The sequence below is a fragment of the Anomaloglossus baeobatrachus genome, chromosome 4 (assembly GCF_048569485.1).
Source record: "Anomaloglossus baeobatrachus isolate aAnoBae1 chromosome 4, aAnoBae1.hap1, whole genome shotgun sequence".
NCBI lineage: Eukaryota > Metazoa > Chordata > Amphibia > Anura > Aromobatidae > Anomaloglossus > Anomaloglossus baeobatrachus.
Window position 1 is genome coordinate 196783931 of NC_134356.1, and position 60948 is coordinate 196844878.

At 44.7% G+C, this 60948-nt stretch overlaps 1 protein-coding gene across 1 annotated transcript; it reads right to left on the minus strand.

The window, feature by feature from the left end:
* Window positions 1-17757: 17757 nt before the first annotated feature.
* On the minus strand, window positions 17758-56047 carry CREBRF (CREB3 regulatory factor). Its single transcript, XM_075344616.1, has 10 exons — window positions 55938-56047; window positions 29678-29864; window positions 29321-29446; window positions 26659-27754; window positions 25368-25562; window positions 23296-23485; window positions 22579-22652; window positions 22349-22471; window positions 21481-21590; window positions 17758-21106 (listed from the first exon to the last, which is right to left on the minus strand). Exons 2-10 carry the CDS (start codon window positions 29783-29785, stop codon window positions 21086-21088), a joined length of 2043 nt encoding a protein of 680 aa, XP_075200731.1. The 5' UTR covers window positions 29786-29864; window positions 55938-56047; the 3' UTR covers window positions 17758-21085.
* Window positions 56048-60948: the final 4901 nt, after the last annotated feature.

Sequence of the window (60948 nt, forward strand, 5' to 3'; positions counted from 1 at the left end):
TTGTCCTAGTGAGCGGGAAGTCCCACGCTTCGTGATGGCCAACCCCCCTGCTTACCCTAATCCAGCTCCCCAGTGAGAAGGCTACTAAGCTGTATGTAAAGTGTGAATGTGAAACACCGGTGATTAACTCCCTACTTACCCGAGGTGAATACCGCACCTTAATTGAGGTGCAATACTCTGTCGCGACTGGATCCGCAGGGGTACCACATTCCCCCACAGCAAATGGCAGCACTCCCAGGCTGAAACCAAGCAAAATTAGTATGCCGCAATTTTTCAATATGCAATTAAACAAAATAACATTCTTCCCTTTATGGGAGGCACCATCAATAAACAGTTTCAAATATTTTCAACAGTTACTGGTCAGCAGTATCATCATGCAATAAAATATCAAAATTTGCACATGAAAAACAATTATTCTTGCTTGACTGCTGGTGGTGCCAGAGGGATGGTCCCAGCCCCCTGACTCTGGGCACTCAAGGGCCATCCATGAGCAAAGTGTCCTGCTGTATCGCAGCGCCAGCAGATTGGCTACCCTTCAACATCATAACGATCAGAAACTTGTGGCAGCGGGGCACTCCTGGCGTTGTCGCCAGGGGAGGTCATCAGCACTGGAAGCCAGTTCAATGGATACAGGTTGCTGAGTCCCTTGCTTGGATTGCACTGCTTTGGTCAGAATAGCCATAACTTTGATCAATTCCAGGATCTGGAGCCGCAGTTGATATAAGCTGTACAGTCTATCTCTGAAGTCACTCAGGTATGCAATTCTCCTCAGTGAACATGTCCTTGCAGGCACAGGGTGTCCTGCTAGTTGCTGGCTGTGAGGCTCTCTTTTGCATTCTTTGCGGGTACCGCCCACGAAGACACGCCCCTTCTTTTCCCGCTCGGAATGACTAATGGCGTCTGTCCTTTCAATATATCCAGTTTTAACACAGTCTAATAAGGCGCACCGTACTCGGGTTTTGCCCGGGCACGTTATCCTGTTTGTGACGCCAAGTTATGGTACCCAGGGGGCAGGGGGTTAACCTTACTCATCACCGGGCCGGGTGATGTCAAGTACAAGGATATCACGGGTGGTCTGCCCGGTTCCGTGCCCCAAGGTGTCCACAAAAAAAGGGGGGTGATAGGAGGTTGGGATGGATGATGTTTGTCGTGATGCCAGCTGTGGTACGCGGCCAGGGATTAGCCGCCGCTGTTGTCACTGTCCTCCGGGGCAGATGGTAATAGCAGTGAGGATGGTATCGCTTCCCACAGGTGGAGCAGGCCCCGGGGAGGATGATGAGGGGAGTAGTGGTAGTGGTGGTGGCCGCAGGCACCGAGGCACAGGGCGTCAGTGCCGGTAATAAGAGTCCGAGTCGGCTGCTGCGGTTCCAGGAGTCTTTACTCACAGTTCTTTAAAGTAACCCGGTCGCTGCCGCAGTAGCACTGGTCACCGCTGTGATGGGCCTCGTCGACCTCGAACAAGTTGGAAGAAGTCAGCGGTGTTTGGAAAATGTTCTTTGTAAGAGTTGCCCCTCCAGCAGTGAGGAAACCGGGCTGAGCGTTCCGCTCCAAGCCTAGGCCCCGTGAAAGAAAAAGATGAAGAGAAGATGGTGGTGTCGTGTCTCCAGAACTGATGTCCCAGGAAGAGTGACTGGTGATTGTGTATGGTTGCTCCTACTTCTACCCCAAGTGGATCTCGCTCCCCAGGTGGTTGTCCTAGTGACCGGGAAGTCCCACGCTTTGTGATGGCCAACCCCCCTGCTTATCCTAATACAGCTTCCCAGTGAGAAGGCTCCTAAGCTGTATGTAAAGTGTGAATGTGGAACACCGGTGATTACCCCCCCCCCCCCGAGGCGAATAGCGCACCTTAATTGAGGTGCAATACTCTGTGGCGACTGGAGCCACAGGGGCACCACACCTATGCCAATGGGTTGGCCAGACTTTCATGCCCTTCCACTTCTACAATTTCCACAATAGGCATAGTTCGCTTTTGGAGCTGTGCCACTGTCCACCATGTTAGAGCCAATGTTCAGTGCCATCTTCGACCTCACAGCAGTTGCCATCTTGAACATAGCCTGTGCCTGTTCCCACAACACTCGGAACTTTTGATGGCAAGGCTTCATCTTGCCGACTACGCAAAGTGTGGGGTGTTGCGAGGCAGTACTCGCGGGCAAGGGATTGACTCCGGACGCTACATGAAATACCTGGTTCTGGCTGGGTGTGTGGCCTTCGGCTGTGCAAGCTGTGAACCCATGTAGGCTCATACTCCACTGGTGATGGCTGGCCAGGACGGGATGACAACTTACACTCACAAGGATACCAACCATTCACTTTAAACCACAACTCTTAACTGTACAGTACATTCTCTGTCACAACTTTACCTTCCAGATATCTTCCAGCACGTTACAGTTTTGCACAACATTAACAGACACAGTTCAACTTCCACCTGGGTTCCTGCAGATCTAAATGGTCCTGTGAATCCCAGCACAACCCAGCCCAGCGTTACAACACACACCGTCATGGTCACTCTCCTTTTCTGAAGTCCCATGTCCAGTGTTCTTAGGGGACCCATAATGACCAGAGTAAAGCTTTGCACTCTTGGATGTTTAGCAGGGAAACCATTTGGTCAGTTGACTACGTTCACCACTAATTAGGATCTACCCGATACCTTGACAGTTAAGGTGCCTGGCTGCTAGGGTTCCATCCTCCGGGTCCTGTTGTCTGGTGTCACTCCAATCGAGGAATGGTCTTTAGTCTCAATGCTGGTCACATCCTGTGTCTCTGTTCTTACTTGAGTTTCATGCTATCTTGCCTTCCATATTCTTTCCTTCTTTGCCACAAATCACTCACTCTATGCAACCTTCACAACTGACGAACTACCTGTCCCTCACTTTCGCTCACTAGGTCGTCACTACACTCTTCCGGAATGAACCATCACTTTTCCTTCCCCTTGACGGCTCCCAGAGTGGGCTAGTCCCAACACTAAACTACTTCTGCCCCTGCCGTCTGTTGCTGAGCAGAACTCGCTTATTAAAACACTATATACCACTACATCATTCTATATACTGTCACACTGAATTTTACACAAAACATTCTAACTGCATTAGCGTCATCAAACGTTGTTCACATTGCAGAATCTGACACTCCACCTGATGGTTTCTCTCGTGTGTGAGCTACACAGGCACACTTGAGTGTCAACCATCTGTGTGCTCATTTATAGACAGCCTAGCAAGAGTTAACCTCTGCTAGCCTGCTTGTTAGGCTTCTCGGATTACATATTGCAAGGAAGCCTCCAGTAGTGACCCAGAGTAGACATTACTAGAATGTCCCTTGATGGGCCATGTGCTTTTCTATAATGTTCCACATTATCTGTGCCTTCTGAAGCTTTGCTCTGAGAGTTGTAGCATCTACACTGACCCCTGCTGGCCTTTCTCAAAACTACCTTTGCCAGTGAGTGATTACAGCTGCGCTCACTGTATAGTGCCTTTATATCCTCTTTTGCAGAACCGAAGACTAGAATCAAGCAGCTGCAGGCAAAAATTATCTTTATTTCCTCCCTATAGTGCACTTTCAGTAAGCCAGCTGAGTATTTAAAGCCCCATTTCATCTTTTTTTTTTTATTTACTGCACCACTGGAGTGGTGCTTTAAATGTAAGTTCTATACACTTGTATTATACTCGCCTTCCAGCGGCTTCATCTTTTTCCACCACCACTACGATCAGTCTCAGGCAGTTGATGACCTGCTGGCAGCTCCAGTGTTTCATATGCTGGAGAAGAAAACTTAATACATCTTTAGGAGAGTCTCATTCTTGCTCCAAGGCCAGTTTCAGACATCCGTGTTTAATCAGGTACAAGCCACACGCATGGGTATGGTCATACGTGTGACATCAGTGTGACACGGCCCGGAGAAAACACATATCTTTGAAATAAAAAGGTTTTCTATATTCACCTGTTTCCAGCGCTGCTGTCTTTGGCTCTGCTGTCTCCTGCTTCTGACCCCCACTAATTATGGTCATTGAATATTCACTGCACCTTGGACCTGGAAGCAGGTGCATCGCCGGTGACAGGCGAGTATCCAGCAAGCAGTGTGTGTGTGTGCAGTGAATCCAGGAGGTCATTGGAGGTCCCAATGAACTCTGATGACCTCCTGATGACACCTGCGCTACAGCGGGTGTCAGGACGGGGCTTTCACGGGTTCACCAGAGTTTATTGGGAACTCCGATGACCTCCTGGAGTCACTGCGCACACACTGCTTGCTGGATACTCACCTGTCACCAGCGATGCTCCTGCTTCCAGGTCTGAGGTGCAGTGAATATTCAATGACCATAATTAGCAAGGGTCGGAAGCAGGAGACAGCAGAGCCGACGAAGCAGCGCTGGATACAGGTAAATATAGAAAATCTTTTACACTAAATTTACAGCCGAATTTTTACCTTTGTGAATCCATCCAATAGGTCTGTATTTTTCAGAAGGACTCCATTTTTAGAAATATGATGAAAGTCTTCGTTTTATACTAAATACCAATTAGCAATGATCACATACAGGGCATTTATGAAATGTGAATAAATTGGCACTATATTGCTCTCTACTTGGTTGCCCTTTCCATGTTCATGTGACAATCATATTTAATGGCAAAAGACAGTTCAGTCTATGATGCTAGAATGCATTGGATGTGTGAGCAAGAAGCTACGAGCGGACAGGTATATGATTGAAGGATGGGACTACATGGGGTTTATAGTCTAACCATTGAGACATTTCTCTATAGGAGCTGTATTTAGTAAGAAATGACTATTTGCAAAGTTGCCTCAATATAGAAAGCAAATATGGACAGTCAATCTGTAGTAGGATACTAGGCGCTCCAATTAGTGTAATTGTTAATGATGTCAATGACCTGTATAACAGTTACAAATTAACCCCATACTCTGAAAATCCAATAGTTTATATACATAAGGCTCAGTAAGGACCAGTTCACGTGCTACATAGCGCAGTTGTCCGTTCCATGCCCGTTCCTCCTTGCACAGCCACAACGAAAATTATGATCTGAAACAAAGAAGTTTCTCAACGCATTGGTGAGTTACCGCTCATTTCTTATGTTTATGGACATTGAATGAAAGTTTGGATCTCTTTGAGGGCAGCACCACCGCCATGTGGGATCCGCACTTGTCTGCTAAGGCTCCACTGCACTGAATGGGCAAATTGCAGTGTTTGGTGTGGTTCCTTTATTTCTGCTTTGCATATAAAATCCAATAGTTGATTGATAATCTATGCTGAAGGTGTTATGGAGTTGTCCAAAACTCTGGTGACCAATCATTACAATAGGTCATCATCAATATTAAATCTGTGGGAGCCAGACTCCTGGTAAGCCCACTAATTAGCAGACTAAATGGGTTTTAGCATACTGGAAATGGCACAGCTCTTCTAGATTGAGTGGTGGTGATAAATGGTAGTGTCTCTCTCCTCCAATCGCGTGAGTGTTAGAAGAGAGAGTACCATTCAAGGCTTCAAAACATTTAAAGCTATGCCAGTTCTGGTGTGCGACAGCTTCTTCGATCAGTTGATCAGTATAAGTACTGCAAGTTGGACACCCATCTGAATTATCCCATGCGCTATGAGGATTCTTCAGTGTCAGAGCCGGGAACAGCAGTCACATGGCCGAGAATGTGATATGCGTACTCCAGGCAAGAATCCGACCATATGTGCATGGCCTTGCTCAAAGAAAGTATGTTGAGCAAGGCCGTGCCTATCTAGTTGAAATGTGGCAGGATTCTGCATATCGCATACTTGTGGCCTCATGTCCACTGTTCCCGACTGTGCGCTGTGAACATTCACCGGTGTCAGTGTGCACAATGTGAGGATTCATAGAGCGACACTGACTGCAAACTTGGGGATTTAGACCAGACAACCCCTTTAAAGATAGGTCACCAAATCTTATATATTATAAATCCAGAATTTTAATTCAATCCCCATTTTTGATTCATTTACATAAATATACTAAAAGTTCCCATTTTATTTCCCGTATAGACATTCGGACTCTGTAATTCTCTAGTTTAGAGAGTGGTGTAGGCGGCTCATATTTCGGGCTCATTCTGATAAGCCTTTATTCGTCAACTACTATAGACAGTTTGCCAATTTTCATCAGATCACAAAACCTCAGCCTGCACGAGTTTGGTATATTTTACCGACCAGGCTAATTCATGTATAAGGTAGCTCCAGCAGCCGTCTGTAACGCAAACAACTGGAGCCTATCACGTCCACAATGTTCAGATGCGACTGGTCCGTTTTTTAACCCGACCTCTTTTGAACCCTGGCCTTACTCTGAACACTGTGTTGTGGTTTATGTACTTCTCCCCTAGTAGATCTTTTTTGGTTGAGCAAGGTCACAAGGGTTTGTTTTGCAAGCAAATCTTTAATCAAAAGCAGATTTGTCTAGACAATAGGAGTGGCTAGAAATAATAAAGCACATACACATCTTGTCTGTGAAGAGACAAACAGCTTTATTAAATAAAAGGCAAACAGAAGATAACAGACTGAAAAAATAAACTTAAATACCAATATATAATTTTTATTTTTTTACAGTATCTTAACTTTTGTATTACAAACTCCAGATTCGGTTCCAGCTACACATCCTCCTCCTGTGTGTTTAGAGTCCATGGGGTAAAGTCCTACAGTGAGTGGTACAATAAGGACGTCTGTACATTAAAACAACACAGAGCAAGTCAATCATATATTATCTAATATGGAATGGAAGGCTGCTATATATCAAGCAAAGAAAAATGTGCAAAGGCCAAGTGCAACAACTAACGGATGCCTTTTTCCATAGGATCAAGTAATGACCCTCTCTGGAAGGCGATTTTTCTTTCTGTAGACGAAGCGGAACACGGCTTACAATTATAGACACCATTTAGCAGCCTGTTAATTGCCAGTACAGCAAGTACAAAGAGTCTGCAGTTAATTTATGGGTCATGCCCACTAGAATGAATCAGCAATATAACATACTAAAGTGCCATCTGCTAAATCTCGTGCAAAAATAATATGAAGACCTACGAATGTGGAGTAAAGACTTGTAGCAGCATCAAGCAGAGCTTCCAGAGTATATCCAGGCCAGGAAAATGATACTTTCGAGTGACTTTTGAATGTAAAATTATAGTTGGGGAAATAACAAAAGCAGTAAATAAAAGTACACCTTAAACTGAGAGGCACTGAGACAAGCGATGTAGGAACTACACGCAAGTACTATCACATGTATGACTACTGATAACGTTAGATCTTTTTGGATGAGGTTATCCTTTTTTAAAACAAACAAACAAACAAACAAACAAACAAACAAACAAACAAACAAACAAACAAACAATCTCAAACACAGGCATTTAATCTTAATGAAAAGAAATGGTATTATGGGAAATTGCCCATAATGATGATACTAGCAGAATCGCCCAATTAGAGAATGTAGCAGGCATACATGGAGCTCCTCCCAAGGAAACCTCTAGGACAAGCAGCATGGAATAAGATTTCTCCACAATCCTGCAGGTTTAGTAGTTTGGAAGAATGGATTCACAGGATCTAGGCCTATCAGCCATGTCAGTACTCTGAGGTCACTGGATGGGAGCCCTTAGAACAGCCTCCTACCTCCCGTGACTTGCGGTTCTTCTTTTGATCAGCTAGCCTGGAGTGGCGTTTTTTTGCAGAGTGACGCACCTGTGATTTCATGCCATGCTGGCTAGACGAAAGAAGAGCTCCCATCAAGTGATCACAGATTACTCACATGGGTGATGAAACAAGTCCTGCAAATCAATTAAATACCAACTCCAAGGCTTAGCACTAGATTTTCTTTCAAATAGTGAAAGTTAGGGATGAGCAAGCACTACCATGCTTGGTACTTTTAACGAGCAGTTAGATGCCCGGATGGGCATAACTCAAGTATAATGGAAGTCAATAGGGAACTTAAGCATTTTTTCTGGAAGTCTTCTGGAAAAATGCTATATTTCCCTATTGACTTCCATTATACTCTGTACTCGAGTTGCGCTCATCCAAGCATCCAACTACTCGTTTTGCATACTAAGTATATGGTAGTCCTCGCTCACCACTAGTGAGATTATTAAACTAATCATAATACAATATTTCACAATTGTTTTATTATTGTAAAATTAATGATTATTGATGGATAACTAAAAAAACAAAAAACTGCAAGAAGTGGGCTCTGCTGTAAAATACATGAGTGATACTGCAGTCTCCAGCATTTTGTAACTTTAGCTAACCACTCAGTATGCAGCCTTACATGAAAAAACTCCGTATTTATTAGCAATGGAAAAGGAAGGAAACTGAATATAAATGCACATGCCCATAGCACTAACTAATGACATTAAATGGAACCTGGCATACAACGTTAATGTATTTATCATGTGATCGCTGAGATTTTTTGCAAGCATTGCCCATGACAGGAAAGAGGCACTCAAATGTAGTTTTTTTTTTTTCTTTTTCTTTTTTTTAGTCCATAACACACACACAGATTGTAAAAGTTTTTTATCTTCAATGGTCCAAGTCAACAAGGGCCTAGGACAAGCCCCACTTCTATTCTGAATGTACAAGTAAGGCACAGTTATAAAAGTCACATCACACGCACGACAGGCAAGGGTTAACAAACAAGACGTAGGTCTCCTCAATAAGTGCTATACGTGACCATCCAAAGAAAAAAATTACTAAGTGCTCTACATGACCATTCAAAGCTTCGAGCCCGGTTGGGTCTACTGCAGCAGACAGTCAATAAATAGGTAAGGAAGAGACAGTAATACTGGAATAGAGTTTGTGCCCAATAACCTCATTTGGTTGTTGGCTTTAGAATTAGGCATTCATAGCACAATTTGGAAAATAGTGAGAGACCACCGTAATAAATGACCAAAACATGGGCAAGTACCAGAACATAAAAGACACGGTGGTCGCCTCTAAAGTGACAAGCTTTTACAATTCAGGATCTCTCCCATACAGGGACATTCTAGACCCACAACTAACCTAATCAAGTTTAACCAGATCTAAAACCCCAGAGATAACATCCCCAGGTATAAAATCCAGTAAGGTTTCTTCTGGTGAATATCTCCACCTTGCGTGACGTGTGCATGTTGTGCAAAATGAAACATTGAGTTTTTACATGTTAACAACACACAGAGGTGGGTTATATAGGATTCTCAAATCCAAGCTGAACCCACAGCTAGACCACCACCTGATGTAGCTGGAATCTGGCTGTCCCCAAGGACACAAAATGCAGAAATCAACACACATATATAGATGTTTTACATACATTTTCTTCATGACAGCATTAAGTACACTAGAAGATTGACAATAGAATATATGGATATATGTTTTATGACAATAGAGGAAGCAGAATATTACTGGCATGAAAGTACAACCATATCTAGACTGTTTTAAATACCACAGAGTCTCCTGGTTAATGTGTAAAGCCGCACAGCTTTCCTTTGAAACTGCGTCATTATGTGGAGGGTGCACGGTGGCTCCTGGTGGACTGGGCCAGGCTCAGACAGTCTCCTACTTCTATGGATTTATGGTCATATTGGTCCTGGGTTACAACAATTGTTTTATTATCTTTTAGTAGATCGGCCTGAGATAAGGATGTCGGGGTTGCTTTGTAAGAACTTTCTGTATGATCGGACCATTCCAACATCTTGTATTTAATACCTAGAAGCGCTTTCAAAAGGTTTCATATAGGCGGTTTATGGAAAAGATCATAAAAAGTCCCTTATTGTACCTCCTCTTAAAGCTTATGCTCACCTTTGAACACCACTTGACAGTATAGTATATTCAGAATTCAAGGAATATTCTTAGAGATAAGAAGTTAAATTTGAGCTGCCCTGGTCAGGCGTCCAGTCCGGTCCTTTGTGTATGGCTGATGGTCTTTACTCTTACCCATGGTATTTTCGGTGCCTCTGGCACTTTCTAGGTTTCTGCCATGTCATGACGTTGCGCGAGGCCTATAATCGCCATGTTTCCCACGACAAGACATACATAGGAAATGATGGGTGGCATGGGTTCTAACAAACTGACCAGCATTAGTCCATAAAATGCCTGCTGGGTGGAGGAGCATGTGACCAGACCAGTTTATCAGCTTTCTCCACTTGTAAAACACCTCAATTGGGAAAGCTATTTTACTATTGGAGGAGGCTGGTGATCACAGGATGCCATTTTATGGGCAGAAATGCTGGTCAATTGGTAAGGAAAGCTGCATCAGCAAGAGAAAGTGGCCAAATCCTTTAAAACCAACAAACACCAAAGGATGCTGGGCTAAGGATGCCAGGTGCACAACTGAAGACTGCCTGTCAGAGGATGACAGGCAACCATACCATGGCAGCACAAATCAAACTATTCATCTCTAAACATCCCCAGTAATGGCAATGACTAATATCTGTCTCTTTGAGGCAGAACAGGAGGTCAGGTCTCCATAAACAGCAAAGTAGATTGCGTTATGTCATTTCCGTAACTCCCATAGTACTTATGGAGACCTACAGACATCACATAGCCCAGGATACTCAACCGTTTCCCAATCTGTGACTTCCCAAGGCCCGTTTATGGAGATCGGGGATGAAATAACCCCCTATTCTACGAAAGATTGAGTAACTTGATAAATATACTGCATTTCATATGTTGTACTAAAAAGGTATAGTCTGGATTGTAGTACAGAGCTAGTATCTCTCAGCATTTCTTAAACACTCATCGGTCAGGAAAAGTTGACATGGTCTTCCGGTAGGTGGCTGATTTTACTATATGTTCTCTTCCAGGGTGGGTTATGCTGTGTGAAAAGCAAAACACGCCCATACCCTGCTACCAAAAACTGGTAGACCAGTCTCAGTACATGACCCTCAATCTCTATACGTAGTATGTTACAGTTATTTTCACTATGTGCAGAGTTTGCCTAAAAAGTGCAATAGATTTACTCAAGTTACTCAAAGTTGTTCGTACATTACATGTCAATATAAACTGTAAAATAAAGTTGAAAGGGAAACATATGTTTTAAGAAATCTACCATGCAACCTACTCCTTAACATCAAAGATTGCACATTAATCTTAAAATATTTTTCATGCAAGACACACACTTAAAAAGGTTAATTTCGAAACATTCAGGACCTGTAAAGTAGTAATATCAAAATTCAGGACTGTCTGACCATGTCCCAGATGACAGTCACATAGACAACCGTGTGATTTCAACCTAACCTGAGGCTTAACGTCCCTCTGTATCTCAACTGCCAGCGACATTTTTCTTATGTCAAGTATTGCTGCAGTGTACAGAGCAGTCCAGAGTTAGCAGCAAATGGCAGGAAACTATATCTGAACATATAGATTTATGTAAAAGAAATCTATTTCCTTTGAAACAAAGTGCTTAATTGATATACACAAATACTTATAAAATAAAGTGTCACTTAGACCAACCTAAACAGAAAGTATCATAAAACCCGCGCTCTAAACAAGCTGGCAATAACACTGCATGGCCACCTAGAGGCAGGAGAAGCAACGCAATATGTATCCGGTAACTACCGAAAACGGGAGGATGATGAAGATTAAGGAGGAGATAAGAAGTGATAGGGATGCAAGGGTTTGGCCAAAAAGTAAACCCTTCTGTTATATGGGCAAATTATTGCCCTTCTTTGTCCAGTAGCAGAAAAGCAGGGCCCAGTTTAAACTACTACTACAGAATAAAACCAATGCACTCAACTGCGTAATTAATGCATTTTTAGCTTCACACAAGTGCAATACAGACCAATTTTGCACAAAGATTAAGGCTAGGGCTACTCAGACAATTTGGTTGAGCAACATGAATATCGTAATGTGGCAATACAATATTGCATGTAATGATTGTGGTTGCGGTCACACTGCAGAGGCCATCATTAGTCTGCAGAAAGACCGAAGCAAACAAGCCTACTAGACTTTTTGGTTACAGGTTACAATCGGGAGCTACTGCTACTCAACTGAGACATGCCTGATGGGTGTTGCAAACCCTAAATAGTGGGTGTGTGGCGACAAACTGAACAGTTTATGGCCGCCAAAAAAAGTCAATGTGTAGCCCTAGCTATAAAGTGCTAAATTCTAATAAATTGGACATCTTAGTAGAGGCCTTACAGATGTAAGATTGAGAAGGCATCTGTTTAGTAGCCAGCTTATGCTTCATTCACATCAGTGTTTGAGGATCAATTAGGAGGACAATTAGTGTAGCATACTGCACTGTGTGTTACGGTAAAATGCCGGACAACAATCTGGAAAGCAAACTGACCCTATTATGCAGTCAACAGAGCCCGTTGGGTGCCGATAATGTCTGGCACTACCGTTCTTTTCCTATCTCTGCTCCTATAACAGAACAGAAATGTGGAAATACTACCAAAAGATGTAAATGGTCTAATGGTATAACTGTCTCCTCAACATTGCACTAGGGTTTTAATTTTGTAGAAAGAAGAGCCAACCAGAAATATTTTTCTTTTAATTTCTGCTATATATTTCCCACAGCTTACACTAATCCACAGAGCACGAGTTAGAAAGTAATTTATACCCTGAAGGCCACACATACTAAGCACAGTACATAGTATTACTGAGATCTGAAACCCAATCAAATTCTAATGGGGTCTGTCAGACAGATCTGTGACTCCATAATTTTGGTTTTTTTTCTCTTTTGGGGAATCAGAAAACAAGAAATGACAACATGGATGTAAATTCAGCCCAATCCTTTCTATAGAAAGCATGAATAGTCAAAAAATCTTCAAAAGGCAACCACAAAAAGTAAAGCACAGCAAGTCATATCCACACTACGTCATTAGTAAACTATACCAACCAATATTGATGGCCCGTCAAAAGAGAAAACCAATGGAGTACACATTCCTGTCCAACAGCAATCCAGAATACAAAACATCTTAAGTTTCTCAAGACATGAAATACGTGCCGAATACCATACTTAGTAAGAAGAGCCGCTAAATAGTAAATTATATTAGCATGTTTCCTGAGTCATTTGTGCTTTTAAGGACATCAGAGCAGGTTTATTGGTGTGGACCCAAGCGTAGGTAGCAAGGTGTCAGATGGTTGGAGTGTTTTCTTACATAGCCCTGTGTTTGTCATAAAGCAGTTGGCAGATGCAAAAGCCAAAAAGTACAGGATCTGTGGAAGTGGTGATGTGTTTGCCGAAGTTAGAGTTTACTATTGAAATGGCTTGGGATGTTGTTACAGCAGTAAAGGGCTGAAATATACAGTACATTAAAACACCCTCTCGGTAAAGGGTTTTGGCATTATAATTGTGCGCTGCGCTAACATCAGCTGATGGATGTCATTCTATATGCCCCCTGTGTCCAGAAGGATCTGAAAAAAAGCCTGCAGAACACAACTGTGACAAAAGCGAAGTATATCAGAGAGAACATATAAGCAAAAAAAAAAAAAAAAATCTGTATTTACCCAAGGAAACCTTTTTTTTCTACTCCTCAAAAGAAGGTATTGAGGAAGCAAATCAGGAAGCAACACCAGTTGGTTATAAGGCACTCCAAAATTTCCACCAACTTCCAAAAAGAATTACCAATAAGGTAAAAATAGAAATGTCATGAGGAAGGATCTGGCCTCCTATCGGACAACAAAGTGCAAAAAGAATAGGAGCACCTCCCAAAACATAGTTGGGCATTAATGTAGCAGCTACCAGAAAAGACTTCTTCAGTTTGTGCGCCAAGAGGCACACATCTATTGTAACGTGGAATAGTTCAAGGGGAGAGCTGAAAATTGGATGGGACCGTCAGTATTCGGCAATGCCGAGTCTAGGAGAAGCAAAGAAACTCATTTCCTGAAGTTGAGCCATGTTAAATCGGCCTATTTTAAACAGGATAAAGTCAATATCTCTATTGAACCCAAATGGAGAGAGAGAATTTCACCTCACTTAGAGGGAGAATCTTAACATGTTCCTTTACCTCTCTATTAAAATTGAAAACTAAGGTTTGTTCTGAAGTTACGGGCATGAACAGTGAATTTAAAGGATTCTCCCAAACTACAAAGTGAAGATATTATTATGGCTCCTCCGATTATTAGGCCTGGCATGCTGCCAAGCATATATGAGGTTACACTTAGCCTTCTAATCAGAAGAGGCACTGTGGATGCTCGCAGGTCTATGATTCAGGTAGCCACTGGCTACTGAAGAGGCAGCCGGTGCAGTCATAACATATGATGCTTACATTGGCTTTGTGAGGTTACTCATACCATCCTAGTTAGCAGAACAGGATAGAGGAGAGATCTACAATTATTTAACTTTGATGTAGCATTTTAATGTAAAAAGTGGTTAAATGTTGTATAAGGATGCAAGTCCTGCTTCCACGGCCAGTGTATGAGTAAGGCTACTTTCACACTCGCGTTGAACGGCATCCGTTGCATTGCGTTGCATATAGTGGCACAACGGATCGTACAAAATAACGCAATCCGTTAGTTTTTTTCTTGACTTTACACATCTGGGCATGTGCAGTTGTGTGAAGACGGTTGCGTTAACGGAATCCGCCAAATGACGGATTCTAACGGAATCCGCCACCATAGGCGTCAATTATAAAAACAACGGACGCCGATGGAATCCTGCAGGTTGCTTTTTTTTACACTCCGCCAAGTGCAGAAAAACGCTAAATGCAGCGTTCTATCCGCCAGGCGGATGCAATGCAGTGTCGGCTGACGGATGCAACGCAAGGCCATCCGTAGCTAATAGAAGTTTATGAGGAATCAAACGGTTTCCTGCAACGGTTACCGCAATTCCTCAAGGCGGCGGATAGCAACAGATGCCGTTCAACGCAAGTGTGAAAGTAGCCTAACAGAACATAATATGGTCCCGATTCACTAGCCTTTCATATGCCAGTCTTAACGAAGGGCGTGCAGGAATATCAGCGTGCCTTGCCAGAAACATTATGCTAGCCAGGGACTGGATTAACATTTTTGGCCAAAGAAACGACGCCACTTACAATTCAGGCTCTGCCTAATTTGTTAACGCTTCTTAAAACTGCTGTGACAATCCAAAAGTTGCAAAAATGTAATGACTATGGTCTTAACAATGAATCGGCTCCTATACATTCCTAGCCTCAGCATCTCCCGATCTATCCTGTTCTGACCTTAGGTAAGGTATTTTGCCCTTAATGAACCTATCGCATGCGGTGTTGCTCCTTCACCCTAAATAATGGAATCATTTACTTGTCTTACCACTTTTGCTCATATGTAGAGGAGATAGTTTCAATGCCCACTGCCTGCAATGGAACATGATTGTTTGCATTGATAATGTTCTAGAAAATTGTGTCACAAAGTATCTGGTATTCGGATCTTGTGAAACAATCATTTGTACAATGTGAAAGTGCAATGTCTTTAGTCACCAAATCATGAAAACAACTGTGTCTGACCAGCTCTCGCTATACCATCTTACTACCGACAACCTTTACTCCTGCATCTAGCAAGCATGGTGCATTCAGAAGGGTATGAGTTTGGACATGTGTTGCACAGTAGACCTCCGAAATAACAGGCTTCATAAAGAAATACTTAAAAAGGTGCATTAGGTGTTGGTAGCAATATGTTAGGCGATGTTAATGCCATCACTGTTGTACTAAACATAATATGGCACTTGATTAAGGTCCCAGTCATAATTGTGTAGAACCTCAGTGTATCCTCCCATCGCCACTGGTACACAAAGACAAACATGCAAAATTATCATCTTTGTGAACCCTCTGGTGTCGAACTACCATTAATTTCCATACTGAAATTAATCTATGGCCACCAATGTGAATGTCCATTTTTGTTTTATTAAAGGTGTATTCCCAGCTCCAAGGTCCTACGCCATATGTAGCAGGTGTAACAGTAATATTAGCAATTACCTCCAATTAGAAGTGCAGTATAGCTCTCTTTATTAGCTATGTCGAATACCTCATGTGCAATGCATTACAGTAGCTTAGGTATCCATAGTTACAACCACATGTAGCAAACTAAAAGTGTCACTATATGAACAGGCATAACCATGGATACCTAAGCTGCAAAGCCCCGCACATGAGGTAAGAGGCATAGCTAATCAGAAGAACTATACAACTTTTATAATTGGAGGTATTTGCCAATATTATTATTATACCAGCTTCAGATTAGGAGAGGCTCTTGGAGTTGGCAATATCCCTTTAAGTATAATGGTTCTAGAAGGACCATTGATTCCGTGAAATCACTGGTGTTTCTCACCTGTATCTAAAACATTACAAAAGAAAATCATTCTGAATTGCTCTGCCTTTTAAAAATGAATGTCAATATTGTATGAATTCTGCCCTAAGCATGCAAAGCATGAACTAGTTAAAAGGCTTTTTTTTTTTTTTACATAGTTTTCATTTTGAGACTGTTATATACACGGTTTTAATACCCTTTTCTGGAAAAGGACAGTGCTGGGAGAGCTGATATAAGTGTTTGTAATGTGACACAGCTAAACTCAGCTGTGCTACCCTCCACTGGACCTTGTCTGAAAGGTCTTAGTCATGTATGCTTTCCAATAAGGCAAAACGTTAGACCAGGCAATCAGGACTACTAACATTTTAGCTGCTAAATATGTTTTATTCCACTCTGAAGGACTGAATTTTCAAAGTTCTCAACTCCCGGGTAAAATCTGTATTCAGTGAAGACAAATTTGTACGTTACAGAATAGGAGTATGTAGAAGAGAGGGGATAGGTGGAGGGAAAAGCTCTGCCACAGACTCATCCATTCCCTCTCCATAGAATCTAAATCAATGCAACTGCCATCTCCTAGCTCAGTAATGGCAAAATTTGTCTTTAATGAATACAGACTTTACCTGTGAATTGAGAATTTTTAAAGTGAATGGTCATTCCTGGAGGAGAATGAAGCAATTGCGCCAACAAGATATCTCATAAAGTTGCTTATGTTCTTGAGTACTATTGACCCATGAAATAAAAATTATAACCACAGTTCATCTTTAAAAGGGAACCGGTCACCAGATTTGACCCCTATAAGCTGCGGCCACCACCAGTGAGCCCTTATATACCGCATTCTAGAATACTGTATGCAAGAGCCCAGGCTGCTCTATATAATGTAAAAAAAACCAAAACACACTTTTAGGCTATGTGCGCACGTTGTGTAGTGTCACTGCTGAAAATTCTGCAGCGATTTGGCAGTGCATGTGCGTTTAAAACCGCATGTATTGTGACTGCTGAATTGATGCAGAATTCATGTGCTCTGGATGCTTGCTCTGCCATAGACAGAGTGTGAAACGCATTCAAAGCGCACAAAATAAGTGACATGTTGCCTTTTTGAACGCAGCGATTCGGCAACAAATTGCAGCAATTGTTTTTGCACAAGTCATAGACTTTGCTGGGGACACAGAATGCATGCGTTTACACTGCAGTGCAAAGCGCTGTGGAAACGCATGGAAATACGCAACGTGCGCACATAGCCTTAAAATACTCACCTAGGAGCGGTCCGGTCAAATGGATGTTTGTGTTCTCCGGTCCGGTGCCACCTCTCTGCTGCGATCTCTGTCCTCCTTCTACCCAGCCCACTGTGGATGACATGTCCTACCTCAACCACACAGGCCGGCATTGCAGTCCTGCGCAGGTGCACTTTGATCTGCCCTGCTGAGGCCAGATCAAAGTATTGTAGTGCGCATGTGCGGGCGGTATTTAACCTTTCCTCGTGCCTGCGCATTACAGTACTTTGATCTGCCCTCAGCAGGGCAGATCAAAGAGCATCTGTGCAGGACCACAACGTCGGCCTGTGTGGATGAGATAGGACAGGTCATCCACACCGGTATAGGTAGAAGGAGGACGGAGATTGCCACAGAGAGGAGACGCTGGACCAGAGAGCAGTGACGCCCATCGGACCGGACAGCCCCCTAAGAGAGTATAATAAAGATGTTTTTTACGTTATACAGTGCAGCCTGGGCTCCTACATACAGTATTCTAGAATGCTGTCTAAGAGCTGGTAGTGGCCGCAGGTCATAGGGGAAAAACCTGGTGACCGGTTCCCTTTATGTGGTATGTGTCAGCAGGCCTTGGTCATTTTAAATATTTTTTTTTAGTGATAGGCTTCAACTACAAATATATCATGTTTCCCAGGACGCGGTGTAGGGCTATGTGTGCACGTTGCATACTGCCTTGACAACTATTCTGCAGCGATTTGGCAGGGCATGTGCGCTCCAAATCGTTGCAGAAACACTGCGTAATGGATGCAATGTGTCTGCAGAATAAATATCGATTTCATGCGCTCTGGATGCTGCCTCTCCCATAGAGTGGGAGCTGCATCCATAGCGCTGCGCTCTCAAATGCAACGTGCGGATGGATTATGCACAATCTTCATAGATTGTGCTGGGGACGCAGGATGCATGCGTTTACGCTGCAGTGCAATGCGCAGCGTAAACACATGAAATTTCGCAACGTGCACACATATCCTAAGAAGAACCTAACAGTCCAAAAATATTACTGCATAAAACAAGACCCAAATCATAAGGATTACCTGTATGAAGTTTACCTATATCAGTGACATGCAGCTTCACTTGACCCAACATATAGTTTGCTATAAGGCTAATGTTGAGCTTCACAAATGATGACTAAAGGCCGCTTTACACGCTACGATTTATCTGACAATATGTCGTCGAGGGTCACGGTTTTCGTGACGCACTTCCGTCATAGTTAGCGACGTCGTTGCGTGTGACACCTACGTGCGACTCCGAACGACCGCAAATAGGGTGAAAATCGTTGATCGTTGACACTTCATTCAGTTTCAAAATATTGTTCGTCGTTTGGAACGCAGCAGACATATTGCTACGGGTGACACCCTGCTAACAACGAACAACATCCACACGACTGCCTTGGTCAAACAATATATCGCTGAACGATGTAGCGTCGTTTGTGAGATGTGTAAGTGTGACCGCTACAAAACGACCTATGAGCGATCTCGGCAAATCTAACAATGATCTGGGCGTGTCACATCGCTAACGAGATCGCTAGCGATATCATTGTGTGTAAAGCGGCCTTAACTGTGCACAAACTAAGGATAAAGCTACAACCAACAATGTACCCGAATACTGAATCTTAACATACTGTATTGACGCTAGTGCCGCCACATCATACCCAATGCCTGCATTCTACATACCTGGTATTCTCTAGGTAGCTAAAATTTAAGGAACATGTGATGAATGTTTCCGTATCGCACAGGATTGTTAGTTAAGACTTTATTAAGACCACAGACAAAAATCAACCCCCAAATTTACAAAATATATAAGGCACATCTTAGGAAGCCATCTCATTTTTGGCATTACAACTACCACAGTACCATAGGACATCATATAAATTAAAAAAAGAGCATAATCTACAACATTCATCACTGAATTTTTATGGCATATACTTCAAGAATTTGTATGAATAAATCGGAGCCGAATGTAACAAGGCTATAGATAGACGTCGGAAATGGAAACTGGAGCACGGTTTTATTTTAAAGACCAACGACCAACTGATCGGGGCTGAGCCAGAACAGACATCCACTTAAACTCACCGGCTGTAAAGGTTTTTTTTTTTTTTTTTTATAGAGCCGCACCCCTGCCATACTTTCTTTACCAGGAAAGGAGTATTACTACACTCCATGCATCTGCAGAAATACTACATGCAGGATAAAACAAAAACATACTCAAAAAACATGAAATAAATTCAAGTCCCTAACATCCAAAGAAGCAATTCCTGCAGTACTAATACAAAAATATAAAATCTATTTTTTTTTCTTTAAATATTTTAACATCATAAACCTTTTTATATATCTCTCATATCAGATCATGCTCTGACTGATCAAGAACATTAAGAAAAAAAAATATTGGCAAATATTACAATATTTAAATTTCTGTCTCTCTTCCACCCTTCGGTCTGAAGATTTAGGTGCATGTTAACAATAGCAAAAATAGATATATTTATATAGATATATATATTTATCTTGTTTTACAATGCCGATGGGCCTACCAGTTTCATACCACCTTGCTAGGATGGGAAATATTAGAACTAGATTAATGAAATGTAGCAGCTCCACTTATCCTCCAAAAATCTGAAAAATAAAACAAATAAAAACAAAAAACACAATAACTAGTCTATCTACAATGGGAAAATCTGTCTCTTGAATGTAGACACAAGACTGTGAATGCACCCTCCAAATGTATATACTGATACTCTTAAAATTGGACCACTACAAAAAAAAAAAATAAAAAAAATTCACAGTTTGTTAAATTCCCTAGCTATCCCAGAATTCCGCTGACCTCAGTATTATATATATATTTATATATTTTTTTTTATATTTTTACATTCATTACAGTATTTTATAAGCTGTGCAAATCTTTACTTTGACTGGCAGTCTGCCACCTCAATGTGTTTTTCTTTGGTACAAAACAAAAAAAAAGAAAAAAAAGAAAATCAAAAGTAATGTGCAATTTTTGTTTCTCTCTTTTCCAAGTAAAAGTACCAAAAAGAAGAAAAAGAACAAACAAGGAAAAAAAGTGCGGCTTATAGTTCAAGAGCCACCTTTTTTTTTTTCTATTTTTTTTTTTTTTTCATTTTTTTGTTGTTTTTTTTTTACCTTTTTATATATCTATTATAATTCACAGACTCTGTGGCACATATCTACATTTTTTAACATGTTCCTATGTACATTCGGAAAAAAAAAAATAAAGAGGAAGTCACAAGGATTTCAATTTTTAAACATTGAAGCTTAACCCGATAAATATGCACCAAACTATGCATCTTAGGCCACTACACTACAAGGTTTAAAATATCTTATAATGTTTTAAAGCATACAAAAAATCCTTAACGGCTTTAAGCTGTAGAAGAGTCTTTTTCACTCCGCAAATTACAAGGCACAAAGATAAGTCTTTAAGATCAAAGTCCCGCTTGCGACAGACTGTCAGCTATCGCAAGGTTGTTTTATCCACAAGTACATGTTTTATAGAAAGCCACTTTTTGACATTTGCACTGCTACCGCCTCATTTATTGCAGTGAACCTGTGCAAGTGCTGCATTCGGAGCAGGAATCATGTCTTTACCTCCCATTTCAGGTAGTGGCTTGTTATCACTTACGTCTGAAGCTTATTCCAGCTAATTTTGGCATTAGCTAAAAACTATGTGAATCTAAAAACAAAAAAAAAATAAAAATGGTTTCTGACTCTAAGACAAACACTACAAATACATTATATGTTGCCTATTTTTTGCACATTTAAATTGAACATATAAACTCTATGGCAATGATAGAATTGCTGCCAATAGTACTCTATGAACAAGTAGCCACTAACGACCGGACATTGTGATAACACAGAGTTCCATGCAATGGGTATTCGCACTTGTCAGCATGTCAGTTTGCTTATTCCACCCAACAAACCTGCTAAATAGAACCATAACAGATTATGAAAGGCTATACATGCAAAATTGAAGATTTTAGTGCAGACTTGGGAGAAGACACGAGATAATGACGCCTGAGCACTGGCTGTGAAGGGAAGGCGTCACACCTTAGAAGTGGGTATACGGAGCCCCACTAGGCCACCAGTGGGATCCCCCTCGGAAGTTTTTTCCAAAACTTGATTTACAAACTCCGATGTCTGGCCTGCTACTGATGAACCTGAAAGGAGAAGCAAAAAGCGATTTTTAGACATTCAATTCTAAGATTAGAAGCAGTTATTTGACTGTAAACCTAACAGTTGTTGACAAGGACATTATAACACTGTTCATAAATGTGGACCATCTACCCCATATTAATTAGGCACTGAGGGACACACTTGGTTATGTATTATGTGAAACGAATAGATATTGCATGGATAGACAATATAGGAAGTCGATTAGCCATAGTTTATCAAGTGGAAATCATTGTGAATGTTCAGACTGTCTAGTGATGCGCAATTGTGTATGCCAGTATAAAAACATGCAATCGACAACTAATGAAAACTGATCTCTAAATATGTTTAGGCCCGTTTCACACTTCCGTGAAAAACAGACGTTCTTCACGGACTTGTAAAACCCGCACATGTCCCTCCGTGTTCCGTGATTCACTGCACACGTGGGTTGTCTATGTGTAATCCGGGCTCCGTTCTCTGTGGTCCGTGATTGCACATAGAGATCAACTCACCATGTCATGCCCCCTCCTGTGATTGACACCTCTCTGTCAATGTTCTATTTCTATAGAGAGCCTGGTGTGGGCAGGGACCGCTCCCCTCAGCTACACGACTAAAGCTAAAAGCGGCTACAGCTAGTAATCTAAGTGATACACCATTGGATTCAGAATCTCTTTGCCTACATCATGTGGCTCTCAGATGAGGTAGTAAAAACCTGCTGTCAGATTCCCTTTAACTGTTGTCTGAAATGTAAAAAACAGTCACATACCTAGTGTATCCTTGATAAGATTATCCAGTTTTTGTTCCATACTTGCTGACCATTCCTCCCATGGAATCTGCATACGAGTCATGATCTCTTGCTTGATTGAATTGATCACAAACAGCAAATTATCTGTAAAATTGTATATATTAAACATATATATGATCTATAGTACATAACGTTACAGACAACAGCAGAGCGGTCATTCAGAATGTCATACACTGTCATTAGGAACTTACCATATTCTGTATTCAGGCCCCACAACTTTACTTTATTAGCTTCGTATTGTGCCTTTTTCTTTAGCCGGCAGGCTCTGAAATTGAAGAATAAGCAAAATTTATCAAAGTTTCCATAGCCTTATCAGAAATGAATTCAGGTGACGTAAGGTCAGAAAAGAATGCTCTATACGGTGAGTATATTGGCACACAGGGGAACAGATACATGAGAGTTCATAAGTAAAGGTGCACTTACACTGCAGGTGTATTGGGAATCAGCATTCCTAGAAACAATCGTTTCCCAATAATCATGCAATGTAAATGCTGCAAATCATCACACAAATGAGCAAAACGTTCGCCAGTTTCCCAAATGTGGAGATCATACTCAATACCTAAATTAAGGAGGTTTCTAAACTCCTATTTTAATTTTACATCATTTGCATATCATGCTTATTGATCCAGTGAAATCCATAATTCTATAACTCTTCCATCTTGCAGAGTATATAAATGCAGCTATAAGCGGTAAAATAATGTTTTTTGGTAAACTAGTAGTATGAACATTGAAACTCCCCCTGCGTTAACATAATTGGGTTTCTTACATCTGGTAAGGACCACAGATGTTGTTTTTACGCTAAAAAATTGAGCTTTAGCATTTCTATTGCCTTTACTGCTGATTTCTTATGCCTTTTTACCATTACAGTAACATATTAGTCCGTTGGTACCTAATTACAGGTAAGTTACCTGGAAGCCAGTTTGTTTTTTTCCTTTCGAGAGCGGGGCCTGGCAGTTACGGGAAGCTCAGATACAGGCGTCAGGTCACTGATCACCTTGTTCAGTTTACGCAACTCCCCTCCAATCTGTAGAAGCTTTTTGGGGTTGGGAGTTAAGTCTTCCACGTCAGTTCTGCGAGACTTCTTCACGGTGTATTTGCCTGTTCACACAACATTTAAGGTGTAATTACACTTGTCAGTTAATATTTTACCATATAAAATCGTAAATGCAATCTTACAGAGTTTTAGCAGATGTTCTCATATATATAAGTGCATCTCAAGAAGTTAGAATATGATCAAAAACTTAATTTCAGTAATTCAATACAAGAAGGGAAACACATTATATAAAGTCATTACACACAGAGTGATCTATTTCAAGTGTTTATTTCTGGTAATGTTGCTGATTATGGCTTACAGACAAGGAACACCCAAAATGTCATTATCTCAGAAAATTAGAATATTATATAAGACCAACTGAAAAAATTATTTTAATCTCAGAAATGTTGGGGCTTGGAAGCCCAAGTTGCTTTGATAGTAGCTTTCAGCTCGTCTGCATTGTTGGGTCTGGTGTCTTCCTCTTGACAATACCTCAGATTCTCTATGGGGTTTAGGTCAGGCGCGTTTGCTGGCCAATCAAGCACAGTGATACTGTGGTTATTAACCAGGAATTGGTACTTTTAGCAGAGGGGAAAGGTGCCAAGTCCTGCTGGAAAATGAAATTTCCATCTCCAAAAAGCTTGTCGGCAGAGGTAAGCATGAAGTGCTCTAAATTTCCTGGTAGACGGCTGCGCAGACTTTGGTCTTGATAAAACACAGTAGACCTACACCAGCAGATGACATGACTCCACAAACCATCACTGTTTGTGGAAACTTCACACTAGACCTCCAGCAGCTTGGATTGTGTCCTCTCCACTCTTCCTCCAGACTCCACTGAGCAACAGTCCAGTTTGTTTTCTCCTTGGCCCAGGTAAGACACTTCTGGCGGTTTCTATTTGTCATGAGTAGCTTGACACAAGGAATGCGACAGTTGTAGCCCATGTCCTGGATACGTCTGTGTGGGGTGGCTCTTGAAGCACTGACTCCAGCAGCAGTCCACGCCTTGAGAATCTCCCCAAATTTTTGAATGGCCTTTTCTTAAAAATCCTATCAAGGCTGCAGTTATCAAGGGTTGCTTGTGCATTTTTTCCTACCACACTTTTTCCTTCCACTTTCAACTTTCTATTAATATGCTTGGATACAGCACTCTGAACAGCCAGCTTCTTTAGCAATGACCTTTTGTGGCTTACCCTCCTTGGAGTGTGTCAATGACTGCCTTCTGGACATCTGTCAAGTCAGCAGTCTTCCCCTTGATTGTGTAGCCTACTGAACCAGACTAAGGGATCATTTTAAACACTTAGGAAGCCTGTTTTCTGTTAATTATGCTAATTTTCTGAGATGACGACTTTTGGGTTTTCATTGGCTGTAAGCCATAATCATCAACATTTGCAGAAGTAAACACTTGAAATAAATCGCTTTTTCTAATGACACTATATAGTACAGGTGTTTCACTTTTTGTATTGAATTACTGAAACAATAACTTTTTGATGATATTCTAATTTATTGACAAGCACTTGTATATGCCAGAAAATAAGACCTATGTGTTATCAGTAGAATAAAGTGGAAACAGCAAAGTGACGCTCCAGTTCAGCCACCACTGATCATGAGGAGCTCACCATGAGTCTGCAGATGATAAAGTGGTATGCTGGATTCTTAGCACGGTTGTCAATTTCTTTAACTTATTGGACATTTGTTGCACACCCTGATGATAAACCACCAATGTTCTGCTGGGACACTACATTTAATTGTAATTAATTTTCGTATCTATACTACAGATATTTCAAGTCCACCTTTAACAATAACATTTTTTTTTAAGTTTGTAACGACTTTCTGATAAGATGTCAAGCAATCACTGGTAGCTAATTAAAATAGCAGAAGCCAACACATTACAACTAATCTATAGCAGATGATTGCAGGCACTATTATTTGACCAATCGTACTACCTACCATGATGCAAGCCATTTTTCTGATACATATTACTGGGCAGAGTGTCTCTGTTCCACTCAGATGGTCTCAGCATTGCTTCTTGCTCAGAAGGCATGAGCTGCTCGCTGTATTCCCAAAAGTACCGCCGTTTTCCTCTTTTCCTTGTAGACACTGCCGTAATCCCTTTTAAGTCGTCAACTGAATCATTTTCATAACCTAAAGTAAAAACCATGTTATGAAATCTTAATCTCAAAATTAGGGGTCCTGTAAAAATCCATTAGATTTTGACACAGTCTTCAATGTAAGATTTCCTGAAAAGCAGGTTCCTAACTTCTGGGCTCAATGGAAAATCTAGTCATTAATAATGCTGGTGTCTCCAAATGTAGCAGAGGGGCTTTTAGGCCCCAGTGTTCTGACTGCTACCCATGCTTTTCCTTTAACTAGTTCTTTGGCTTTCCGGATATTTAATAGTGGGCAATATGTATTAAATGGTTAGTAAAACCTATCATTTTCTACACTGCAAGGTAACAGGTATAACATAAAGCCTCTGAAATGAAACAACTTTGATACCATCAAGACTATGGCAAAGATTCTTCAATAGAGGCCATTTTCTCAATGCTCTTGTTGAGGCGCTATATGAAGTCAGAAGCTACAGATTCATGAAGTTGTGGATGCCACAGCTTCTGATGAGTGGTGTGCACCTCTGGGAGCTATGCCAGAAATCTTACTCCAGTCAGGGACTGGAGTGAGATTGCTGACAAAAGCAATACCACAACTCATTAATTAGATTAACTGTGGCATCACACCCTGCTCCTTTGGCATGAAAACACCAAAGCATCAAAAAATTTTTGAAATGTTGTGATCTTTCAAAGCTTTTACACGCTTACTTGGCAAAAAAGCTGTGATGAAGAAGGACCAAACTATTTACCAAAGGTGTCGATAGGATTTAATTGTAGCCCACTTCATGACTCATCATAAAAATTATTAGTAGTGAAAAAACCTGTGTGGAGATTTCTGAACCAAAAAGGAAGAAGCACTGTTCACCCTTCTCTATGACCTTGCGGCTTTGTTCATCTGAACAACGGAAAGTCAGAGTTAGAGGAGTACCCGCTCATAGACTGTATGAGTCCATACACTGCTCTACTCTGGCTTTCAAGAATACCTGAGCTAATACCAGCCACAAGGTTATAGCAATGATCATCAGTATGGGTCTGAGCACCCGGACAATCACCATATAAAACCTGTGGCATGTGAAGCTGGCATATTAATGTTCAGACTGAAATAGAACAGATCGCTTTATGCATTCAATTACCTGGTTCAGAGAAGGTGTCACTAATATCATCTTTATCATCCTCAAAGTCTTCTTCCTCTTCTTCTTCCTCTTCCTCTTCCTCCTCCTCTTCTTCTTCATTTTCAGATAGTTCATGCTCACTACCAAAACCCTCATCATGATCTTCTTCATCCAAATCAACCTCCTCATCTTCATCTTCTTCATCTTGTGGACCCTCAGTCTTTACCATTTCTGTAAGCCCCTCTGAGACAAAAAGTGAGTAGTTGTGCTCCTCCTTCTTTTGTGAGGGGTCAGATACAGATGCCGATACAGTAACATTCCCTTCAACGGCGCCAATGGTCACCACATTCTGAGGAGGGCAAAATAGCTTTTGAGTCTCTCTAAAAGGCAAGATAGCGCAGCTTTTCCGGCCTAATGAAGTTTCCCCAATTGTCCTTTCCTGCTTTTTGGCCATTGCTCCACAAAAACATGTGTTCTCCTTTGCTGCGTCTAGTGCAACAACTGTGCTTGTCGGTCGTGTTGGCAGTACCGTGCTGATCTTTACCTTTGCTTTCTTCACATAGTCCTTGCATTCCACATGGAGGTTGACCTTCTCCTCACAAGAAATATTAGTCTTTGCTGCCATCTGTGGACTTGCAGCTGCCTTGACAGCTTTTAGGGAGCACTCAACCGATGGCATGTCAGGTGGAGAAGTCTTAGATGCGCTAACCGGCACAGTAATCCTTCCAGAGGATACTTTCTTTCCTGGAAGAAATGTAGCTCTAGCTGCTAATAAGCCTTCTGTGTAACAAAAGGAATCGACCACTGACTGTGAATCCTCGCTGTTAAGCTGAGCAAGTGTGGGGGTTTTACTAATGACCTCCTCATCTTGATAGGGACTCGAAAAGTCATCCAAGCCAAGATAGTCCACCTCCTTGGTTCCCCAAATATCGCAACTTGTAAGCTTTGTATACTTTGTTAGATCCTCACAGTAAGTGTCCCACTGCTCCCAGTGAGAAGATAGGGATGGACTGTTCCCCAGGATGTCAGCCAAGGAGTCCAAGGATTCCAAATCTTTGCAGTCTTCCAGCATTAGAAAATTATCCGTTGGGCTCTGTTGATAACCCAACTCTCGATCCTGGGGACACGATTAAAACAAAAAAAAAAAATTGTAAGACTATGGCTTACCAAATAGTGTATTTCCATAATAAAAACACATAACTTGTGAGCCAACCTTGGGTTGACAAAATGTGCAAAAAAAAAAAAAAAAAAAGTGCTGTCCACTTTATGGGTAGTATTGTGTATGTGAAATCATGTTTTCCAGAAATCATATGTTACAAATGTGCATTTGTCACTGTATGCAGCAAGGATTTCAATTATGCGGGCTCGCCCTATCAGCAGCTGGGAGACAGGTTTCTCCCTATGCATAGTAGTACAGCAAAATCTGTCAGTCTAGAGCAGAGGTCCCCAACCCTTCTAGCCTTGAGAGCCACATTCAGCTCTGAGAGATGGTTGTGAGCCAACTCTTAGATCACTCTGTCAAACTCTAACGGCACGATTTAAAGCGCCACAGGGGGATAGCACTGATCCCCGCCGCCCCCGTGGCAATCAAGGGACACCGATGTGTTACCATGACAGCGTGGGGGTCAGATGATTATCTCTGACGCTGTCATGAGTCACTTCTTGTGAGAGCCACCAAAGCGCAGCCACTCACAGGAACACAGCATTTTACCTGATCAGAGCGATGCTGCAGCATCGCTCTAATCAGGAGAAGCAATCACAGTTTACAGTCAGTAAAAGTTCCCTAGAGGGACTGGGGAAATATAAAAAAAAAAAAAAGAAAAAAAAATATATTTTTAAAAAAATATGAAAAATAAAACAAAAAACCCTAAAAAGTTGAAGTCACCCCCTTTTGCCCCACTGAAGATAAAACAATGAAATAAAATGTAAAAAAAATAAAAAAAATATACACATATTTGGTATCTCCGAATTCAGAAATGCCCGATTAAATCAATTAATCTGATCAGTACACAGTGTAGCGAGCAAAAAAAATCCAAACACCAAAATTACGTTTTTTTTGCTCACCGCAACATTGCATTAAAATGCAATAACAGGCGATCAATATGTTGCATCTACGCAAAAATTTAATAATTCCAAATGCCTGCTCAAGACAGAAAAAATAAGCCATCACTGAGCCCCAGATCCCAAAATCATGAGAATGATATGGGTCTCTGAAAATCGTGACAAAAACGGAATTCTTTATTTGGACAATCGTCAGAATTTTTTATTTAACCAATAAAAAGTAAAACAATACATGTTGATATGATATCTATGAATTCGTACCAATCATAATGACAAGTCAGTTTTACCATTACCATGGTGAATTTTAAAAAAAAAAAAAAAACAAAAAAAAAAACCAAAAAAAAAAAAAACCACTGTGGAAATTTCACAATTTATCCACATTTCGATTTTTTTTTCCTTGCTGTCCAGTACACTATATGTTAAAATGAATGGTGTTATTAAAAAGTACAACTTGTCCCGCAAAATGCAAGCTCTCATATGGCTATATTGACGGAAAAATAAAAACGTTATGTCTCTCGGAAGAAGGGGAGGAAAACACAAAAATGAAAACTGGAACATCTAAAATGGCTTTACGAGCCAACAAATTATAGCAGTCCGTGGGCTGTTAGTGACTGTGGCTTACCAATTCATACATGAAGTCTGGGTCAGAGCTGGTGGCCAAAAGTTCTGTGCTCATCAAAGTCTGCTCAGCAAATGCTGGACTGTGGAAAGCGTCCCCAAAAGGAGGATCCATTCCACTTACACTTGGCTATGAGAAAAATAAAAACAATATAAGGAGAGTGACAATGATACAAGCACAAAATAACAATCATGTAATAGATGAGAGCGGGTTAGAAAAAAAACAGATACAAGACTATAGTACAAAGTCACAGATCACAATCGGAAAGAGAATAATCCATTAAGAAAACCCTCCATTATAATGATGCCGGCTTTGCAGAATAGCTTATGGCTCTAAGTTTGTATAGCCAGAAAAACTCACCTGAGGCATCTCAAAGTCAGGCTCTTCCAGACGTTCTGAATGGGCTTTCTTCTTCTCCAAAGACTTTCTAACCCGCCGCTTCTTTTTAGTATCGAGAAAAGTATACATGCATTGAAGAGTAGAGATACACAAGAGAGGACAACGGAATCACAGGCTCTCCATCCAAAGCCTGCGTCACAGGCAGAACCTGGGAAGAAGAACCAAAAAATGAGCAAAGGTGAGGATACTGTGAGTGCATTCAAGAAATGTTTGGTGAGAGGCAACTCCATGCCATATGAGAACACCCTAGAATTTATTAAAGGGAATCTTATAGAGCAGAGGTCCCCAACTCCAGTCCTCAAGGCCCACCAACAGTGCAGGTTTTTGGGATTTCCTTAGTATTGCACAGGCCCAGGTGCTGGTTCCAACAGCAGTGCAATGCTAAGGAAATCCTGAAAACATGCACTGTTGGTGGGCCTTGAGGACTGGAGTTGGGGAACCCTGTTATAGAGTCCATGTCCATGTCCAACCCGCACCCCCCCACCTATTGACTCAAACAAGCTCCTTGTGGTAGCTTGTTGCTCTGTACATTTCCCTAAAAGCATTTTTCAAACTTGGCCAGGGATGAGACTATTAGCGGCTGACTTGTTATGGGGGCGTTGTGTGTCTTTTGACCAATGTGACCTGCTGTAGGCGTAAGTAACATGACTAGCAAGAGCGGCGCCATCCTGACAAAGCACATTAAGCTGTGAATACACGCCCGGGCTTCATCGGCGCACTGTGCACACTTAGGGAAGCAGTTGTGATGCAAGACTCAGCTAGCCGTTACCTCCGCCGCTACAATTTTTGTGGTTGGCTGTGTCCTATATCACCAATGCCTCACTGGGCATACAGTGTGCCGATTAAGAGTATGTACAACTGGCTTACTGCACTTTGTCAAAGGCAGAGATCTGTAAAGAGCTGGAAGTGACGTGGCTCGTGCAAATCATGTTACTCATACACACCGGATTAGTGTGGAGGAACACACGGCCCCATGCAGTGGTATACTGTAATTAGCGGCACACCGCAAGGCCGGTGTGAGGCCTATGAGTAAGCTCAGGTACTGGGCCCCCCCTGCCCACCATCGCACATTCAACTGTATTGGCATCTTACATACTGTGTGTGGAGGGCAATGTGGAGGAATTAACGGTGAAGGCATGAAAGGGTCTACATGGGGCACTTTTGTTAGCATCAAACTTTATAGGTGCAATGAAAGGGGGAATATAGGGGCTTCAATAGAAGGAAAAATATTTTGAAGTACTGCAAAGTTGTGTAATATGATCTTTGGTGAGTCCACTGAATATTTATTTATTTTTTTGTTAAGGGGCTTGAAGGGGTGGGCACAATTAGCATTTCTGCTATGGGTCCCCATGACTAGTCACTCGCTAATTAGCCTATCCCTCCCTGGCAAACTTATAAAAAACATTTTAGGGAAATTTGATAATAAATCTTTATTTCTACAGCTCCTACATATTCGGCAGCGCTTTACAATTCAGAGGCTCATATACAAACAAGTAACAGTTATAGAAAATACAATAATTAGAGCAAAAAAACACAACCCTGCTCGTGAGAGCTTACAATCTACAATGGGGGGGGGGGGGGGGGAGACGGATGGGATGACAAGGTACAAGTACTTATTTACAACGATAATCCAGCCATTTCAAAGAAATGAGGGATAGATGAATGCTATCTGAACCAGTCAGCCAATCTAATCTTGGACTATGTGAATTTTATTTGATTAGGGAGTGTGACAGGCCACCCTAAAAAGATATGTTTTTAGGGAGCGTCTGAAGCTGAGTAAGTTGTGAATCGCCCTAGTTTCTTGGGAGTAGAGCATTCCAGAGGATTGGTGAGGCTCGCGAGAAGTCTTGGAGCCGGGAGTGGGAGGTTCGAATTAGTGTGGATGTTAGTCGAATGTTGTTTGCAGAGCGTAGGGAACAGGTAAGAGACAGAGAGCAGGGTGGAGAAGTATGGGGGTGCCGCACTGTGGAGAGCTTTGTGGGTGAGAACAAGCAATTTAAATTGGATTCTGTGATATATGGGCAGCCAGTGCAATGACTGGCACAGAGCAGACGCATCCGAGTATCGGTAAGGCAGATAGGTGACCCTGGCTGCAGCATTAAGGATGGACTGTAGAGGAGAGAGCCTAAGCAAGAAGACAACGAAAGGGGCTTATATGAATCTATAAAAGAGTGGAATAAAAACATTGGGAGGTTTGGAAGACATGGGGAAGCTGTCAGGTTCCCTTTAAATAGTTTTAAAACCGTGGTTATGGCCCAGGACGGCTAGTCAGAAATCTGCATCCATATTTGCAGATCAGTTTAAGAAATTAAAGAGAAACTATGGGCAAAAAAAAAAAAAAATCAATCTTACCATTAGACAGTTTTGTTACATAAGGCCCATGATTTTTTTGCTGTTGACCGCATTGTCTGCAAGATGGTCAGAGGGTATGGTTCAGTGCCTTGTGACATGCAAGGTGGGAGACACATGACCTCAATCCTTATGGGCCTAGAGATCCCAGCAATCAGTTAGAACCCCACAAGTGTTTTAAATTCCTGTATATTGAAAAGTTGTATGTTTCTCAATACAAAGTGCAGCTCCAGTGACAGCAACAGTGAACAGGACTGTGGGAAAAGCGACAAAGTGCACCTCCAGTGACAGCAACAGTGAACAGGACTGTGGGAAAAGCGACAAAGTGCACCTCCAGTGACAGCAACAGTGAACAGGACTGTGGGAAAAGCGACAAAGTGCACCTCCAGTGACAGCAACAGTGAACAGGACTGTGGGAAAAGCGACAAAGTGCACCTCCAGTGACAGCAACAGTGAACAGAACTGTGGGAAAAGAAACAAAGTGCACCTCCAGTGACAGCAACAGTGAACAGGACTGTGGGAAAAGCGACAAAGTGCTGCTCCAGTGACAGCAACAGTGACCAGGACTGTGGGAAAAGCAACAAAGTGCACCTCCAGTGACAGCAACAGTGACCAGGACTGTGGGAAAAGCGACGAAGTGCACCTCCAGTGACAGCAACAGTGACCAGGACTGTGACAGTAGAATCCTCTCCTACAAAGTTGCCATTAAAATAACAGACAAAGCCATGAAATTTCACATCTGTACCTCACAATAAAAAGAGCTTCTTTATTTTTTAATCCCATCAAGACTAATTGTGTTTATTCCATATTATTCCAATAATTTATGTGTGAAAATTAAGAAAATGTCACAAATTTTCAAACTTTTTTATGCCTTTAAACCAAAGAGATATGTCACAAAAAAAACAGTTAAGAAATAACATTTCCCACATGTCTACTTTACCTCTCAGCACCATTTTTTAAACATTTTTGTTGTTTTTGAAGTTAGAACGGTTAAAACTTTATCAGCAAATTCTCATTTTTCCAACAAAATTTACAAAACCATTTCTATTTTATCGACCACATCACCTCTGAAGCGACTTTGAGAAACCTAGGTGACAGAAAACACCCAAACGTGACACCATTCTAAAAACTGCACTCCTGAAACTGCTCAAAACCACATCCAATAAGAAGTGTATTAACTCTTCAGAATGTTTATAGGAGCAAAAGCAATTTGGAAGGAAAAAAAAAATGAAAATTTTACTTTTCCCTCACAAAAATGTTACTTTAGCCCTAGATTTGGCATTTTTATAAGGGTAACGAGAAAATGCACATATAATTTGTTGTGCAATTTCTCCTGAGTACACTGATACCCCACATGTGGAGGAAATTTACTGTTTGGGCGCACGGCAGGGCTCGGAAGGGAAGCAGCGCCATTTTGACTGAAACAGACTGCAGACATCATGTCACATTTGCAAGACCCCTGGATTGCCAAAAGAGCAAGGGGGGGGGGGGGGGTGTTTAATATTTCAACAATTTTTTTTTTCCTTTGTCGGTATTAGGGGACATTAACTTTCATTTTTCTGATTGCCAGTATAATATACTGCAATGCACAAACATTGCGTTATATTATACCTGTCATGGCAGGACGGACATTCTCCTGGCATGGTCTAACAGGCTTACAAAAGATGGAGGATGACGTGGAGATCAGTTTGATAACTTTGGGTTGACATGGCAAAGATCGGGCACCTGTGATCACGTTGTGGGGGTCCTGATAGCATGGGAGAGGGAGCGTACTCCATCTCACTGCCTCCTAAATGCTGCGATCCCTATTAATTACAATGTTTAGGGGGTTAAACAACCAGGGGTAGTTCCTGTGCCCGCATGATCACAATGACGTACATTTACATCATTCTGTGGGAACCCCCTCCCAATCATGACGCTATTGTATTTCAAATTTCGTGACTGGGTTAAAGGGAATCTTGTCAGGAGGTTTTTGCCATTTGCCCAGAGTTGCACGATATAGAGGCAGATATCCTGATTCCAGTGATCATCACTTACGGGATTGCTTGCTATAGTTTCATAGAATCCCAGCTTTCTCCGTTATAGATGTATTGCATCAGCTGGAATACAGAGCTGTGTATAATCCAGCACCGACCACTGACTGTCAGCTTTCTGTGTACACTTTAATTGCTTAGAAAACTGCCAATCAGTGGTAGCGGCGGGGTTATACTGCTTTTATCCAGACAAGACACCTAGTCTGGCAGTGATGGGACCGTTCCAGCAGTGGTCGGCACTCGCGCTCCTGGTGTTTACGTGATGTTGTTACATCATGCGAGCCCTTCACTCAATCAGTGCCGGATTCATTCTCCCCGCCTTCAGATGAATCCAACATCGAGAGGACGTCAGAGCTGCGGCTGGCTGATCTCTGCCACGTCTGAAGTCAAGAGAGTGAAGCCGGGTCTGATTGGGTGCACGGCTCGCTCACATGATGTTACAATATGAGCCCCGAGAGAGCAAGTGCCGACATGGCTGGCATTGGAGGGGAGTATACGTTTTCATTTTAGCCTGGCCAAACACTATGAGAAGGCTTTGTCGGGGTAGTGGACAACCCTCTTAATGGTAAACACTATTGAATGCTAAAGATCATGTTACAAAATTGGAAGGGATTAAAATCATTTAAGCAAAAAGTAGAAGTTTAGTATAAGCGTCACTACAGGAGTAGTATTTATAAACCGGTCAGGCATCCATTGCACAACCTTTCCTCTTGATTACACAACGGTTTAGGCTCCTGACAAATACAACACGCAGAATCTACGAGAAGGCATAGCACATTTGTCATGGTCAGTGTAACAGATTCCCCTAGTGGAAAATATGTGCTAACATCAGTGACAACACATTTAAGCAAAAACACAGTCTCTCTTTCTAAGTAAATCGCATATTCATAAAAGTACGGAAAACCAAGAGAGACTTTGTACAGATCCTTCTAGCATTTCCAAACAAAGTCTTTCACTACCCAAAAACCCATGTGTGAATGAGGGTCTTAGGCTAGTTTCACACTTGCGTAGAACGGCATCCGTTGCATTGCGTTGTGTGACGGATGCAACGGATGTGTTGCATATAGTGGCACAACGGATGGTACAAAACAACATAATCAGCTTTTTTTTTTTTTTTTTTTTTTTTTTTTTTAACAGTTTTACCAGCGGCAGACTATTGTGAACGATCAGCTGATCACCCAGCTGCCGGGCGCTCAGCTGATCGCTCACAGCAGCCGGTCGCCGGCTGATCAGCTGATCGTTCGGCCGCCGAGAATGTGTGCGGGGGCGAAGTGCGGGGTGGGTGGAGCCGGGCGGGGCCATGGCGCTGAGGACAGGTGAGTGTGTGAGTGTGTATGCGTGTGTACATGCGGAGCGGAGTGCGGGAGGGGGTGTAGCCAAGCGGGGAAGTGTCGGGCTCCCTCCACACATAGCCAGGGTAAATATCGGGTAACTAGGCAAAGCACTTTGTTTGGTTACCCGATGTGTACCCTGGTTACGGGTGCAGGGAGCCAGAGAGAGCATGCGCAGTGAATTCCTAAGGATTCTGCTGCTCAAAAAAAGTTACATGCTGCGTTTCTTCCACCCAGCGGAAGCAACACAGCGTCGCCCAGCGGAAGCAACGCAGGTACTTTTGGCACAATCCGTCATCCATACAAGTCTATGGGAAACAGCGGAATCCGTTAGCGAATTTCACTGTTTTCCAAAAGGGCGGATTGTGACAGAAGGAAAAAAACGCAAATGTGAAAGTACCCTTAGACAAAATGTCCATCAGCAACACAAACTCATTTGGGGTCTGTCTCGTGAAACCCTTCACTAATCAGCTAACTGAAGGGGTCACAAGTAGAGATGAGCAGATCTGAACTTTAAAGTTCGGTGTTTTTATCAAACACAGCCTTTACAAAAAAAGAAAAAAAATTTAAAATCAGTATTTGAGTTTGGGTGCTTTACGTATGCAAACCACTCAAGCGATGATTGATCTGCTCAGGTACGCTCAGTGCTTGGCCCAATCTTACATGGCTCACGTGGGAGGTAAAATTAGTAATATTGGACATAGTGTGCACAAAATAAAAAACAATTAACAACCATACCTCCCACCCCGGAAGTGATCCGTTTACAGCTATATGTGAGCGGAGATTTGAAGTGGCCAATCAGTGACTTCCAATGAGGTCCAGATCAAGTCCAAGTCCGGCTGAGCCTGCAGAACCCGAACTTACACAGGTCCGCTCATCTGTATTCACAATGCCCCTGAAGGACCACTGCCTGACACATTGAGGCTGGTTTCAGATGTCCGTGTTTTAGGTATGTGTGACATCAGTTTTTAACACGGATGACACATGTGTCCATGTTAGCCTATTGTGTACTCACACGACAGCGTTTTCACACAGATTGTGTGGCCCCGCTATTTCACACGGACATGTGTCCGTTTTTTCTCCGGCAGCATGGGTGTCACATAGACCGCACACTAATGTGATCAGTGTGACATCAGTGTCACACGGACCGGAGAAAACATGGGTTTTTAAATAAAAAGATTTTCTATATTTACCTCCTCCTAGCAATGTCTCCGTCTCTGCTGCCTCCCGCTCCTGACCCCCGCTCATTATTTTCATTGACTATTGCAGTGACCAGCTGGGAGCAGGGGCATCGCGGTAACAGCGCTGGAGACAGCATCGCTGGGGACATTGCTAGTGACAGGTGAGTATCCTGCCAGCAGTGTGTGTGTGCAGGGACGTCCAGGAGGTCATCGGATTTCCCAATGAACTCAGATTACCTCCTGATGACACCCCTGCGACAACTGCGCTACAGCGAGTGTCATGATGGTGACTTCCAGGGGTTCATGAGAGTTCATTGGGAACTCTGATGACTCCCTGGATGTCCCTGCACAAACTGCTGTCTACTCACCTGTCACCGGCGATGTCCTGGCGGTGCTGTCCTCGGCTGTGCTGTCCGGCGCTGTCCCCGCGATGCTCCGGCTTCCAGATCCTCGGGCAGTGAATAATCAATGAAAATAATGAGCAGGGGTTAGGAGCGGGAGGCAGCAGAGCCGAAGACCGCATCGCTGGATACAGGTAAATATAGAACATCTTTTCATTGCAGAGATACGCGTTTTACCCAGTACGTGTCACACGTATGCAAACATGGATATCACACGTGTGACACACGCGTGACCATAACCATGTGTGCGACTGGTACCTGATTAAACACGGACGTCTGAAACCGGCCTTATAGTGGCTGTGAATGGTACTGCACGCTCTCCCACACAAGTAAATTGGAGAGAGCAAGCTGTACCATTCAGGGCCACAACACAATGTATGGAGCTGTATCAGTCACTGAAAACCCCTTTAAGGATTGCAGGCTCTATGGTTAGCACAGGTAATGCTTACAGGAGTGCTCAAGTCAGTGGGAGCCCCAAAAAAATTGGAGGGGAAACAACAAAACCATGTGTTATTGTAAAGGCTGCTTATTGATCTGAAAGAGCCAAGCAGCCCATAGAGCTTGTGGAACCCATCTAAATGTATATCTACATCCTAGTGTACCTGTCTATGGAAGAACTACAAACCTATCAACATAAAGGTACTGGCCTATCAACTCCACAGGGAATATCCGGAATGTAATTCATGTCATACTGGGGAAAAGAAGCTTCATTCCTCCAAAGTAAACATCAAGGGACAGTCGCGCCCCTGTAATTGGAAATCTTGATGCTACATTCCCACGATCAGCATTTGTTGAGAATGTCTGCACCTTAGTTTGCTTACGCTTTTTCATTCCGTTATTGTATGCATTTCTGACGCTGTATTTTTGTCTCTGTTTGCTCCGTCACGCATGTAATATAGCAGCTTTGTTTTTGAAAGTCCTGGTACTGAAATTCTTAAGTGTGGATTACATGCGTTTTTGATGCATTTCTATGCACTAAAAATGCATATGTGTTTTTTACATCTAATGCAAGTCTATGGGGAAATTCAGCACAGACAGACTCCGCATACCCACAAGATAAATTGACATGCTGCGGCTTGGAAAAACGCACCGCGGGTCAGTTTGCGCAGTGGAAAAAAGAAGCACAAAGTACATGAGATTACCATTAATCCCATCCACTGTGCTTGTACTGTAAAATGCTGCATCTTTTAAGCAAAAATACGCTAGTTCAAAAGCGCGAGTAAAACGCACCATGTATGCATGTACCCTAAAGGTTTATTCAGGTTTCAAAAAAGTTAGAGTTTTCCAGATTACTTGGCGATTTTCAGCCATGCACAACTGCCCAACCTCCCAGCTCTCTGCTTGATTGACAGCTCGGACAGCGGCAGAATTGTGCAGCTGGTTCAAAGTGTGCACGCTCCAATGTGGCTATAAGAGGCAGCATTGAAAAAGCGCAGAGGAATGGAATCTGGTCACATCCAGAGTTAAAGGGGTATTCCAGTCTCCAAGATACTATCCCAACATGTACTAGGCGTGATATTATTATTATTATTATTATTATTATTATTATATAAAAAAAAGTAATAATAATAATATTAATAGCAAATACCTCTAATTAGAAATGTATTAAATGGGAATACCCCTTTAAGTGTACTCCAGAGTTAATGGCCATTTTAAAAACGCTATTGAAGACTATGAAAGCACTGCATGTTTGGCTTCCACTGCTGGACAGCAGCAATGACAGGGAATCTAGGAAAGGAGCTATAAACAAAACAAAAAAAAACCCCACACAGATCTGCATGAAAATTTGCCTTCAGAGCTTATTTTAAGTAAAAGAGGGAGTTACCAGTGTGAGACATGTAATAACTGACACTTTGCTCTCATCATACACTGCGTGGCTAGAGCCCACACCGCGAGGAAGCAGTGAGCATGGTCTTATTACAAACATTAAGCAGCACTATCCTCTCATAGTGCTAGCACCATGCCCAATTGTAAAAAACACAATACAGCAGAGTTGAGCCTTGTTTCAATGCAAACACATTTGCAGTGCTGTCAGATCTGCTGTACTGCCCCTCCTCCCACAATGGCTGTTTGTGAGGTGGAAGATGAAGCACCATGACGAGACAACTGCAAATGTTAGTACAACAGGAGTGAACTGTGCAAACCCTACAAGAGATAGTAATGGCAGACACTATACAGAATTTAAAAAGGGCTGGATGCAGCTTATCTATATAATTGCCTTAGTCTGTCTGTCTGTCTGTCTTGCTCCAAAATTGTGTCCTTACGGTGACACAAAGCGGATTGGCCGCTGGGCTCGCCATGGCCCCGCCCCCCGCACGGATTGGCCACTCGCCCAGGCTCCGCCCCCACACGGATTGGCCTCTCGCCCCGGCACCCTGCACGCATTGGCAACTCGACCACGCCCCACCCCCCTCACGCATTGCGCGCTCGCTCTGGCCCCGCCCCCGCACACATTCCCCAAACCGACACGGAGCCACGACTCCCAGGTGAGTACTGTACCCCCGGGAGCCCACATCAGCATACGCCGCCAACCCAGCCGACACATACCCTCGCATTGCTGGGGTTGCCGGCGTACGCTGGTGTGGGCTCCCGTGCGAGCGGGGGACGGGATACGCTGGTAACCATGGTAGCATAGTTATCAGCGCATCAAGGTCCTGCAGCGGCGGAACATACACACACGCACACATCAGATCACACTCACTCTCACACACACCTCACATCGCATCCACACACTCACAACATCCTGGGATATCGCTTGCTTCTCGGCGGCGATACTGTGCAGTGACCTTCCAGGACCTGCCGGAGGATCACATGGCCAGAAGCATGTGGTATCTATGGATGTTGTGAGTGTGAGCGCGTATGTGCAATATCGTCAATGTGTGTGCGTGTATGCGATCGGGTGTGTGCGTGTATGCGATCGGGTGTGTGCGTGTATGCGATCGGGTGTGTGCGTGTATGCGATCGGGTGTGTGCGTGTATGCGATCGGGTGTGTGACTGTGGAGCATGATGGGGGGTGCACAGCATGGGAGATGGAGTGCGCAGCATGGGGGATGGAGCACGATGGGGAGTGCGCAGCATGGGGGATGCAGCACGATGGGGAGTGCGCAGCATGGCGGATGGAGCACGTTTGGGAGTGCGCAGCATGGCGGATGGAGCACGATGGGGAGTGCGCAGCATGGGGGATGGAGCACGATGGGGAGTGCGCAGCATGGGGGATGGAGCACGATGGGGAGTGCGCAGCATGGCGGATGGAGCACGTTTGGGAGTGCGCAGCATGGCGGATGGAGCACGTTTGGGAGTGCGCAGCATGGCGGATGGAGCACGTTTGGGAGTGCGCAGCATGGCGGATGGAGCACGTTTGGGAGTGCGCAGCATGGCGGATGGAGCACGTTTGGGAGTGCGCAGCATGGCGGATGGAGCACGTTTGGGAGTGCGCAGCATGGCGGATGGAGCACGTTTGGGAGTGCGCAGCATGGCGGATGGAGCACGTTTGGGAGTGCGCAGCATGGCGGATGGAGCACGTTTGGGAGTGCGCAGCATGGCGGATGGAGCACGTTTGGGAGTGCGCAGCATGGCGGATGGAGCACGTTTGGGAGTGCGCAGCATGGCGGATGGAGCACGTTTGGGAGTGCGCAGCATGGCGGATGGAGCACGTTTGGGAGTGCGCAGCATGGCGGATGAAGCACCTTTGGGAGTGCGCAGCATGGCGGATGGAGCACCTTTGGGAGTGCGCAGCATGGCGGATGGAGCACCTTTGGGAGTGCGCAGCATGGCGGATGGAGCACCTTTGGGAGTGCGCAGCATGGCGGATGGAGCACCTTTGGGAGTGCGCAGCATGGCGGATGGAGCACCTTTGGGAGTGCGCAGCATGGCGGATGGAGCACCTTTGGGAGTGCGCAGCATGGCGGATGGAGCACCTTTGGGAGTGCGCAGCATGGCGGATGGAGCACCTTTGGGAGTGCGCAGCATGGCGGATGGAGCACCTTTGGGAGTGCGCAGCATGGCGGATGGAGCACCTTTGGGAGTGCGCAGCATGGCGGATGGAGCACCTTTGGGAGTGCGCAGCATGGCGGATGGAGCACCTTTGGGAGTGCGCAGCATGGCGGATGGAGCACCTTTGGGAGTGCGCAGCATGGCGGATGGAGCACCTTTGGGAGTGCGCAGCATGGCGGATGGAGCACCTTTGGGAGTGCGCAGCATGGCGGATGGAGCACCTTTGGGAGTGCGCAGCATGGCGGATGGAGCACCTTTGGGAGTGCGCAGCATGGCGGATGGAGCACCTTTGGGAGTGCGCAGCATGGCGGATGGAGCACCTTTGGGAGTGCGCAGCATGGCGGATGGAGCACCTTTGGGAGTGCGCAGCATGGCGGATGGAGCACCTTTGGGAGTGCGCAGCATGGCGGATGGAGCACCTTTGGGAGTGCGCAGCATGGCGGATGGAGCACGTTTGGGAGTGCGCAGCATGGCGGATGGAGCACGTTTGGGAGTGCGCAGCATGGCGGATGGAGCACGTTTGGGAGTGCGCAGCATGGCGGATGGAGCACGATGGGGAATGCGCAGCAAAGGGGATGGAGCACGATGGGGAGTACGCAGCATGGGGAATGGAGCACGATGGGGGGTGCGCAGCATGGGGGATGGAGCACGATGGGGGGTGCACACCTCCCCCCACACACACACACACGCACGCACTGGGAACCACAAACACCGCCCTACACAGACACCCACACAAACGGACAACGCTGCACACACACACACACACACACACACACACACAACACCCAACACACAAATATACGCACATACCGCACAACACACACATTGCACAAAACATACCTCCCCCCAAAACACACACACACACACCCCACACAAACCGCGCAACACACACACACAAACGCTACAGACACAGCGCTCCACAAACAACGCAACACACGCAACACACATACAACACCACTCTCACCCCCCGCCACACCCAGAACATGTACAGCCCCTACACAAACACTTGGTAACTACACACAACATACATACATATATATACATATATACATATATATATATATATATATATATATATATATATATATATATATATATATATGTATCAAAAATCATACATTAACTACACAATACGTAAATTCCAGAATTTCCGATGCGTAGAATCGGGCCACCTTCTAGTTATATCTATATAGGCATATACACAGGGCACTGGGCTGACATGGCAACCCATCGACTATGTGCAAAGGATTTGGGGGGAGGGGGGGCTCTCTCTATTAGATGTCACGGTTTCTATTCCATCATTTCAGAATATTGAACAATTGTTGATTGGGCATCAGTAACACAAGGACTTAAAATTAGGTTTATATTACCCAGTGTAATTACCATGTGTATATTTGAAAGGAGGATTGGTCAAGTAACTTTATATTCACGAACAAGAGTACGCAGGGTCCCATTAACCAAGCAGGTGTGCTACCTGGAATAGAGCATAGGTAGCAAGGCCAGGATCACAGACTGAGCCTAATAGCTTTGAGGGCAGTGAGCGCTGCCCATAGAAGCCAACTGGATCACTGGATTTCATTTCTAACCTAGGAAAATGAAAGCTGATTTCTGATTGATTGTCATTGGGAACACTGATACACAACAGTCAAAAGTAAGGATAGGGCTAGGTTTGACATTTATTATCCAATTTCATGTCAAGGATCAAGATTGTGAACAAGTTTTATGGGGTGCGTACACGTTCCCATGTACTGATGCATCAGTTTTTTTAATCATTCCTCAATGTAAAAAAGTGTTGGATCACTCTAGGTCCCATTGCTGGTGTTCCAGTAGTTCATCTCATAGCTGCAGTAAGGAGAACTTTGCATGGAGTTCCATGTACAGACAGTTACTCAATGCTGAATGATGGATCACTCTAGGTCCCATTGCTGGTGCCACCTGTGGAACCTACAAAAGGTGACCTTAAGCCCCAGTTGTTCCTCGTCACATAACTGCAGTAAGGAGAACTTTGAATGGAGCACCATGAACAGCACTCTGCTGTTCCCATCAGACCCACTCATGGTGAATGGAGCATTTTGGTCAGCCTCAAGAGTAGTAATGCAATGCTAAAGCTTCTCGTCACAATGCCGTACAACGATGATGATTGGTGAGGACTCTGCCCAAAAAAGCACATTACCAGTGATGTAGATAGGTGATAACGGACTTGTGAAAAAACCCTTCAAGTTGGACAAAGGGTCATTCAAAGAATCCATAAAGATACCTCTGCTAACAAACTAAAGGCCACGTCACACTAAGGCTACTTTCACACATCCGGTTTTTGCCATCAGGTACAATCCGGAAAAAAACGGGTAAACCGGATCCGGTACCGCATCCGGTTTATCCCCATAGACTTGCATTGTAACCGGATTGTACCTGATGGCTTTGCGTTGCATCCGTTTTTTTCCGGATGCGGCAAAATTTATCAAAGCGGCGGCCGGAGCCAACGTGTCTTGCAACGTTTTTTGTCCGGCAAAAAAAAAACCACACCGGCGTGTTTTACAATGAAAGCCTATGGACGCCGGATCCGGCGCAATGTGGTAAAAAATGGATGCGGCTACCGGATCCGTTTTTGTAAACTGCGCATGCACCAGATTAATTAAAAAAGCTGATCCTTCAAAAAAAAAAAAAAAAAAAAAAAAAAAAAAAAAAAAAAAGGACAAACCGGATGCAAAAACGGATGCAAACTGTATCCACCGTATCCGGTTTTGTACGCATCCGGCATAACGGTGGATACGGTTTTACGTTTTTTTGCCGGATCCTTTGGATCAGGAAAAAAAAAAAAAAAAAAAGGATTGTGCCTGAATGCAGAAAACTGATGTGTGAAAGTAGCCTAAGCAACATCGCTAGCAACATCGCTGCTAAGGAACAACTTTTGTGACGTTGCTAGCGATGTTGCTGTGTGTGACATCCAGCAACAACCTGGCCCCTGCTGTGAGGTCGCTGGTTGTTGCGGAATGTCCTGGGCCATTTTTTAGTTGTTGCTCTCCTGCTGTGAAGCACACATCGCTGTGTGTGACAGCGACAGAGCAACAACTAAATGTGCAGGCAGCAGGAGCCGGCTTCTGCGGACGCTGGTTACCAAGGTAAACATCGGGAAACCAAGAAGCCCTTCCCTTGGTTACCCGATATTTACCTTCGTTACAAGCGTCCGCCGCTCTCAGCTGTCAGTGCCGGCTCCCTGCACACATAGCCAGACTACACATCGGGTAATTAACCCGATGTGTACTCTGGCTAGGAGTGCAGGGAACAGGGAGCCGGCACTGGCAGTGTGAGAGCGGCAGACGCTGTTAACGAAGGTAAATATCGGGTAACCAAGGGAAGGGCTTCTTGGTTACCCGATGTTTACCGTGGTTACCAGCGTCCGCAGAAGCCGGCTCCTGCTGCCTGCACACGTAGCAGAGTACACATCGGGTAATTAACCCGATCTGTACTGTGGCTAGGTGTGCAGGGAGCCAGCGCTAAGCGGTGTGCGCTGGTAACCAAGGTAAATATCGGGTTGGATACCCGATATTTACCTTAGTTACCAAGCGCAGCATCGCTTCCACGCGGCGCTGGGGGCTGGTCACTGGTGAGATCTGCCTGTGTGACATCTCACCAGCAACCTCCTAGCAACTTACCAGCGATCCCTATCAGGTTGTATCGTTGTTGGGATCGCTGGTAAGTTGTTTAGTGTGACTGGGCCTTAAGACATGGATATGGACACCTTCAGGGACTTTTTCCTTTTACTTACAGGCATGTATTTTTTTCTAAAGTGATGTTGCACCACACCTCATTAATTGAAACTGTGCTTTATTAAAAGTGATTCACTGTTTGCTTTTTATATCCTCTATGTTGCACCATGGCTGGCTGGCTGTGGAATGAGAACCAGTAAGCCCATTCTAACAGGAGAGTAGGTGACTGTCTGGGGACCCATGCAGCATTTGGAGAACCTGTAGCTCAAATAGGACACTTGGCTGCAGGGGAGCAACGTCCTCCACTGCATCAACAGGAATGGAGATGGTTTACTTATTAGTATAAGGCTGTGTGGTTAGTGCTAATCGTGGGGCCCTTAACAATAGGTAAGCTGTTTGCAATTCATTTCTAATGAGGAAGAGGCTCCTTAGAAACTGCACTTCAGACTCTCACAACACATATTCCCAATGCTATGTGGTACCACAGCCTTAGGGCTCCGTTCAGACAAATGCAATCCATAAGCAGAACTAATAGAATACAGACATCACACTGACCAATGGCCTTTGTTTAAAAAACGAAAAACAAAGCATGCACTACTTTGATCCACATTCTGAATCAGACTCGCCCATTATAAGTCAATGGGTGCGTAAAAACTGGATCAAATATACGAGTTACCATCCATATGTCATGCATTTTTCACAGATACAGTTAGGTACAGAAATATTTTGGACAGAAATAATAATATTTATTCATTATAGAGCCATTAATTCCACAGTGCTTTACAGATGTGATAATCACTGTCCACATTGCGGCTCAATCTACATTCCCTATCAGTATGTCCTTCAGAGTGGGAGGAAACTGGAGAGCCCAGGAAACCCTGGTAAACACGGGGAGAAGAAACAAACTCCTCCAGATGTTGTCCTTGGTCGGATTTGAAACTAGGACCACAGTCCTGCAAGACTGCAGTGCTAACCACTGAGCCACTGGGACAGTGACATGTTTTGGTATTTTAACAAAACATTCAAAATACAATTCTATAATCAAAATGGCTTAATGTGCAGACTCAGCTTTAATTTGAGGGTATACACATCCTAATTGGAGTAAGGGTTTAGGAATTACAGCTCTTCAACCCTTTCACAACCTATGACATTCCAATAGGTCATAGAAAGAGTCTGTCCCTCTAATGCAGGCTCGCTCGGTGAGCCCGCATGTTCTCTTGTACTTGTCAGCTGATCTGTTTAGCCAACATGTCCAGCTAACAGGCGCGGGGGAAGATGAGAGATCCGCCTGCTCCTGTCAACTAGTTAACTCCTTTTGTCAATCTCTAACAGCGGGATCTAATGTGTGTTGGAAGGGAGCGCGTCATTCCTCGCCCCAAGGGACCAAAACTAACTAGACAATTATCTCAAAAGCTCTTTAATGGGCTGCATTGGTTATTCCCCGTTAATTTATCATCAATTAAGCAGGTAAAAGGTCTGGAGCTGATTCCAAGTGTGGCATTTGCATTTGGAAACTGCTGCTGTGAACCCACAACATGTGGTCAAAGAAGCTCTAAATGGAGGAGAAACAGACCATTAGGTTGAAACAAAAGAATAAATCCATCAGAGAGACGGAAGAAATGGTAACAGTGGCCAAATCAACAGTTTGCACTTTTTGCAAAAAAAAAAAAAATGACCACTTGTGAGCTTGGGAATCAAAAAGACCTGGACATCTACAGAAGACAACAATAGTGGTGGATGATCACAGAATCCTTTCCTTGTAGATGGTGAGCCCTCAAGGGCAGGGTCCTCTCACATCCTGTACCTATCTGTGCCTTGTATTGTTTATCATTATTGTAATTGTCCTCATTATATGTACCCCTTTTCACATGTAAAGCGCCATTTATTCCATGATAAAAAATAAAAATAATGGTGAAGAAATACTCTTGAACAACATGCACTCAAGTGAAGCACACTCTCCAGGAAATACGGTAGGCGTTTCAGTATCTAAGTCTACCAGAAAGCCACAAAGGGAAGACTTCATAATAGAAAATACAGAGGGTTCACCACAAGGTGCAATTCATTAATGAGCCTTAAAACTAGAAAGGTCAGATAAGACTTTGCCAAAAACATCTAAAGAAGCTGCCTAGTTCTGGAAAAGCATTCTCAGGACAGATGAAACTAAGATCAACCAGTACCAGAATGATGGGAAATCGCATGCTGCGATTGTTTTCTCAGTCCGATTTTTTTTATTACATTGCTCCGTTTTTCTCGCCGTGTGTTCTTAGCCGTAAACTAAAAGTTTACACTTCAATTGCTTCTCAGTTGTTTCATTTTAAATAAAAAAAAAAAATAAAAAAATAGCGACATGCAGAGGCCTAATCAAGACGATTCGGTCACTGCCCAAATATTTCTGGACCCAACTGTATATTACAATCATAAAGATAAGAAATGGTCTAATTAATTTATTAATGCCATACGGATGTGAAAAATGAACATGCGGACACTCAGCACAAAGATGTAAAAAAACCACAAACAAAAAACAAAAACACAAATGTTTTTTTTTTCTCCTTAGCATAACAGGACGATTTTGCATTTGCTTGTGTGATCTCAGCTTCACTCATTTCTGTCTTTTTCTGCAATGAATTTTGACCAGATACCACATGAGGGGAAGCTGATCTTTGATGCATTAATAAATGACCAAAAAGTTAAGAAAAAGAGAAAAAAAGCATCAGCCGTTTCCTTGACCCCACCACAATTCTGATTTTATGCACTTATATAACGCCATTCTATCTACAGCGCTTTACAGATCATCACTGTCCCCATTGGGGCTCACAATCTAAATTCCCTTCAAACGGTCAAATAGAAGAGGACGCCCGCGCTGTTGTAAGACGATGGTCTGCACTAATGGTTACATCCAACAGTGCGGGAGTCCACTTCTATTTGATCTTTAGACGCCAACTCCTCGTGGTGCCTGCTGCAGCCATAACCGATACGCTTCCAATAGCAGGTGTGACTATTTCACAACTGTATCAGGTGGGCACAGCTGATATTTATTCCATAAACCTTTGTAATGCTAGCACCCTATTAGCGCCTTTTGTCTTTTCAGTCTTCTTCCCATTAATCTAAATTCCCTATCAGGATCTCTTTGGAGTGTGGAAGGAAATCCACGAAAAAAAAAAAAAAAAAAAGGTGTGTGTGTGTGTGTGTGTGTGTGGCGGGGGGCATACATACTCCTTGCAGATGTTGTCCTTGGTGGGAATTGAACCCAGGAGCCCAGCACTGCAAAGCCACTGTGGTAATAGACCATTCATAAGTAAGTCCACCCATAAAAATATTAAACTTTATTATAGGTAATTAAAATATATAAATCAGACAAACACAGAAACACACAATGTGCGTGTCAAGTGTGATTAATACACACTAGGTAGTGAGGTATTTGGGATCAGTTGTAAGGGATCAATGTGCAGTGATGGAATATACACGGTATATATTACTTAATGTTGGTATTCCTAATGTGCTTTGGACAGACATGTGCATATAAACCCAAGAACAAAAGGCAGACCATGTGAAGATGCTGGTGGAAGCTGGTAAGATTGTGTCATTATCCACAGTGAAATGAAGATTGTATCAACATGGGCTGAAAGGCCACTCTGCCAAGAAGAAGCCATTACTCCAAATGAAACATAAAGAAAGCCAGATTAATGTTTGTAAATGCACACAGGAACTAAGACCTTAATTTTTGGAGACATGTCCCGTGGTCTGCCAAAACTAAAATTGAACTGTTTGGCCATAATGACCATCGTTACGTTTGGAGGAAAAAGGGAGAAGCTTTGAAGCCTAAGAACACCATCCCAACTGTGAAACATGGGGACGGCAGCATCATGTTGTGAAGTTGTTTTGCCTCAGAAGGGACTGGTGCAATTCTTCACAAAATAGATGGAATCATGAGAAAAGAAGATTATGTGCCAATACTGAAGCAATCTCTCAAGACATCAGCCAGGAACTTAAAGCTTCAGCAGAAATTAATCTTCCAAATGGACAATGACATGAAGCATACTGCCAAACTGGCTACAAAGTGGCTTAAGGATAACAAAGTCAATGTTTTGGAGTGGCCATCACAAAGCCCTGATCTCCATCCTATTGAAAATGTATGGGCAAAGCTCAAAAGGCCGATGCGAGCAAGGCGACCAACAAACATGGCTCAGTTACACCAGTTCTGTCAGGAGGAATGGACCCAAATTCTTACTATTGTGAGAAGCTTGTGGAAAGATATCCAAAACGTTTGACCCAAGTCATACAGTTTAAGGACAATGGCACCAAATGCTAATGAAATGGACTTTTGACTTTGCAGAAATTAATAAAAATGCTTTAAAACATTCCCTCTCTCTCATTATTCTGGTATTTGGCAAATATAAATAATTTTGGTTCCTAATTGACCTAACACGGGAAAAGGTTTATTCTGATTTCATGTGGATTTGTTTTTTAATTAATTATACATTTTAGGTATTTATCATAAGGGATAATCTAATTATTCTCGGTCACCCGTTTCAAAAAACTCACCAGGAAGGGATATATATATTTCGCATAACATGAAAGACCTTCTTTGATGTGTATGTTTATGTGTGCCAGAGTTACTGCACTTTATGGAGGTTGCTGGTGGGTATCCTATAAGGTAGTTAGGGACAAAAGGGACAGTCGTTGTGGAATGGGGGCACCACACATCTAGGGTGCTTAAAGCCCCATTGTTAGGTAGGAACAAGTGGAGGGAGAGGTAATACCCCCCGGAGTCCCTACATTAGGTAATATATACCGTGTATATTCCATCACTGCACATTGATCCCTTATACCTCACTACCTAGTGTGTATTAATCACACCTGACACGCACATTGTGTGTTTCTGTGTTTGTCTGCTTATATATAATAATTACTTATAATAAAGTGTAATATTTTTATGGTGGACTTACTTATGAATGGTCTATTAACTAAGAGCATCCATCTATATTCAAGTTTGGTCTTTTGATAAAGCCACTGTGGTACCATGCTGCCCACCATAAATAAAAGCCCGTAATAGCCAGACAACGTAAAGTGTTTCACAAACCACAATTACTAATTGTAACATAATATACGTGCAGTTGAGTGTATAAAATAGGAAGTTCTGAAGGTACCCATATCCTTATGTGAGAGTATGATCCACCCGTCTGATTACAATGCCATAAAGCCTTTGTGAAAACTTGGCAGGTGGCACCAGGAACCTTATCAGTGATGAGGTGTGGGCAGAGCTGTGCAGCCCTTTGATCATTCCTGCGCCCTGTCCCTGCTCTGGTGAGGTGTGGCTGGGGACCGACCGCACTTGTCTGCCTTCCTTATTGCTCTGATCAGATGGCAGAGCTGTCATCACTAATTTCACATTCCCAGTATAGTCATATTCTGGCTTTCCAATATGGTCGCACTGCTTGTAAAGCCTATTTCTTGGTGACAGAGGAGGTTTCTGAATAGTAACAGAAAACTATAGGCTGAAACATGAGGACGAGCTACAACGTCTTATATATTCACATTTAATTCATGCAAAAAAAGCAACATTGTTAGAATACTAGTTATGTTTGAAAAGGATTTCCACAGAAAACTACTGTTGTATATCCAAGAGAAAGCCAAACACCATCCTATTGTTTTGCTACAGCACGACATATTCTCAAGAATTACAAAAGGAAGTGCAGCCATATTGGTTGCTACCATGGCAACCTATAATTAAACCGCCATTCTGACAGTACATTCAACCTGTTTTCCAGCAGTTAATGGAAAGTGTATAAGGAACAGAAAGTTTACTTTTGCTCATCATCTAGCAACCTGACGTTATGGTCGTGGGAAGCCAATGAGTTACCATGGCAACCACTGGCCTATTAAAGGCCCTCTGGTAGCCATCTTGGTACTCACCCACAGGCTGAGCTCCATAGAAGGCCAGGATTTGTCCTATATACTGCAATACTACATTATTGCAGTATATAGTACAAGTGATCACACAATCACAGGTTCAAGTCACCTTAAATTAAAAAACAAAATGTTTCTAAAAACAGAAAAACATTCAGTTCTCACTTTTCAATCCATAAGGCTGAGCAAATGTTAATGCAGCCATTTTCTCTGGTGGCCAATGCGGCTTAAGCCCTGACCAGCCGTATTACTGCACTCCGACACTGTAAGCTTGGAAAACGGCAGAACGTGGCTCCATCGACTTCTATTGTAAAAGCCACTTTCGACAAACATATAGGACGCAGTGTGCTCCATCTGGTTGGAATCAGTCACGTAACACCGGTAAAAATATCAACACACACTACTAACACTTGCACAGGTTTAGTGAATATTATAATGTGTGTGCGTGTGTATATGTATGTATATATATATATATATATATATATATATATATATATATATATACATACATATACATACACACACACACACACACACACACACGTGCTTGTTTTGGTAGAGGAAAAAAAAGGCAAGTTTGGTCGCACTGACCTGAACAGTCTTGTAAAAACCAAGCACTCAAAAAACAACTGCATTAGATTTTTGGCCTTTCTATCCCACTTAGAATGACATCATTCAAATATACAACTCTTCCCGAAAAAAAATAAAATAGGAAAACAAGAAGGTTCAGGCTATGCTGACGGAAAAAACTGAAGAAATTATGGCTCTTGGAAGAAGATGGAGAAAAAAAAAAAAAGTACAAAAACAAAACATTCCCTGCTCCTTAAAGGGTTAATGTAGCAACGAAAAAAAAAATGCTCAAAAGTGAACTATCCTTATAACCTGGTGAATAATGTCTCAAAGACAACATCTGAATTAAAGGTTAAAAAAAATAAAAAAAAAAAAAATCTTCCAATCTGTCAGCAGCCTACAAGATTTCTAACAATGTCCTCTGTTCACTACTGATCAATACCGCACAGATCTGAAGAGCAGCTTCACAGTCAATGTAAAAAGCCTCGGATGCCTATAAAGCTGTTGAGTTTGGGTCAGGAGACCCGCAGAAAGTCCAGAAATCATGTCGTACAGTAGTGGCCAAAAGTTGTGACCAAAATAAATTTTGGTTTTCACAAACTTTCACGCTTCATTGTTTTTACAGTGGGAATTTGCATTAACTGTAGATTGTTATGAAAAGTCATCCAATGATTTGCACAAATTGCCAAATCATTCCTTGTCATCAAAATTAATTTAAAATCACAAAATCCCCATTCAAAGACAGTGGTTAAATTTCTGCGAAGACGACGTCTGAGAGCCAAGAAAGTCTAGTAAGTGTCAGGACTGTTTCCAAAGGAGGATTCAGCTATGGGATCAGTTCAACACCAGTGTAGAGCTTGCTCCGGATGGCAGCAGATAGGCCTCAGTGAATCTGCACGCAAATCAAGCCAAAGGCTTGTCTGGCATCAAGAACAGAAGCCAAACTGACAGTCTGCAAGAAGTACAGGGATTGGACTGCAGAGGACTGGGAGAAAAAAAAACCAAAAAAAAAAACAACCCAAAAACCCTTCATGCAGTTTGGGACATCTGGAAAAATGATTGTCTAGATAAAAAATACATGTGCACTACTATGAGTCCTGTCAAGCCAACCGCAAAGCATCCTGAGACCATTCATGTATGGGGTTGCTTTAAAGGACTGTCAGCACAAAATGACTCTTCAAACAAAGCACATGCGCTCAATGCACCTTCCCTAAAGCTTGTTTCCATCTATTTCTGCCCTTCTCTGGCTATGAAGCCAAAGCTGTTAATAAAATAAGAGTGGGGCTGGGTGGAGATAGATGGGAAACATGCAAGTTGGAAGGTGTACTTAAAGGTTTGGTCCTGCCAAAGGTGCACCGAGTACCTGTACTTGGTTTGAACAGTCATTCTGTGCCGACAGAGTCTCTTTAAGAACACGGTCATGAATAAAGGTAAAGAATGATATCTAAACATCAACAGCAATTTCTCCCAATGATCCAGCACTAATTTGGTTGCTTTTTCCAGCATGATGAACCATCACATCATATGTCAAAAGTGATAAATGACTGGGTTGTCTAAACATGGACATTTTGGGTCAACAGCCAGGAATCTGCCTAGATCTCAATCCTCACAAAGCAGGTGGGAAACAAAAACCCAGATATTTTGATAAACTCCAATCACTGAATCCAAGGCTAACGTCAGTCAGACTAGTTTCACACTTGCGTTGGACGGCTTCCGTAGCATTGCGTTGTGTGACGGATGCTACGGATCGTACAAAACAACGGAAAGCTTTTTTTTTCTTCTTCTTTACAGTTTACCGGCAGCAGACTATTGTTAACGATCAGCTGATCACTCTCAATAGGCGGCAGCCAAGCGCTCTCACATGCTGGCGGCCGGGCATGTCGGCGGCCAAGCGTTCTCACATGCCGGCGGGCGGGCGCTCAGCTGAACGTTCGGCCACCGAGAGACAAAATAAAGTTGTTGTTTTTTTTATAACAAAAAGAGCATGTGCAGTGAAATCCTACGGAAATCCTACATGCTGGGTTTCTTCCGCCCGACGCAGCGTCAATAACGACACTGCGTCGTCCAGCGGATGCAACGCTGACACTTGCGTTACAGTGCGTTGTCCATACAAGTCTATGGAGAATAGCGCAGTGCGTTAACGGACTGCGCTATTCTCCATAGTGACGGACTCCGCTGAATGCAAGTGTGAAAGTGCCCTCAGGATTTAGCCCAGAAGCTGGTATTCAGCATGTGAGGGAGAATTGCAAAAAATCTTGAAAAATAAGAGCCAACAATAAATATTAAATATTGTGTAAAGTAAATATTATGGAAAGACATAAGCTTGATGTCAATAATAATATAAAAAAGTATTAAAGGCTTATATTTGTACGTCAGTAACCATAAAAACATTGACTAAAAGATCTAAAAACACTGTGAAAAGTGAAAACCAAAACTTGAGTCTCAAAAAACGTTTAGCCACAACTGTAGATGGATGTGAGAAACCGGCCTTACAGGCTATTGGCTTATTACTAGTGATGAGCGAGCACTCAGATACATGGTACTTGTAGTGAGCACTTGGATGCTCAAACAGGCTCAAGCCGAGTATCGATTATAATGGAAGTCAATGGGGGGGCGCAAGCATTTATCCCCATTGGCTTCCATTATACGCGATACAGGAGTAAATCTCGTCCGAGCGTCAACTGCTTGTTAAGAGTACCGGGCTCCCGAGCATGGTAGTGCTCACTCATCACTAATTATTACCAGAGATCCCTAACCTTCTATACCTGGAGATATAAAGTCAATTCTGAGTGACTGGAAGCCAAATATTAGGAAAAAAGACACTTGAATAAAGAAAAATGCAAACATGAAATTTCAGCTAATACTATCCAATAATATTACTAAACTTGTGCAGTAATGTGGACAGGATAATAGTTTGTTACGTCAGAGCCTGGCACGGCTAGGGCACATATCAATGATACATACAGTCCAAGCTTGGATCACATTACCTGGACTGACCCATAGGTCTCCGACCGTGCAGTACCATGCATGCAGAAGACTTGCCGGCTTGGCCAGGTATTGTGATCCGAGCTTGGACGTGTGATCCCGGCCTAAGTGAGTCTTCAATTTGATAAAGTGCCTCGGCCTGTCACAAACCAAGAGCCTATAGGTCAGAGTTGGGAAATCCAGGTTCTGGACAGGCGCATGCTCCTACACATGTAATAGAACTGCCCAACACTGGAAACATGTCCTATATAATGACTAGAAAACCCCTCTTACCTGACTAGGATTACTGAGGCTTCACGTGTGCACTGTCCAACACAATAACACGCAGCAAACTTGGATCAGGGCGTTAAAATGTAAAATTACTATATTTATTACACAAGACGAGTAAACCGCCTACATGACCAGCACACAACACAGACTACATAAAGAAAGCTTGTTACCAAAATCTAAGCATTGATATGCCAGTGAGCGACCCAGCTGTGCACATACCCCAACAGCAGGACAAGAGCCCAGAGGTTTGATCCTGCAGACTATGCACAGTACCCAGGGGAGGGCTATGCCAGCAGTGAGGGGTGATGCCAGTGTGCCAGCCATGCTGTACTGGAGCCACACACACAGGGGACCCTGCATACACACCCCTTTCTGGTGCTGACAGCTGAGACGTTTGGCCCTGCAGACTATGCACAGTACCCAGGGGAGGGCTATGCCAGCACTGAGGCGTGATGCCAGTGTGCCAGCCATGTGCACACACACACACACACACACACACACAGAGGCCCTGCATACACACCCCTTTCTGGTGCTGGCAGCTGAGAAGTTTGACCCTGCAGACTATGCACAGTACCCAGGGGAGGGTTATACCAGCACTAAGGGGTGATGCCAGTGTGCCAGCCGGCTGCACTGGAGCCACACACCCCTTTCTGGTGCTGACAGCTGAGATGTTTGGTCCTGCAGACTAAGCACAGTACCAGGGGAGGGCTATACCAGCACTAAGGGGTGATGCCAGTGTGCCAGCCAGGGTGCACTGGAGCCACACACACAGGGGCCCTGCATAGACACCCCTTTCTGGTGTACACAGCTGAGAAGTTTGGCCCTACAGACTATGCACAGTACCCAGGGGAGGGCTATAGCAGCACTGAAGGGTGATGCCAGTGTGCCAGCCATGCTGCACTGGAGCCACGCACACAGGGGCCCTGCATACACACCCCTTTCTGGTGTACACAGCCAACATGGCCTCAGCTTCAGCAAAGACACAACCTAACCCACGTCAGAGCCATGAAGGTAGCCGATTGGACGGCCTCGTGCAGCGAGGCCTCTGAATGGTCAGTCTGCAGTGTCACTCAACTCCTCGCTCCCGCCCTCTTCCTTCCAGCAAAGCTGCTGTGAGCGGACACATAAACAATCTCCTCTCCATTCAATGTGAGGGGCGGGAGCCGCGGCCGCCGCTGCACCTCCTCCCCCACAGCAAACCTGCGGCCAGGAACGGAGGGCTGCTTATGTAAAAGCCGCGGCTCCGCCCTCGGCGCACACCCCCTGGACATGCAGAGCCCTCTGCCCAGCAACACACCCCCTGCACTGCCACCCCTGCACGGACAGCACAGCGCCCGGGCCCCCTCACCCCGTGTGTAGAGGTCATTATCCCGGGAGGACACGGTGTGTGGATGGGCACCACGCCCCCCTCACCTGCCTCCCTGCCGTGCAGCCCTGGCACGGCTACAGCCCAGGGCCCCTCTGCCGCCCCCACAGGCGCCCCGTGCGCTCACCCGTCCGCTCCCGTGCTCGGTGCGCCCTGTCAGCCGCCTCTCTGCCGCCGTCGCCGCTCTTCCCCTCGGACGGTCTCCATGCTTTCTGCTTTGTTTTGTTTATTTCCTTCCTGACGGGTTCCCGGAAAGCGCGTGACTCCCCGCCCACGTGACCAAGTGGAGAACCAATCCTCGCGGCTTGGTACCTGAGCCTGTCCAATCAGCGCTCCTGCTGTCAGGGGTGGAAATGGCGAGGGGGGGATAAGTGAAGCAGTAGTGAGCAGGAAGAGAGGGCGGCGGAGCCCGGGCTAGCAGCCCTGCCCCTCACAGTGCCCAGCAGCCAGGGCAGCCCCGCACTATGCCCCGCCCGCAGTGTGCCGTGCAGCGGACTGTGCCAGCAGTGGACCCGGGGGCGGCGTGCGGGCACTGCTCTGTGTGGAGCGGGGAATCCCTAGGTGGGAGGGGTCTCCATTCATTCATTACTATAGCGAGGAGGGGGCTACATGCTACAGGACTGAGGGAGCTAGTGGAGGGTCTGTCACGTGTCCTCCAAAGACGTGCCCATCCTTACCCTCACTGAGCACTCTACATCTGCCCCCAGGTGGTGCCTATTCTCTCCTGTGCTGGGCACTCTACATCTGCCCCCAGGTGGTGCCTATTCTCTCCTGTGCTGGGAACTCTACATCTGCCCCCAGGTGGTGCCTATTCTCACCTGTGCTGGGCACTCTACATCTGCCCCCAGGTGGTGCCTATTCTCTCCTGTGCTGGGCACTCTACATCTGCCCCCAGGTGGTGCCTATTCTCACCTGTGCTGGGCACTCTACATCTGCCCCCAGGTGGTGACTATTCTCACCTGTGCTGGGCACTCTACATCTGTCCCCAGGTGGTGCCTATTCTCACCTGTGCTAGGCACTCTACATCTGTCCCCAGGTGGTGCCTATTCTCACCTGTGCTGGGCACTCTACATCTGTCCCCAGGTGGTGCCTATTCTCACCTGTGCTGGGCACTCTACATCTGCCCCAGGTGGTGCCTATTCTCACCTGTGCTGGGCACTCTACATCTGCCCCCAGGTGGTGCCTATTCTCACCTGTGCTGGGCACTCTACATCTGTCCCCAGGGGGTGCCTATTCTCACCTGTGCTGGGCACTCTACATCTGTCCCCAGGTGGTGCCTATTCTCACCTGTGCTGGGCACTCTACATCTGCCCCAGGTGGTGCCTATTCTCACCTGTGCTGGGCACTCTACATCTGCCCCCAGGTGGTGCCTATTCTCACCTGTGCTGGGCACACTACATCTGCCCCCAGGTGGTGCCTATTCTCACCTGTGCTGGGCACTCTACATTTGTCCCCAGGTGGTGCCTATTCTCACCTGTGCTGGGCACTCTACATCTGCCCCCAGGGGGTGCCTATTCTCTCCTGTGCTGGGCACACTACATCTGTCATCCAGGTGGTGCCTATTCTCACCTGTGCTGGGCACACTACATCTGCCCCAGGTGGTGCCTATTCTCACCTGTGCTGGGCACTCTACATCTGCCCCCAGGTGGTGCCTATTCTCACCTGTGCTGGGCACTCTACATCTGCCCCCAGGGGGTGCCTATTCTCACCTGTGCTGGGCACACTACATCTGCCCCCAGGTGGTGCCTATTCTCACCTGTGCTGGACACTCTACATCTGTCCCCAGGTTGTGCCTATTCTCACCTGTGCTGAACACACTAAATCTGCCCCCAGGTGGTGCCTATTCTCACCTGTGCTGGGCACACTACATCTGCCCCCAGGGGGAGCCTATTCTCTCCTGTGCTGGGCACACTACATCTGCCCCCAGGTTGTGCCTATTCTCACCTGTGCTGAACACACTACATCTGCCCCCAGGTGGTGCCTATTCTCACCTGTGCTGAACACACTACATCTGCCCCCAGGTGGTGCCTATTCTCACCTGTGCTGAACACACTACATCTGCCCCCAGGTGGTGCCTATTCTCACCTGTGCTGGGCACTCTACATCTGCCCCAGGTGGTGCCTATTCTCACCTGTGCTGGGCACTCTACATCTGCCCCAGGTGGTGCCTATTCTCACCTGTGCTGGGCACTCTACATCTGCCCCCAGGTGGTGCCTATTCTCACCTGTGCTGGGCACACTACATCTGCCCCCAGGTGGTGCCTATTCTCACCTGTGCTGGGCACTCTACATTTGTCCCCAGGTGGTGCCTATTCTCACCTGTGCTGGGCACTCTACATCTGCCCCCAGGGGGTGCCTATTCTCTCCTGTGCTGGGCACACTACATCTGTCATCCAGGTGGTGCCTATTCTCACCTGTGCTGGGCACACTACATCTGCCCCAGGTGGTGCCTATTCTCACCTGTGCTGGGCACTCTACATCTGCCCCCAGGTGGTGCCTATTCTCACCTGTGCTGGGCACTCTACATCTGCCCCCAGGGGGTGCCTATTCTCACCTGTGCTGGGCACACTACATCTGCCCCCAGGTGGTGCCTATTCTCACCTGTGCTGGACACTCTACATCTGTCCCCAGGTTGTGCCTATTCTCACCTGTGCTGAACACACTAAATCTGCCCCCAGGTGGTGCCTATTCTCACCTGTGCTGGGCACACTACATCTGCCCCCAGGGGGAGCCTATTCTCTCCTGTGCTGGGCACACTACATCTGCCCCCAGGTTGTGCCTATTCTCACCTGTGCTGAACACACTACATCTGCCCCCAGGTGGTGCCTATTCTCACCTGTGCTGAACACACTACATCTGCCCCCAGGTGGTGCCTATTCTCACCTGTGCTGAACACACTACATCTGCCCCCAGGTGGTGCCTATTCTCACCTGTGCTGGGCACTCTACATCTGCCCCCAGGTGGTGCCTATTCTCACCTGTGCTGGACACTCTACATCTGTCCTCAGGTTGTGCCTATTCTCACCTGTGCTGGACACACTACATCTGCCCCCAGGTGGTGCCTATTCTCACCTGTGCTGGGCACACTACATCTGCCCCCAGGGGGTGCCTATTCTCTCCTGTGCTGGGCACACTACATCTGCCCCCAGGTTGTGCCTATTCTCACCTGTGCTGAACACACTACATCTGCCCCCAGGTGGTGCCTATTCTCACCTGTGCTGAACACACTACATCTGCCCCCAGGTGGTGCCTATTCTCACCTGTGCTGGGCACACTACATCTGTCCCCAGGTGGTGCCTATTCTCTCCTGTGCTGAACACACTACATCTGCCCCCAGGTGGTGCCTATTCTCACCTGTGCTGGGCACTCTACATCTTCCCCCAGGTGGTGCCTATTCTCACCTGTGCTGGGCACTCTACATCTGCCCCCAGGTGGTGCCTATTCTCTCCTGTGCTGGACACTCTACATCTGCCCCCAGGTGGTGCCTATTCTCACCTGTGCTGGGCACACTACATCTGTCCCCAGGTGGTGCCTATTCTCACCTGTGCTGGACACTCTACATCTGCCCCCAGGGGGTGCCTATTCTCACCTGTGCTGGACACTCTACATCTGCCCCCAGGGGGTGCCCATTCTCACCTGTGCTGGGCACTCTACATCTGCCCCAGGTGGTGCCCATTCTCACCTGTGCTGGGCACTCTACATTTGCCCCCAGGGGGTGCCTATTCTCACCTGTGCTGGGCACTCTACATTTGCCCCCAGGGGGTGCCTATTCTCACCTGTGCTGGGCACTCTACATCTGCCCCCAAGTGGTGCCTATTCTCACCTGTGCTGGGCACTGTACATCTGCCCCCAGGGGGTGCCTATTCTCACCTGTGCTGGGCACTCTACATCTGCCCCCAGGTGGTGCCTATTCTCACCTGTGCTGAACACACTACATCTGCCCCCAGGTGGTGCCTATTCTCACCTGTGCTGGGCACTCTACATCTGCCCCCAGGGGGTGCCTATTCTCACCTGTGCTGGGCACTCTACATCTGCCCCCAGGGGGTGCCTATTCTCACCTGTGCTGGGCACTCTACATCTGCCCCCAGGGGGTGCCTATTCTCACCTGTGCTGGGCACTCTACATCTGCCCCCAGGGGGTGCCTATTCTCACCTGTGCTGGGCACTCTACATCTGCCCCCAGGTGGTGCCTATTCTCACCTGTGCTGGGCACTCTACATCTGCCCCCAGGTGGTGCCCATTCTCACCTGTGCTGGGCACTCTACATCTGCCCCCAGGTGGTGCCTATTCTCACCTGTGCTCGGCACACTACATCTGTCCCCAGGTGGTGCCTATTCTCACCTGTGCTGAACACACTACATCTGCCCCCAGGTGGTGCCCATTCTCACCTGTGCTGGGCACTCTACATTTGCCCCCAGGGGGTGCCTATTCTCACCTGTGCTGGGCACTCTACATCTGCCCCCAGGTGGTGCCTATTCTCACCTGTGCTGGGCACTGTACATCTGCCCCCAGGGGGTGCCTATTCTCACCTGTGCTGGGTACACTACATCTGCCCCCAGGTGGTGCCTATTCTCTCCTGTGCTGGGCACACTACATCTGTCCCCAGGTGGTGCCTATTTTCACCTGTGCTGGGCACACTACATCTGTCCCCAGGTGGTGCCTATTCTCACCTGTGCTGGGCACACTACATCTGCCCCCAGGTGGTGCCTATTCTCACCTGTGCTGGGCACTGTACATCTGCCCCCAGGTGGTGCCTATTCTCACCTGTGCTGAACACATTACATCTGCCCCCAGGTGGTGCCTATTCTCACCTGTGCTGGGCACTCTACATCTGCCCCCAGGTGGTGCCTATTCTCACCTGTGCTGAACACACTATATCTGCCCCCAGGTGGTGCCTATTCTCACCTGTGCTCGGCACACTACATCTGTCCCCAGGTGGTGCCTATTCTCACCTGTGCTGGGCACTCTACATCTGCCCCCAGGGGGTGCCTATTCTCACCTGTGCTGGGCACTCTACATCTGCCCCCAGGTGGTGCCTATTCTCACCTGTGCTGGGCACTCTACATCTGCCCCCAGGGGGTGCCTATTCTCACCTGTGCTGGGCACTCTACATCTGCCCCCAGGTGGTGCCTATTCTCTCC

What these genes read in the sequence shown, in the direction of transcription:
- CREBRF (XM_075344616.1), bottom strand. Translation starts at nt 29,785, where the DNA reads ATGTATACTTTTCTCGATACTAAAAAGAAGCGGCGGGTTAGAAAGTCT. An exon ending in CTGACTTTGAGATGCCTCAG is followed by an intron (nt 29,447 to 29,677) that starts GTGAGTTTTTCT and finishes TTTTTCTCATAG; the next exon opens with CCAAGTGTAAGTGGAATGGA. An exon ending in TCCGTATACCCACTTCTAAG is followed by an intron (nt 21,107 to 21,480) that starts GTGTGACGCCTT and finishes TTTTGTTTTTAG; the next exon opens with ATTCACATAGTTTTTAGCTA.